At 34.1% G+C, this 72089-nt stretch overlaps 3 protein-coding genes across 3 annotated transcripts; 1 reads left to right on the top strand and 2 right to left on the bottom strand.

Moving 5' to 3' along the window:
- The first annotated feature begins 3242 nt into the window (after nucleotides 1–3242).
- LOC115710301 (uncharacterized) lies at nucleotides 3243–4461 on the top strand. The gene is made up of 2 exons (XM_030638669.2): nucleotides 3243–3831; nucleotides 4014–4461. The coding sequence occupies exons 1-2, from the start codon at nucleotides 3609–3611 to the stop codon at nucleotides 4331–4333; spliced, it is 543 nt and encodes a 180-aa protein (XP_030494529.1). The 5' UTR covers nucleotides 3243–3608; the 3' UTR covers nucleotides 4334–4461.
- A 6190-nt stretch (nucleotides 4462–10651) lies between these two features.
- LOC115710310 (transcriptional corepressor SEUSS) lies at nucleotides 10652–19025 on the bottom strand. Its single transcript, XM_030638681.2, has 11 exons — nucleotides 18922–19025; nucleotides 18655–18798; nucleotides 16554–18111; nucleotides 16346–16465; nucleotides 16021–16069; nucleotides 15601–15815; nucleotides 15446–15514; nucleotides 14071–14168; nucleotides 13544–13637; nucleotides 13078–13147; nucleotides 10652–12154 (listed from the first exon to the last, which is right to left on the bottom strand). Exons 3-11 carry the CDS (start codon nucleotides 17640–17642, stop codon nucleotides 11148–11150), a joined length of 2811 nt encoding a protein of 936 aa, XP_030494541.2. The 5' UTR covers nucleotides 17643–18111; nucleotides 18655–18798; nucleotides 18922–19025; the 3' UTR covers nucleotides 10652–11147.
- A 30902-nt stretch (nucleotides 19026–49927) lies between these two features.
- Nucleotides 49928–53988, bottom strand: LOC133032151 (uncharacterized). The gene is made up of 4 exons (XM_061106001.1): nucleotides 53857–53988; nucleotides 53110–53644; nucleotides 51839–52887; nucleotides 49928–51454 (listed from the first exon to the last, which is right to left on the bottom strand). Exons 1-4 carry the CDS (start codon nucleotides 53986–53988, stop codon nucleotides 49928–49930), a joined length of 3243 nt encoding a protein of 1080 aa, XP_060961984.1.
- Nucleotides 53989–72089: the final 18101 nt, after the last annotated feature.

The raw sequence follows: 72089 nt of genomic DNA on the forward strand, positions 1-72089 counted from the left end.
GAGGTAAACCCTACTAAGGCTTTATTGTAATTAGACGTGTGAGAGCAACACGTAGGTCTACGCCACGTAGACATAAATAGGTATGTGAGCGTAACATGCAGGTCTATAGCAAATAGACAAATAGTGCAGTGGCACCAATAATTATGTGTTTCACATATTGAGATTAAGGGTTATGCGTCAAGGCATAATCAAGTTGGATTCGGTAACCAGAACCGAGATGAACTATTCTAAGGCCTTATTGTAATTAGACGTGTGAGAGCAACACGTAGGTCTACGCCACGTAGATATAAATAGATGTGTGACCGCAGCACATAGGTCTACGCCACGTAGACATAAATAGGCATGTGAGTGTGACATGCAGGTCTGTGACACACAGACATATATGAATGGCATTACTGTCTATATAGTATGATGAGCATATTATTAATGTTATGTTATATACTGTCTGGCTGGGCTTGGCTCACGGGTGCTCTACTGTGCAGGAAAGGGTAAGGCATTAGCTGATCAGCCATGAGTTCAGGAGCTGGGCGAAGAATGTACATGTTCGAGTCATATCAGACCAAGCGGGTTAAGGGTCTACCAGTGTTGAACTTTTGAAACTCTATTTTGCCGCTTAGGTCGGCTAACTGAAAGAGACTTGTAATAAAGTTTGTAAATATTTTTGGGATCCCAACTATTGTAAAGTTTAAATTATTACAAGTTTTATTTTCATTCCGTTTATTACAAAAGTTTAAATTCTGCGCTATTTTGATTAGTAATCCCATTTAGGGGATTAGGATTTCATAAATAAATTGGGTAGCGTGCCTAATTATTTAGGGCGTTACACTTATGATATATTTTTCACTGTTAATATCGATCTAGTCCGATGTATAACTAATATATCTGATACTAGTATACTTTGCCAACGTCCTAGAAAAGACATTCCACATATTTATATATGTGTAACCAAATTTAATTGTTAATTATCACGACAGTGTAAATCAAGTGCACTGATAAATCATGGGACTAAATATTTTGAAGCATATAATCATGATTATTTTTTACTGTGTTGACATTACTATAATCATGAATAACCATATGTTTGGGATTTAACAGAATTTGTATATTAAACATGTAATCATAAAAGTAACATGTGAACTAAAATGATTTATGATCTTCTATTGATTAGTAAATAAGATTATATTAAAATGAGTTTTATTTAGGGCATAGAACCCCAACAATTTTTCTATTTTAATTAGGTGGAATATCAGCAAAATCGGAAAGTTTCGAGTCTGTCCGATTTCACCCAAAGGTGACATATCTGAGAACTGGTGAACAAGTTCACTAAAACAAAGAATCAGACTATGTGATATCAACATATCACTTAGGCATCAAAAACTACAAGTTTTAGATGTTTTTTCACTTACCCATGTCAACTTGCACGTTGGGCTGGCAACCTGGGCGCTGGGTGCTGAACAACTTTCAATAAAACAGCCATAAGTCCCTCAATATTGACGTGATTCAACTTGTGTTTTGAAGCTATTCAAATATCTATCAAGTCATGTCTCACACCCATATCACAATTCTGAAGATTTTAAGTCTAAAATTCGTGCCCAAGACAGTTGTATTTTTTTTACAAATTACCCGAAAATGATCCGACGAACGAGATTCAAAATCTAAAAATTGACGATTTTTATTAAGAGTCAATTTTTACCGTTAGATCATCATCAATGGCCAAGATCAGTCTAAAGTGATTTTTAATATTTTTGGTATTATTTTATTAATATTTTAATATGACCTACTTCCATATAAAAGGAGAATTCATCTAGTTCATTTTGCTTATTCGACTAAGTCCCTATAAGATCAGAGCATCCCTCTCTACTTTCTCTGACCTTATGGGGACTTAGTCGAATAAGAAAAATGATAAATGTGTTGGGGATAGGCACACCCACTAGCTAACATAATAGAGCTGGTGTGATATGTCAGAAGTAAAAGAGACAAGACAAGACACGTCCATGTGCCAATAACTAATACCTTAATTATGTCTTTCATTATATTTTCTTCTATTAGTGAAGTAATTTGACTAACTAAACTCCCCATAAATGCATATAAATAGGACCATGGGTCACATGTAAAGGGATTTTTCTTTTTCTCTCTCATTGGTACTATGATGGGATGATCTTCAGTATTGTGATGGGATGGAGCGTTGGCTTAAACCACAGTTTGACAGCATCAAGATCAATGTGGATGCAGCTATCTTTGAAGGACAGAATCAGTTTGGGGGTGCTTTTGTAGTAAGAGACCATAACGATTTACTCACTGAAGGCCATACTAAGTTGCACATGGGCAATATTGCTCCGACTGTTGCTGAAGCTTTGAGCTTTCGGGAAGCTCTAAGTTGGATCAAAAACCAACCGCCTAGTTCTGTTTGGGTGGAGAGCGATTGTCTTCTGGTCATCCAAACTTTAAGAAGTTCGACTAGTCTGTCTTCTTATTTTGGTTGTGTGATTCAGGAATGCAAAGCCATGTTGGCTAATTTAAGCAATTTTTATTTTTGTTTTATTAAGCGGTCAGCTAATAGAGTCGCTCATGAGTTTGCAAGGGCGTCTTTATTTTATCCTGATTGTATTTTCCATATGGAAAATATTCCAACTGAGTTGTTGCCTATGTTGGTGACAGAATTTGAAGGTTAATAAAGTTTGATTTTCCTTTCAAAAAAAAATAAAGAATAGTAGTTATTTTGTAAGATATATATTTCAAACAAAAAATTATTATTGAATATTTAATGTTAAAAAATAAAATAAAAATAAATAAAAGTCATTACATATAATGGTATAGTTTAGAAATTTGTTGATAGAAGTATTTTTTTTTTATCCCTTATTTAATCAATTTCACTCATTTTTAATTTTAATAAAATAAAATAAACAAATATAAGAAAATATTATAGTAGAAAAATGGATTTGAAAGAGATAAGAGAGTGGAAGGGAGGGTACATTTCTCATTTTGAATTAATTGTTTACAGTGTCAGTTTATATATATATATATTTATATATATATATATATATATATATATATATATTCTTTCCAAATAATGATTTCTTTGCAGTGGAATATAGCATATTAATTATGGTGAAAATAACTGGAATGAATGAAAACCAAAGAAGAAAATAGCCAATTTTATTCTCCAATATGGATAAGAAGTTAGAAGTCTGTAGTCCACACTGCTATTTGCCCTGGGAGATTTATCTTTATATACCCGTTGGAATTTTCCTCACTTTAAATTATTATCAAGCCAATTTGTAGGACTATGAAGGAGACCTTTTTTTTTTCTTCATTTTATTTCTTCTATAGTTAAAAACATATTAAGTATTGTCCACATATATTCAAGCACAAGTTAGCACCATACAAATCCAGGCATAATATCCACTTTATAATAAATAAATAAATAAATTAATAATAGAAAACCCAGATTGAGGTTTTGAAAATCTTGATATCTAAAATTGAGAAGAAATCTCAACTACCAAACACCTGTCCACCAGTATACAAACATTTTCATTCTTTTTTCTTTCATTTTAGAACTCCATTAATTAAGCCCAACAACAAAAAAAAAATATTGGGAGTTGTTTAGAATGGCTTTGGGGAACTGTTTGCAAGTGAGTAGTACAACAAGAGTTGGTAGTGGTATTGTACAATGCCATATTCATACATTTTCTTCAAAAGAAAAGCTTAATTTAGTAAGTTTCAACAAAGGTTTGAAGAAATCCCCTCTCTCTTTCCCTTCTTTTGGTTATTCTAAAACCACTTCAAGAAAATCAATCTTTGTTTGCCAAGCTCGTGAAGCTCTAAACACAGGTACAATATATTTATATCTATATCTAATTTTTTATTAAGTACTAGTAGTGTCTAACATTGTTACTATGTTTTATGAATAATTAATAGTTTTGATATTTAATCATACTTGAAGTAGTATGACACCTCATATGAAAATAAGTTAAATTAACAAAAAGATAAAAATGTATTGATATGATATGCAGTTCAAGTAGTGACAGAATCAAGTTGGGATAACCTTGTGGTTGCAAGTGAGAATCCAGTTTTGGTGGAGTTTTGGGCACCATGGTGTGGACCGTGTCGGATGATTGCGCCGGTAATTGATGAGCTGGCGAAAGAGTATTCGGGGAAGATTGGTTGTTTCAAGCTCAACACAGATGATAGCCCTAACATTGCCACAAAATATGGAATAAGAAGCATCCCAACAGTGCTATTTTTCAAGAATGGTGAGAAGAAAGAGAGTGTAATTGGTGCAGTGCCTAAGTCCACCTTATCTGCTACCATTGAAAAATATGTAGAGCAGTAAGTAATAATTAAATACATTAATTCTAGTAACTACAACCACTCTATGTAACAAACACAAACATCAATAATTATTCACTCTCTGCCTATATATATATTTTTTATAAATACATATTCATTGTTGTTATGTTATGTTTTAAGATTAACTCATATATTTTCTGTTGAATTTTCAATTGTTATATCTTTGTCATTTGTATATTGAAAATGTTTGTTATCTGTTACTAATATCAAAAACCAATACAAATACACCATATATGAATATTGCACATCAATTAAGAATATATATCATTATTTTTTTTACTGGGTTTGGAATTGATTGAGCTAATCTCAAGTGTCATTAGTAAACTAAAAATAGCTCATTCTTCATTATTTTGAAGAAACATGTTCCTTCATCAGCTATAATCCATAATTTCATTTCCACATCTAGAAAAAATTTAGCTCTTCATTTTTATTTTATTTTTAAAAATATTATTATTTCTTTTTCTATCTCTTCTGTAATTATTTTTTAAAATAAACAGAATTTGTCCCTCGTACTGATCATTGTCGAGTTTTACTCTTTGAACATATTTTTGTTACAAAAATTTCTTTTGGACTATAAACATCCTTGTAAATATTCTCATTCAGTCATATTCTACTTAATTCTTTAAGCAATTTGTTGGTGTATAGCAATAACATGACATTAAATCCTGCAATTCAAGGATCAAGATAAAAAATAAATGCATAAATATAGCAATATAACTGTTAACTATGAATTATGAGAATATATATTCACTGAGCTAATATTTTTTACTGTTAATAAATTAGATTTCGGATAGTTTAAAATTATTAAATAAACTATTGTACTATAACTGTACATGTGAAGCAGAACTTAACTGTATAGGAATATTTGTAACGATTTTAACAGGTTATAGTTTGGGGAAAATAAAATTCTCAGTTATAAAATAATATAAAATAGAGAAAGAAATAAAAGATGAGACAAGACAAAGAAAATGAGAAAATGAATGAGATTCTCAGTTATTTATTTTAATGAAGTGAATCCCTATTTATACAAGGATTTAAGACTAAAAAAAATGAGAAATTAAATCAATGCAATAAATGAAAATACAATTAAGCATTAATAGTGATTTTCATCTTTGGGTAACTAATTGATTCTCCATTATTATGGTCAACGATAAATATATATTAAATAATATTTTACAACACTTCCTTTTGGATGTCCATAATAGGTGCTCAAAAACCTTGCCAGAAAACCTAGTGGATCAAAAACTTGGTCAAGAGAAAAATGAGTGGAATATGAATTAACTCCCCATTATTTAGGCATTCGTGGAGATCTTCTAATCGACGAATTTCAATCTTGTGAACCATCTTCTCGAATATTAATAGCGGTAATGACTTCGTGAATAAGTCTGCAAGATTGACACTTTATTGAATATGTCGGACACCAATATGCATTCTCTTGAAATGTATTAAGAAGAATTTGGTGAAATGTGTTTTAATTCTATCTCCTTCGATGTACCCTCATTTTAGTTGAGTGATGCAAGCAGTATTATCTTCATAGAGAATTGCTTGTGTTGATATTTTTTTATTGAGTGTAATTCATATATTTTCCAAATATATTATGCCAATAATCTCACTCTCATATATTTTCTACTTGCTTCATAAAGTGCAAGTATATTAGCATGATTTAAAGTTGTCTCGTTAAAAATATTGTCAGGAAAACCCAATGAGATAAAACTTGAGCTAAGAAAAATAGAGCGCAATATATATATTTCATATTCATAATTATGTGCAAATTGTCTCGTTACAAACCTTGTTAGGAAAACTCAGTGGACCAAAACCTGAACTAAAAGAAAAAGAGTACAACATGAATATGTCTCACCCTCATGCACATACGATCTATAATTATTTTGGTGATAATATATCTTATGAGATTATTGTTATCACTTTTAAAATATCACTGTATATTATTTATGACCATATATTATCTATAACTCTTCCAGAGTGTATGTGAGACTCTAAATTATGGATGGGGAGTTCTTGGAACTTCAATAATTATCCAACTTATTGAATCATGTGTATATACAACTTTGTTCTTACCAAAGTTTAAAATTTCAAGTAGATATATGAACATAACACATTAATAATAATATAAATTTTTATTGGCAAAAATAATGGTACTCCAAGACTATATATTTATTTTATTCTTGTTGTATGATCTTAATTTTCATATCAAATGATCATATATATGTAATTCTTAATGCATATGAAATGCTTCAGGACTTCTCTACTTATGAACAAACTATATATATTTAATATCTATATATATATATAAAGGAGAGATATGAGGCGGTGACATGACACTATATAATTAATTTTAATATGTTTATTTGTTCTCTTCTTAATTATCTCACTTTTAATTTTTTATCCAATTTATAAATATTGATGGATTAATTAATTAAGAAAAATATTATAATTAATTAATTAATAAAATATCTAATATTAAATTTAAGTCAATATTAAGTTATGTATATACATATTAGATTAATGTTATATATAAGACACGTATGCTTAGTTTTAGTTTTTCAATATATAAAAAGAAATAAAAGTTTGTTCTTCAATCATTTACAATATAATAAAAAACTCTTCAAGCATCTATCATAACGTATAATTTATAAATTTATATTGTATAGACAATCATACGTGTTTCTCAACTAATAATTTACTTACATGTCTTTGTTTCATACAAAGATTTTTGACACATGATATATATATTTCATACTCTTTGATTACGTGTAATATTTCATCTTCTTGTTGTTTTTAATTTCTTCTGAAAGTATTTGAGTAGTAAATAATATCCATCATTTAAAATTATTGTATTCACTTCGGGGAATAACGTTGAACAAGTAGAACATTATTATAAATTTTTTAGAAACTTGTTAATTTTTTACCAAAAAAAAAAATTTTAAAAATTATTCAACAATTTCTTTTATAATATTTCAAAGAATATATAAATATAATTTTGGCATAATCTTCAAGATTTGTTCTTCAATCATTTACAATATAATAAAAAATTCTTCAAGCATCTATCATAACGTATAATTTATGAATTTATATTGTATAGACAATCATACGTGTTTCTCAACTAATAATTTACTTACATGTCTTTGTTTCATACAAAGATCTTTGACACATGCTATATATATTTCACACTCTTTGATTATGTGTAATATTTCATCTTCTTGAGTTTTTAATTTCTTTTGAAAATATTTGAGTAGTAAATAATATCCTTAATCATTTAAAATTATTGCATTCACTTCGGGGAATAACGTTGAACAAGTAGAACATTATTATAAATTTTTTAGAAACTTATTAATTTTTTACCCAAAAAAAATATAAAAAATTATTCAACAATTTCTTTTATAATATTTCAAAGAATATATAAATATAATTTTAGCATAATCTTCAAGATGTATGCAAAATACGATCTTTAATATATCATATGCAATAAATTAATAATGTCTAATATAAATATTTGCATCAATCATAAATTTTTTCAATATTCTGTAATTATATTCATAAATACAATTTATCTTTTTGACAAATATAGAATATTTACTGAAATTTATAGCAATATTATAATTATTTTTTTATTATTAAATATATAATAATGTATATATTCATTATTTATTATATTTCAATCAATTATATATTAATAAATATTATGTTTGCATAATCTTATATGCAAAAAATTTATAAAGAATATGAATATATATTCATCTCTTTTATTATTTTTTAGTCAATTATATAACGATGAATATCATGTTTGCATAATCTTCAGAATATATGTAAGATTTTATCGATGACACATAATTTTCGGGATATATTCATAATTTATATATTCTTTATCAAATCTTAGAGACAAATTATATAAAATATATTGTAAATAATAAAACATATAATATATATGAATTTAAAAATAAATATATAAGAATAAGAACATATACACATATATAATATATAAATAACAAAGAAAAGAGTTCTTGAAATTATTTTAGTCAAATAATATATATATATAAATAAATATATATATAATTTATCATGACTTCGAAATAATTCAAGAACTTTAACAGACAATATTTACCTTAAGTAAAGACTCGTGTTAATAATCTATTATAAAATAATATAGAATAGAGTAAGAAATAAAAGAATGAGAAGACAAATAGAATGAGCGAATGAATGAGATTTTTCTCTAAGTTATTTTTTTTAATAAGGTGAACTCCTATTTATACAAGAATGAGACTAAAAGAATAAGAAACTAAATCAATTTAATAAATGAAAATACAATTAAACATTAATGATAATTTTCATCTTTGGTTAAATGATTGATTCTTCATTATTATAGCCATCTATAAATATATATTATACAATATTTTACAACATTTATTACTATTTTCTTTTATCTCATTTCTCTTATTTCAATTAATAATACATTTAAAGAAATAATATTTTAATAATGTAAAAAAAAAATAGAAAAGTTATATATGGTATATATACATGGTATAAAAAATGAAGGTTAGATGTAAATAAACAAAAAAGTGAAATGTTGTAATTAAATTTTTAATAATATAGACACTGCCGGAAGTTTTCCGTGATTGACAATTGTTTAAGGTAAAATGTCAAAGTTAAAGTATTTTTTTTTTATGAATCAAAAATTTCATTGCACAAACTTCTTTTTACAATCTAAGCACTCTTATGAAAGGATGCAAAATATCTATACAAACAATGTTTACAAACTATCAAATTGAAGCAATGGCATCATGTGACTGTGGAGAGTGATTGTCTTGGGGTTGTGCAAGCATTACGGAGTTCTATTTGTATGATTTCTTTGTTTGGTCAAGTCATTCAAAGTTGTAAAAATTTGCTTGCGGATTTGAGTACCGTTGAGGTTATTTTTGTTAAACGATCTGCTAATTCAGTGGCTCATAGCTTTGCTAGAGCCTCTAAGTTGTATCCTGATCGTACCTTCAGTATGGAGTCTGTTCCTACTGATTTGTTACCTTGTTTGGTGACGGAGTTTGTTGGTTAATGAAGTTTTACATTTTCCATTCAAAAAAAAAAAAAAAAAAAAACTATCAAACCACATCCTATCTTCTTGTTTGATTTTCTTTGATAATACACAAGAAATTCTTGTTTTGATTTGCCATTTAAGTTCTTGAATGTGTAGAGTTTTCGGGTTCTGCTGCCATAAAACTTCATTTCGTTGCAGCCATATAAAATATACCAAACCAGCAATGACAGCCGAAAGGACTTGCTGCTGGAACTTGCTTCTCTTGGACCTGCTAATGCTTCGGATGAAAGCAGTCAGGTCTGATGCAGGAGTCTTCCAACCGATCCATTCTTTCACTTGTTGGAGTATGCTGCCTGTTCTGTTGCATTGAAAGAAAAGATGGTCTTTACTCTCTATTTGATTGTTGCAAAAACAACAGTCATCTACCTCTGTTATATGCATTCTTTTTAGTCTTTCTCTTGTCTTAAGTCTGTCCAACACAACCATCCAAAGAATAAAACTATGCTTAGGATGGTTGAGTCTAGACCAAACTTGATTACACCAGTGAATTCGGTCTTGAGGTTGCTGAAGCTTCTTGTATCCATCTGAAATTTTATACTCCAAAGCATGAACCTGACTTGAATCCCAGTTTCTTCTCATCTCATCTTTTATTTCCACAAGCTTCCTCCCAATACCAACTACTATGGATGGAAGCCTTGTGGTTCTAACAATCTCCATTCTTCAAATAAACACTATGAATCCATTTGATCCGTAAATTATCTTTCTTTACAGCTAGTGTCCATATATTCTTCATCAAGGCTGTTTTGTTCCAATTACTGACATTTAAAAATCCATTCCTTCGGCTTTAGAAAGACAGATTTTCTCCCAAAACTATTTAATTTAAAGTTATTAGTACTATTTAATTTCTCAAAACTATTTTGATTTGGCAAATGACATTTTATGCTTCAGTTTCTTTTATTTATTTATTATTATTATTTTTTTGGTAACCAATTCTTTTATATCAGTTCCTCACAAAAAAGAAAATCTTTCATATCAATTGTTATATTAAAAGTGAGACAAGTGGTAAAATTGTTAGCTTTATTCTTTATTCGATTCTTTTATAATTACACGCAATCACTTTGCATTGTGATGTTTGATCAAACTCCAAAACTAAATTCTGATCAACTCTTCAAAATATATACATATAAATAATGAGTATAATAAGACAAACATGTACCTCTTAGCAATGTTGGGTCAACTATATAAATATATATATTCATAAATAAATATATATTTTAAATTTGGAATTAGAGCAATATTTAGGAAGCTACAAAAGAAAAACAGAGCTTGTTTTGCTAGAATATAGTAATATACTATTTTGGTCAATCATATGCTCTGCCCAATCCGCTAACACAAGGAAAAACAAAGAGACTGTGGAAGGTGCAAAATCTATTACTGTAATATATTAAGATTTAAAAAAGAAAAAAAAGGAAAAGAATATATAGAAGTACCAAAAAAAAACACAAGAAAAATTAGCCCTCAGCAACACAAACCAGCCACCAGATTTTCCTTTTCTTATATATAAATTTGAGATTAGTACAAAGTGGGAGAGCAGCCCTGTTAAATATATATCAGCAGCTCTTGTTTTTGATCATCTATGTCTCCACAGGGCCACCACCCACCCAGGGGCAATTCTGTCATTTTGCTCAGGCTGCACATGCAGCCATAATCAACGACCACAATGTCAATGGCGTTCACATTGAGCTTTTTTTCAAGGGGATGGCTTCCAATCAAATTGAAGATTATTATACCCATTAACAGCTCCTAGCCCACTAAGCAGCTGGTTTCCCAAATCTTGCTGTTGATGATGCATGATCTGATCTCGACCTAAGGACGGCATTCCTACCCTTCCGTTTGCCATGGAATTATTTCCCATTTGAGCTCGGATTCCGTTAACCATGGCAGACTGACCAAGTCCACCACCCATATTTCCAAACCCTGCAACCCCCATACCCGAATTAGCGTTGGCCATGCCGTTCCCCACTAGGCAGTTGCTATTATTTATACCTGTGTTGTTATTCGTTGGTAATATACCGTTCACATTTTTCACATCATGCCCCATCGATCCAACACTGGCCATACCTCCCGGGCTATTATTAAGATGGTTATTCATCATCATTTCATGTAGGATTTTCTGAACAGAACTCTGTGAATCACTCGGATCAGCCTCACCAGAAAGAGCAGGCTGTTGCATGGAGATATTTCCAGGTGAATTTGCGGTGTTCATGTGATTACCAGCTGACAAGGCACCATGTGATGTTTGTTGTGGAGGATTGTTAGACGACGAGGGTGTTGGTGACTGAAATGGTGAAGGATTAGGTTGTGGCTGTGGGATCGTACTAGAAGAACTGGGTGATGGAATCTGCACTGAACTACCTCCATAAGGACTGCTTGCATTATTCAAAGAACTTTGCTGTCTCGAGTTCATGGAATTTTGGTGAAGCAGCCCAACAATTGTACTTGGAGAGGAAGATGTGGAAGCTGTATTCATAGCATTACTTACACTAGCCACACCGTTGCTTGCAGCAAGTTGCATAGTACCTTGAACAGTGTTTTGATCACCGTTTGAATTATGGGACATTGCTTGCTGCTGCTGCTGCTGCTGTTGTTGCTGCTGTTGCTGTTGTTGCTGCTGTTGAAGCTGTTCATCAGATTGTTGTGCTTGACTGTGAACCCCAGATGACGTACTAGTCCTTCTAGGAAACTTGTTCAAACTCTCTGAAAAAATAAATAAAGATAAGCAGCAAATATAAAACTGCATGCAATCAAGAATAAAACTCACTCTACATTGTCATAAAATATCTAATCCAATAAACGAACAACCTTGGATGGCTCAACTTGCCAAAAGACGTTGATATAATACTATCATATGTCCAATTTAATGTCCAACCCAAATGTTAAAGCCTGCATGAACTTTTATTTATTTTATTGTTTATTTATTTATTAAATTATGTGGAGGAGAGTCACTCATGTTAGATAGCTAACAAATTATATACTAAATCACTTGTTCTTATGTCCCCTGAAGCTTAACCGTTACTGTAACTTCACTTGTAAACTAATATAAGCATTCAAGTGTAACAGAGTTGGCAGTAGCAATTTATTTAGAACTTATCTGTCGACTATGCACTACACATTTTCTGACTCAAATTCCCAAGCAATTTCATTGCTTACAGTTTCTAATATATATATTGGGTAATATCAAATCAAAAAAAGAAATGTGGAAGGCAAATGGCAACATAAAATGCTAAAGTTTCTAATCTGCAACCAAATTCTTTGATTGATTTATACATTAAAGTTGGATTTTGGTAGTAAGGAAATTACAGGGAAAAAAAGTGGCACATAAAAGAATTTAAAAAAATAAAATTCTCATGTTTGGTATGGAAAGAAAATATGTACGGAAAAAAACTTGCTTCAACAACAAATTTCATACCAAATATGAAAAATTGATTTTTTTTTTTTATTCTCCACACTTTTTTTAATTTTTTTCCCTCACCACAATCCAACTTCCAAACATAGCCTAAAAGAGTAAATGGATCGAAAGTAGATTTCAACTTTAAGTTATTATGCACATGGAAAAAAATAAAACACGGATAATTAAAACAAAAGTTACAACTATATAGGATAAACTACATTAAGCTTACCCATAGGTCCTGTCCCTGTTTCTCGACTGTAATCAATCAAATCTTTCATACTATTAACCACTTCCGAAATCTGAAAGGCAATAATGTAATTAGAATTTAAAAGGGAGCAAAAATGAAAACAAAAATATATAAACAGTATTCAAAAAGCTACTAATGTGAAAGTTGTCTTAGAGTTGAACCTGATCAACATTTCTTAGTCTTCTCAATATGCATTGACAAGTATTAGAACCGTAAACCGATTTGGAAATATTAGATGTGATAAGAAACTATTTAAAATATCACAGCGATAGGAAGATGACACATAACGGTGAAAGTGAAACTTTTGCCACTATGTTGATAACATCAAAATGATATCTCACAAAAAACTAGCAGATCCCCGAAACACACCCACAATTAATTAAATCAATGTCATTCATAAACAAAAACTGAATAATGACACATTTTCCTTTAAAGAAGAAAAAATTACCTGCAAGCAGCGTACATATCTCTTTGTATAGCCTAAATCATTCACCAATGGCACCTCCAAAGTTTTCGCCAATTGGCGAGCTGACGCCACAAACCTAGCATACAATAGCCCCATTTAAATCCAGTCAGGACATTTGAAGTCAAGTCAAACCATTAAAAATTATAATAAATAGGAGTCAACAAATTGACAACCATGACCTATACAAATATTTGATCCTTATTATTAGTATGAAAATCATACAAACAGAGATTGAAGAAAAAGAAAGCCAGAATTACTTCACATTAACACCTAAATGACAAAATAAATAATTTTAATACAGAATTAATCTATATAGTATATACCAAAGGGAGGTGCTTCAAAAATAATAAATGGGAAAACCATTACACATGCATGCTTCTATAAAGAACTTTAGCCTTATAATACTAGGCCTAATTAGAAATGTCTGAACTTACTCATAAACTGCAAAAATTTAACATTGATGAAAAAATAAATACATTTATTAAATGGGTCACAGCACGGAAACCTACATATTACAGTTATTTTGCATCTCTGGAAGTGATAGATTCGAAGAAGCATTTTGAGTAGCAGTTTGGTATTTTTGAGCTGCAGCACCGAGCTGACTAACCTGTACATTAAAAAGAACATTAGATATGCATAATATACTAGCATACACTCAATGGCAGAAGCATTCTTATTATTAAATGGATACATCAAATTGACCACCACTACTGGACTAACATTAGAGCAAAAAGAGCCATATGATTCATGTTCATCCACATTTAAAAGCCAAAAAGAACTACAAGGAAATCCAGATCTAAGTGCGAATCAAAATAATTACCGACTATAATCATTATGAACAAAACAGAATTCAGAAATCCAAATTCTAATATATTTCAATTCTAGATTTTTGTAAAGGACCAAATAGTTGCCAATATATACAATTTTATTAATAATATTGTAATTTACAGAGCACCTCAAGTACAAGGAAAAATAATATACTCAGATTCAGTAACAGTCCACATTATGTTATATGCTTCACTTTCTAGATTCAAAAATCTGTCCAAAAGTAAGCACTTATTTACTCATGTTTTCGGCAAGTACTTTAATTAATAAAATAATCATAAATGCAACACGCTAAATATTAAAACATCACAAAATTATTTAGGAAAAAAAAATCTTACACTGCTTCCAGATATAGAATGGAAATTAGCAATAACTTTTAAAATCACGTTCAGAAAGTGTATTTTGAGAGAAAAATAAACCAAACCCGTCAATGAAGTTTGAGTTCTTATACGAAAAAATGTCAAAATTTGAATCAACAGATTACATTACAGTTGGAAATTCACTTTTGTTTTCATAAAATACAAAAGACGTGAGAAACTAAAAAAGATCATTTGCATGGAAACCCCTTACCATCACTACAACTTCCATAACAAGTAATTCTTTAGTAACGTAACTTAGATTGGGAGTTCATCAAAATATCAAAAAACTCTTATAGCACTTCATCCAAACACCCCATCAGGCTAAGTTAAGACATTGAAAGCCATGACAAACTTACAAAGCACTAAAAACTGTGAAAACTTGTTTTAATTTTGACAAACTTTCCAAAATAATACAATATGTAGAATGAAATCATAATCTTGAACACTATTCACTAAATTTCTTTAGCAAAAAGTACATATATATTATGTTATACGGACATTCTAGAAATTAAATACATTTTTCATTGCAATCCAAAACACTTGCAATTAAATCAACTAAAGCCCCATTTAAAGTTCCCTGTCATTCTCATTACTCATCCTGACCATTACGTGTCGTCTTGTTACCAATTAAAACATACTCAGATCACCCATTTATGTACAGGTACTCTACAAAGCCAAACTATATAGTCAATCAAATTACCTGAGGTACCAACAATCTCCGAGGGATTAGCTCTTCATGACGCCTTGCACAAAATTCCCAAGAGCATATCTGGTATAAAGAATGAACATACATAAGTAATGCCTTGAAAGAATTGAAGCCATAGGATATGTGAAAACAATCTTGCTAAGCACAACCTTGAGGTCAGGAGAGAAAACTATTCGTAGTTGGCCATCACGAACAACACGAAGTTGCTCAAAAACACTTTCTTGTATTGCCTTTGCATAGTCTAAGACAATCTGGCCTGAAGAATTGTGGTACTCACGGGGCATATCAATGTACAAAAGTTCCTCCAAAGTACCACTTTCATACTTTATTTTGAAAAGCCGGGGGAGAACCTCTACTGTCGCTTCTGAAAGTACATTAAGCATAAAATTATCAGTTACCAAGCATATATCAGTTATCCCAAAGACAAAAAAAATACTTTATGCGAACATACTGAATACATAGTGTTAACACTGCAGTATTGAAAAATGAATAAAAAAAAAATAAAGCACTACGACCATAAAACTAGGCAATAAGCACTAAAATTCTAAAATGTATAAAGCATTACGTACCGAACCCACGGCCAGGCTTTCGATTGCATATTTCACAATGCCATACATCCTGCAAATGTAGAAAGTAAAATTTAAGTTACAACTGAGCTACAATTTTTTTTTCTTTTGAGCACCAGCCGGGAAATTACTAGCGAGCAACAATAAGCGTGAGACAAGTAAAAATGATATCCACAAGTTGGTATACTGTTTTATTCTTTTGTTTTAAATTTGTATGTAAATCTTTCAAGTGCACATGCATTTAAACGCCAAGAAAAGAGATAGCCACAGTTCGAGTGAGCCTATCATTGGCAATAAAATGTAAAAATGTAGTATGGCTGCAGCATACCTGTGGAAAAACACCAGTTGTTTGCCGACCACTTCCATACATAGAAACGCACCATTTCTTTTTTGCATGGGGAGCAAAGAAATCAGAGACAAATTTCCTCCAGAATTCAATATTATTGTCCTGCATGGAAAGTAGCCATGATGATAAAAACAGCAGAATATATACTGGAGTAAATAGTACAAAGACAAAGAATTTGAGTGTATCGTACTTCAGGCCTTTGTTGTTGCTGATGCATATAACTTGTCAAACGCCTTGCACACATCCCAGGTTCATATGCAGGTTTAGCAGGAGATCTCAATGGCAAATTTTGCTGTTGAAGCTGTTGTAGTTGAGACCGTTGCTGATGCTGAGGCATAGTCGATAAGAAATGTTGCTGCTGCTGTAATTGTAAGAATCTTTGCTGGTGCAAGAGGTTAATCTGAGCTGCAGCAGCTTGCGAGGACTGCCTTGACATGTGGAGGAACTGTTGTTGCTGTTGATGTTGTTGTTGTTGCTGCTGCTGCTGTTGCTGCTGGTGTTGTTGCTGCTGCTGCTGTTGGTGCATAAACAAAGACTGATCAGAATGCTGGGGTTCCAACTTTACTGCCGGTAAGCTTCTCATACTCTGTAGTTGCTGTGGTTCCATCTTTACCGCACTAAGATTTCTCAAGGGATGCAACTGTTGTTGTTGTTGGGATTGCAGCTGCTGTTGTCCATGATCGTTCACTTGGGGTTCTAACTTGACCTGTCCACCAGCTAAGCCTCCTCGCATAGCCTGATATTGTTGTTGCTGTTGCTGTGTATTGTGAGGAGCAGAAAACTGTTGCATTGGCGGCTGGCCATGTTGGAAACTCTGAGGATCAAGCTGCTGAGACTGCTGTTGATCCGATAAAAGCTGGTTAGCAGAAGCATTAGAATATTGACCCTGACCTTGACCAGAAGAGCCAGGGTTAGCCATATTTGGTGATACATAAGTTGATGAAGGAGCATTAAAGTTCATTCCATTGCCAACAGAAGGAAGTGGATCTGACTCAGACCCTGTATCAATACCACCACGCTGGCCACTTCCAGGACCAGAAAGCCCAGAATTTGGAACCCCATTACCAAAAGATTGATTAAGGAAAGAAGAAACGTTAGGAACATTTCCAAGCACATTCATATTATTGTATTGAGTTCGAGGCGAGACAAGTGAAGGAAAAGCTGTCTGTCCAGGTAGTGGACCACCTTGAGCTCCCAACATACCAGAATTGGATCTCAAAAGAGAAGGAGGAACAGACTGGGCACCACCAATAGGAGGGGTCGGCCCGGAAGGTACCATTGCTTCTCAAAACAACAAGATACAAACACTGAACCAAGTAAAGACTAATTATCTAAAACATGAATTGACTAAACTAAGATTACATAACAAGTTTCACAGAACAGGGAACAGAGTTCATCCCAGATAGTATTTCAACCCAAAATCCAAGGCCAAAGGCTTCAGACTCATTAGTGTGCACCAATAGAAATGGTAAAGCTTTATGCCAGAGCATATTGTGCTGAGTTTTACACAACATAAGCCAGACACCAAAACAAGCCAAAACCAGAAAACAATCTTTGATTCTGAACATTCTAGAGTTGCACTATCTCCGCAAAACAAACAATCTTCCTCCGGCTGTCGCGTGGATCTCTGTTTAATACACTAAGTTCCAGATCCACTGTTACCTCAACCATTGAGCACAAAAGGCAAAACAATCGGCCTATCTTAAGATTCCAATTTATAACGTACCTCACTTCTATTATCCAAAACCCTGAACAAAATCACAAATCAAATCAGAATTCAAAGCCAAAAAACAAATCTTGAAAACTCAAAACAAAAAACAAAAAACACAATAAATAAATTGAACCAAATTATACAAGTACAATAAAAAAAGATAAACCCGTACTTCACAACGTCGTACCCAAATTACACTCCCAGAAGGCCGAATAACCAGTTCAACACAAAATGAAAGTGACAATGAAAAAAGAATAAAACATCCAAACTTTATCACACTAGAGCAAACACAAGCAAAACCACAGCCATTGAAAGAAAGAAAAAAAAATGTGAAAAGCACACATTAATACCTTTTCGATCGGACCGTTCATATACCCAAATCAACGATCCAAAACGGTAATAGAAACAAATAACAGACTATCATGAACTCACCCAGACTAAGAAAAAAAAAAGTTCTAAAACAAAATAGATATTCCAATCCAAACTGATCGAAAAAAGAAAACCCAAACTCGGATTTCATTCCGTTACGCTTCAAATCTCAAATAACGAATACACCAAACCAAAGAGCTCAACTTCTTACTCTTATTCTTCTTCTTCTTAATTCTTCTTTGTTGTTGAAGTAGTTTAAACTCTTTATTAGGGTTTGTCAGCTGTATATGTCTTCTTCTCTCTTTTTTCTTCCATGGGAGTAGAAGTACACACAAACACACGGCCCTGTACCTCGCTGTATTCACAGATAGAAAGGAAAGAGGAGAGAGAAAGAAGAGAGAGAAAGACTGAGTGTGAGTTTGTCTAGCGGACGTCAAAATTGTATTCGATCGGATTGAATTTTCTTCATTCTCCTTACCTCTTTACCTTTTCTTCTTTTCTTTTCTTCTGTTTCTTCTCTTTCTCTCTCTACATGAAGTCAAATCCTATTCTTTCTCTCTCCTCATACTTCTCACATACATACATATGTCTCATATATCTATGTATATGCATCATAATCATCATCATCATCATCATACTGAATTAAATTATAATAATATAATAATAATAAATATGATTAGATGTACTTTTGAAATTACTTAATTACCCTTGACTGTTCTGTGGAATTTCTTCCTCTGTAGCTCCCTCACACCTTCTTAACCTACTCACCATTTTTCAAGTTTGTGTTCTTAAAATATTTTTTTTTCTATGGAGTTTCTATATTAAGAACTCTTATCTATTCTAATTTTTAGTATCTTTGATCTCTAATTTTTAATTTATGTTAATCTCACTTTTCTTTAACTCGGTTTATCTTACTTAACTTTCTTTATTTTCGTCGCAGATTCTTTTTTTTAACTACATTATGATCTTATTATTTTTTTTCTTCAAATTTCTGTTTAGTATATCGTTAGTTTATTTTTTTTAACATTTTATTCCAATTTTCCATCTAAGGATGGATCGAGTATTAGGTATGAAAGAAAGGATATTAAGAAAGAAAATATATTTGTTAATACTGTAACAGAAGTTATATGAATCGAAATAAAGTTAAAAAGTTATTATTCATTTATTTTATGAAATTTTATACAAATTACTTAAAATTAAGCTATTTTTATATATTTGTACAGAATATAACTTACTTTTTCACAATTTTCTTTCAATTACATTTTTAGGGAGTTAATATAAATAGGCTAATTAGAATTTTTGCTAACTTTGACATGTATCAAATTTTTTAAATTTTTAAGATCATTAAAAATACCCCCTAAACTATTGAGATTGTTGGATTTAAGGACTTTTTTTTTTTCTAATTTTAGTAAAAAAGTCTAACATGGATGAAAGTCCAGGAGCCATGATTTAGTACATGTCAAAGTTCGAAGGGCATGATTTGGTAGATATCAAAGTCTGGGGAGCATAGTTTAGTATATAAACAATTACTGAAATAGTAAAACAAAATGAAATTAGACAAAAGTCTTTAAATCCAACAATCTCAAAAGTTCAGGGGGCATTTTCAACGACCTTAAAAGTTCATGGGACATGATTTGGTACAGGTCAAAGTTCAGGGGACAAAAATCCTAATTAGCCATATAAAATATAATATGTAAACTGCTTAGTATAAATATAAAAGCAATATGAAAAAACGTGCAAACAACATAGTATAATGTTATAAAAAAAAATGAATCACAAAATTGTAAATTCGTATTTTTATGATATTTTTATCTTTTGAAGTATTTATGAAAAGAGCATTGATATTGGTATTAGTGGTGCTTAGCACTTTTTAGATGTGTCGCTTTGTTATTGGCTAGCAATACTTTTAAAAGTTATTATATTAAACTATATGGGACTCGATACTTAGTTAGATCAATAGTAATATTGGCACGTAAGAAAGTACTAGACACTACTAGTACTTTTTAGCATTTCTCTTATGAAAAATTGTCTTCTGTTTACCATGTACATTTATTATTTTTTTTTAAGAAAAATAAGATAATTATACTATAAATTAATTAAATGTTTTCAACTTTCCAACAATAGAAAAATTTAACAAGAAAAATAATAATAATTTTGGCTAGAGAAGATTTTCTTTTGTTTTCCAAATCCCATTTTACTTTATGTTTGATCACATGAATTTTTATAAGGATGGAAATGATATAAGGAAATGGAGTAGGTGGATAGCCAAATTGGCTAGAAAGAAAGTTGGAAGAAGAAAAAAATTGAAAAGATAGAATTTCTTTCCAAAATCCTAAAAAATGAATCTCTCCAAAATAGGAGAAAATCATAACAAAACAAAAAAATTATAAACAAAATTAAATAAATACACTTCAAATAATTTAAACATATATTTCTATAATATTTTTTTTATGAGAAATGCTAAATACACCTTGTATTATTTTTTTCTTTTGCACCTTTTTAAATCAATAAATGAAATAATTTATAATATAAACTAGGTTGATAATATATCCACATGTCATGCATTAAAGAAGGAGAAGTTAAAAGAAAGTGCAATATAAAATTTCCTTTGCACTCCTTTTTTTTTTAAAAAAAAAATTATTATGTAGTTAAAGACATTGTCTAAATTATAAGAGTAATGGTAATAGCAAAGAAATAAATAAATAAATGTGAATGAACAAACTAGGGAGAAAGATGATATTACTAAAGAAAAGAACTCGAGCAGGTGCAACTCTACAAAGTGGAAAATAATTTAATGTGAATGAACAAAAAACATAAATCAAGGCGCCTAAACAAGAGATGAAAAGTAGTAAAAACAAACAAGTAAATAATAGGGGTGAGCAATAGTCGGTTTGGTCGGTTTTCTACAAAAAAAAAATGCAAAATTCGGTTTTCGATTTCCATGGTTATAATCCGAAAACCGACCGACAATTATACAAATATAAAAAAATTGGCCGTTTTAATTCACGGTTTGGTCAGTTAACTTCATTTTTTTAAAAAAAAAATAAGTTTTTTAATTTTTTTTAATTATTTGAAAACTAAAAAAATTAGAGTATTGTATAATTTAAGAATAAATTTTTTTTAGTTAAATAAATAATGTATAATAAACTTTTTTAAATTTGTTCAAATTATTTGTGCTATTAATATGATAATGAGTTATATTAAAAAACTTGTATTATTTTATGAATGTGTATATATAATATGTAAATGCATCAAACTATAATAAAATAAAACAATGAACAATTGAGACTTTAAATAAAAAAGATATAAGTAAAACTAGTTTAATAAAATTGCATATTAAATATGTACAAAAATAATATATATTTGGTCGGTTCTCGGTTTAATCGGTCAGTTTGCCATTGACACTAAAATTGACCATGTTAAGGCAGTTTTAACCGAATGCAGTTTTTTCGGTTTTCAATTTTTTCAGTGTCGGTTTTTTCAGTGTTCGAACGGTCGGTGTATTCGGTTTGGTCGGTTTTTTAGATTTTTTGCTCACCCTAGCAAATAACATACTAGGGAAGGGTGTACTTAATATTTTGGATTGTACTTCCCTACCCAATAATGCTAAAGCGAGGCTTGCAGAGAGTTATGAAACTCCTAAATTGAAATTAGATATTATTTTTTTTAGAGTAAATAGCGGCATAAGTACTCAAAGTTTTAAGTTTGTAAGTGGCATAAACCCAATGTTTATTTTTAGCGGCATAAGTACCCAATGTTTGTAAAACTGTAATTTTTCTCTAATTTCGTCAATACAAACTCTGTTATTTTCTTGAACAGACCACATATAAGGTCCAGATTCTTGATCATTGGGTCTAGACAGAAACATGTAGTATTATTTACTTCCAAATGTTCATTTAATAAATTCAAAACAAAGTCTGTACTGAAAAAACTAGAGGAAAATTACAGTTTTACAAACATTGGCTACTTATGCCGCTAAAAATAAATATTGGGTTTATGCCGCTTATAAACTTAAAAATTTAGGTACTTATACCGCTATTTACCATTTTCTTTATGGAGACGAGATTGCAGAGTTTCAATGCAGAATGGTTAGTGAAAAACCACTTTTCTTTTGACATAGACAATGATTATAATTTTTTTAAGAAAATGAAGATATTCATTGTGTATTTAATTTAGTAGTTTGCATATTTTCTAACTTAAAAGAATTTCCTATTTCAAGTCATTGATAGACTTGTTTGTAGCAACAAGTTGCTTGTTCACTAAACCCAATTGCTTGCTTTTCAACTCAACATCTTTTTTGGCCTCTTCTAGTGCCTTCTGCAAGTCATTAGTGGTTGTGTTGGCCTTTAGAGTTGCTGATTTGGCTTGGGAGTACGTATAGGCCAACTTCAAGTTAACATGTAAAAAGAAACAAAGTTAAGATATATGTGCGGTAAAATCTGTACAAAGAACTATGAGATAAGAGTTTACCCTGGTAACCTCCTTTAAAACTCCGTCGACCGAGAGTTCCACAGGCATATCCTCCGCTCCGGTAAGCTACTTGTTGACCTCGAGCATTAGGCGATCCTGATAGAAACTGAGCATCTCTTTAGCCTTCTTCGTCTTTGGCTGTATTGTGGGTGATGTAGCACTTGGTTTTGGCAGGCCGGTCCACTCATTATTGGCTCCCTTAGAGCTTTTGGCAGGAGTAGTTGAGGTTGAGTTTTTGAAGTCTTCTTGGCTGGAGGAATGGACTCAGGAACATCTACGACAACATCTGTCGAAGTCCTCTCAGCTTCTATTTGGGGTGTCTTGGAGCTCAGGGCAATGTTTGTGGGAATAGAAGCATCCACCTTTGTTCATTTGGCAGGTGATTTTTGGCCGAATACTGTTGGGGATTGTTTTACCAAGATCTATATTTACTACCGTGTATGTTGTTTAACATCCTAAACATGAATTTCTCAAATAATAGAATTTAAACACATAAAGTTCAAGAAACCTTACATTAGTTGCATCAAAATTAAATGACTATTTCCACTCAGATCTCTAACCCTTGTTCCTTTCTGTCGTAGAGTATTATCAAGATCTTAGCCCGATTCTCCTTTAGGTGTTGGATTCTTCACAGTCTTACACACTATGATTGAGTATTAGACTTGCTATATGTGGGCATGTACTCAATCACTATAAGGGACAAAAATTGAAGAAGAAAAGAGGGAGAAGGATTCAAAAATTAAAGAGAGAGAGAGAGAGAGAGAGAGAGAGAGAGAGAGAGAGAGAGAGAGAGAGGGAGAAGGATTTGAAAATTAAAGAGATATATATATATATATAGAGAGAGAGAGAGAGAGAGAGTGTTCAAATTTGATTGAAAGGCTAATTTGCATCATCTGTCAATTTGAGTCTATCACTATCTATTTATAGGAATCCTTTTAGATTTAGGTTTAAATTATATGACATTAAAAAATTGATAAATAAATGGCTAAATTGAGCTTAAGTGGCCGGCCATTAGGATGTGGGCCCACCAATTACAATTTTGCAATTTTACTCAATTATTTATCCTATTCTTTCACAAATGCTATATTTTCCAATTCAACCATTTAAATGTCAAAATTATTTATTTAATAATTAAAATTAATTATCAAATAAAATAGTCATTTAATTTATTTATTTATTAATAAGACTTAATAAAGTCTCTTAATTAACAAATAAACCCTAAAAACTCTTTTCTTCACAATTAAGTCCTAGCTTAGTGAAAATTCATAAATAAGACATAGTCTAATTTTAGAATTATAATTGATTAACTAAAATCAATCAACTGAGTCTTACAAGTAGTATTATCTCAACTAGTGTGGGGACCATGGGCCTATATAACCGAGCTTCCAATAAGTAGATCTAGAATTTACCAAGTAAATTTCTTAACTTATTAATTCTTCCTTACACCACTATAGATTTGGAGTTGCACTCTCATTTATATAAACCGCTCTATATGTTCCACGATATAGATATGCTATGAAATTATCCATCGTTCTAATCCAATAATCAAAGATCCTCTATAGATGATTTACATCGAGTAGAGACAAATTTACCGTTTCACTCCTCAATGTATTTTATCCTTAAAACACTTAGCTTCCTATAAATGATATTTCAGTAAACTAATATAATTACTGAAATAAAAGCTCTTCCATTTATCTCTATTAAGCCAAGCTCAAAGAAAATCATCATTTCACTTCTATGTCCAGATAGAAGCTATAGATTCCATATCTATGATTAGTGTTCCCACTCAATTGTACTATCATGTTCCCAAGATATGTGTGACCCAAACAAATTAGTAGGCTTTAACAAATAACTCTAAGAACACAAATAACACTCTTGAGATCGAACCTAACCGTATCAGGATTAAGATCTTTTGATCTAAGATCAACCAGTGATATTGACTTAGAAAGATACAACGGTAAGATTATAATATCTTTACCAAGATCAATATCGGTCCGAGTCCTATGTATACTCCATACACCCGATACTAGCATACTTTGCCAATGTCCTGGAAAGAACATAACACTTATCCAAGGTGTAAGTAAGTTTTATCGCTGACTATCACATCAATGTAAATCCAGTGCACTGATGAATCATGGGACATAATCTTTTGAAGCATATAATCACAATTACCTTCCATTGTGTTGACATCACTGTTATTGTGAATAACTATGTGTTCTGGATTTAACAAAAATTGTATATTAAACCATAAAAATGAAAACTACATGCTAACACAAATGATTTCTAATCTTCTATTAATAACAAATACGATTGTATTGGAATGAGTTTTATTTAGGGCATAAAATCTCAATAGATTCATCACCAGTCTTCTTCCTGAGTTCTCGTTTCATTTTCTCCGACATGGGTGCACAGAAGAAAACACTTGTTAAAAATCTGAACAAGTAAGAATAAACAAAAATAGGGAAAGTAATAGCTACCCTAAACTTCAGGGGGAGCACCCTCCCAAACAAGCAAAGATAGGGCGTCATCATTAGAAGAATCCTCATCATCTTCCATTACTACGACCTTCCTTTTTCCTGTCACCTGAACGGTGGGACAGACAACTTCTTCAGGGTCATCCTTAATCCTGATAGGTCATTCAATCGACACATGATTCCCCTTGGAAGTTTTCCTCTTGTTTGGAGCCTCCTGCTCAGTAATAATCCCCTCAGTTGCCTATTTGAATCCTTAAACCCCGTCAGACGAGTAAAGCCCGTACTTTAGAAAATCTGTAGTGGCTAGGAGGGAGATATTCTGAGCCAACTCCGACAGTTGAAGAATCGCTTGAGCTCTAGACCTTAGACCCAAGGTGAAAGGAGGATGACAGTAGGAGGGAATACACTGGAAAGAAAGGTGATCAACATCCATGTCTTTGACCATGTAGTAATCTTCAATAAAACCACTGATCTTGGACACCTCCTTATCCATAGTATCGCTTAGCCAATAGTATTAATTTTGGGAAAAGTAAAAATATCGCGACATGTTTTACTTCGAACTTGAATTCATGTTGAAAATCCAGTTGGTGTCGTGAGCGGAAGGCTGGCCCCATCCCTATGTGGTGTACAGTACGAACAACGAAGCTAAATACTTAATACCCTTTGGAGTGAACTGAGTCGGGTAGATCTTGTAATAATTGGACATTTCCTTAAAGTACGGGTGCAAAGGCAAGATTGCGCCTTGATTAGCATAGGGCCTGGACCAGGCACAAAACCCTTCTCCTAGGTCAGTTGCCAACTGTCTAGGATGGGGCAAGAATGCCTCTACTCCTCTGAGGAGACCTTCATCCAAAAGATTTGTTAATCTTTTGAAGGTAAGTATGGATGGAGGTGGGACCACTGAGGACCCTTCTTTTCTTCGGTACTTAAGGGCCAAGCCTTCTTGCATTCCTCCTTGACATAATCTTGGCCCTCCACCAATACATCACTCAGCTCAGAGATAGGTTCTCTAGACTCATTATATACGCCAAAAGGAAGAACTTGAATTCCATCTTCCTCTTATTCTTCTTCGGCATCAGAAGGACCAGCAAGACGGACCTTGTCCTGGTCCTTAATTTCTTGGACTTTGACGTCCCTAGCAACAACTTCAGTATCCTCACTCGGAGGCCTAGCTTGCTCTACCCTAACCATCGCGAATATCTGAGCAAAGTGAGGGTCGGACTCTAAAGCCTTCCTCAAGGTCTATTTTGTCTTTGTCATCCTTCTACATTTGCATGGTGAATTCAGGCTAGAAGTGTGCCTCGCAATAGTAACAATAACATCCGCTATGGAAGTGTACTTGGCCGATGGAGCTGGTCGGCCCTTTGGCAATGTATCAATAGTACCAGGTCGAACCCTCTATGTCCACAAAGCAGGGAGATAGCATTTCCAACCTTTTTTCAATTCCTAGATGAATTAGATGTAGCCTTCTCCACTTATCCGGTCAAGGTACTAATGATGTTGCACCGTAGGCTCCGAAGACTTGAAATAATCACTACTAACTTCCCTGTCATTAAAATTAGAAGTTGAAGAGATTTCCTCGGACAAAGATGAGTTTGCATTGAACCGAGGATGATTTTCGTAAAGAAGTTGAAGAAGATCCTGGTCGATGTGATGTTTACCTCCCTAGAACTCACCATGGTTCATCTACAAAAGAAGGGAGACAAAGGGTGAGAACTGGACATTGGTATAGAAGGCAAAACATATTTGATATGACAATCAGGCGTATTTAAAGAAACAAGAAGGAATTTCATTCTGATAATGAAATCCCCAAACTTAAAAGTTTAAAAGAATACTGATATTCAGAAGCCTAGGAATGAGTAATTTTAGATCATTTCTGGCTAAAATAGTGAGAAATTGAAAACCTATAAGATCAGTGCATATTTCAGTCAGAAGTTAAAAGCCCTAGTAGTGTCTTCTAAGTCTCAAATTAGTCGAGAGTAAATTTAAGAACCCAAAATTTATAGCAAAAAGTTCAAAGAATAATGCATGTATTTTAAGGAAATTGCATAAAAGAGAAGAGGAGATAACTTACTCATTATTCGCAGATTCCTGAGTGTGCTTGAATGGTTTCAGCGATTAATTTTCAGTGAAGTATTCTTCGAAGGTTTTGAGAGAAAAAGAGAGATTTTTCACTGGTTATATGCATATATAAAAATGGCTAAAAGAGTGGAAAGCTAATTTTTATCTTTTATATAGGTGATTAAAAGGGCTGAAAATAATTGAAAATTCAAATTTTTGGGTTTTCTTCCCAAAAAAGAAACGTTAGTACTCATTAAAAAAGGCAGATGTCATGCGCCCAATATCATTTAATTATCATTGCATATATCGAGGTACATCTTTCAAAGCAAGGTATTAAATGCTCGAGATAGCAAAGAGACGTTCAATCAAATACGTTAGGTCAAGGGTAAAAGTTGGACACGCATCACCCATCCGATCAGTTTCATCACTGAGTAAGTCCACGTGCGACTAGGAAGCCCCGCGCATACTTGGAGAGAAATGTTATCTAAATTTTTATACAGGATGATGTGGCATCCATTTGGGTGACACGTGGAATAGATTTTGTGACTTGGACAGAAGACTCCACCTGCAACAAATTGTGTAGAGAGATCTGATGATAAAAGTATGTATGAACTTAACATCCGAGCAGGGTGTACGAGAACACCCGACCAACTCCATCGTGTAGGCAGCTCGCATAAGCCAACCAGAGGGTGCGAGTTGGACATTTCAGAGATATATCCTGTAAAGACCGCTTAGTTTAATTTAGAAATTAGTAGTTAATTATGTTTGATTATGAAAATTATTTATAGATATTTAAATAATTATTTATGCTGTTATTATTGAATTCTGAGATGCATTTTATGTCATATAGTGATTTTCATAATTTTGCATTTTCGGTGCCCGGTAGCATGGAACTCGGTGTTTGGCTCAGTAAAATCACAACTTAGTATGCTAGTATATTGGGACGGTTTATTAGACATTAGAAATGTCGGGATTGGCCGGGAATTTAGAATTTCCCAAAATACCCCCCTTTAGTGTTATTTGTGTTATTTTAGTGTGAGGGGGCAAAATGGTCATTTTGCCCCATTGTTATTTTGTCCTTTAGTGGACTTTATATGGTGAAAATATGTGATTATGTGGCATTTCTTTTGGCTGAAGTAAAGAACTAAATAAGCATGTTTTTCTCTCATTTTATTCAAAATTTCAAAACTTAGAAAAATTAGAAAATACAAAGCTCTTTCCTCTCTCTCTCTCTCTCTCTCTCTCTCTCTCTCTCTCTCTCTCTCTCTCTCTCTCTCTCTCTCTCTCTCTCTCTCTCTCTCTCTCTCTCTCTCTCTCTCTCTCTCGGCTGGTGTGGTGTGCTAGGGCTGGGATTCTTTTGATTTTCAAGCTTTTTTTCATTCAATCTAAGTGTTCTTCAAGTGCTTGGTAAGATCCTTGTATCTTGCTCTTTTAGTTTCTTGAATTTTGATGAAAAGAATGGTTTGCATGCTTAGTTTGAGTTGTTCTTGCTGTTGTGTTTTGATGTTGATTTCAGAGGTTTATTTATGATTTAAAATGTTGATTCAAGCATGATAGGGTTGGTGATTACTTGGTTTTATCTAGATATGAAATTTGGCTCAAAACTATGGTTTTCAAAGAGAAGTTGTTGAAATCTATTGCTGTTGTTTTGTTGATATTTGTTGTAGTTTTCACAGGTTATATTATGCATGATTAAGTAGGTTGGGACTGATTTGAATGCATGATAGTGTTGTTTAATCAAGTTTGAGTTTGGAACTCAAAGCTTGATGCTTTAATGGTGATTTTGGTTTGTTTGCATGAAGCTCGATTTTTATGCTTTAGAAATGTTCCTTAGGGTCTAAATAGCAGGTCTGGAAGGTTGTGTTTGAATTGGGTTTGAATTGATTGAGTTGTGAATTTTTGTTGGTTTCCTGCGAGGAACCGGAATTCCGGATGGGGTTCTGAAATTCCTAGAACCGGAATTCTGGTTGGGCAACGGGTCTGCCGGTTGGGAGATTTTCAGGAACCCTAGATTTTCTCGTTTTTATGTTATTTGGGGTATTGCCATGCTTTTTATCGATAGGGAAACTTTTAGTTTCTAGTTTAAGTCCCCGGGAAGTGATTTAGCGTGTCACTTATTAGTGTTGTGATTGTTATGGTTTAGGAGCCTGTAAACCGCCGTGCAGTTCGTTCCAGTCTGGTTGACCGACACACCTGAATTCGGAATTGAGGTAAGATTAGTATAACAGTATGCATATATATTACATGTTTAGCGTGCATGTTAGGAAGCCTGTTAGATTACATTAGATATGTATGTTGGCTTCGTACCATCCGACCATATCACATCGGTTAGGCTAGAGTATGACTAGCAACTGGAGTATGACCAGTATACCGAGTATAGGCTGATATTAGGGTTGGTGGTACAGTGCTATGTGACCGTATCACATCGGTTAGGCTAGAGTATGACTAGTAGCTGGAGTATGACCAGTGAACCGAGTATAGGCTGATACTGTAACACATCGGTACGGGCTAGAGTATGACTAGCAGCTGGAGTATGACCAGTGTACCGAGTATAGGCTGTTACTTGTCAATAGTACCGTCTTATGAACGTTCGAGACTTAGTATCGTGTGGGACACGACAGTTAGGGTTATGGTCAAGGGTATGGGCATCTGATCATAACCCGAGATTTATGTATGATTACGATTTATGCTTTTCTTACTGAGTCTGTCGACTCATAGTGCTATGTTTATGTGTAGGTAAGGGCAAAGCCAAGGCTGAAGAACCGTGAGAGTGAGCCGGTAAAGATTGTACATGTTGGGGCGGTTAGGCCTGGAGCGTACGATCCTCGGGACAGCAGTGCTTTTTGTAAATAGTCGCTAGGCGACAAGTATTTAGTATTAGACAGTAACTTTTGTAAAGTTTTTTGTAAATGGGATCCCACAGTATTTTGTATGAAATATTTTATAAGTTTAATTAAAAAGCAAAAATTTTAATTAATCACGATTTCCATAAACCTCGTTGATTAGCAACGAGCTGCACAGTACGTTTAAAAATCACGTAATACGCCTATCCTAGTTAGGGTGTTACAATTTGGTATCAGAGCCGCCAGGTTGTCTTCCGAAGATCGTCACGACATGTACAATCATCATCACCAGTTAGCTCGTTCTACGGTTCAGTAAGCTTTTATTGCTTTAGTAGCTTATTTAATTATTATGAAATAAGAAAAACCTGATAGGAAGCATGTTAGTAGCCTGATAGTAGAATATGAACATGTTATTAATTTCTAAATTAAGCGGCATTAGTAAGCTCTCTTTGATCATGACCTAATGTGCCAACTCTTGGTTTCGCAGGCTGTTCAGACTAGATGGACGCCAGGCGGAATACCAGGAGCCAGGGCAACTCAGTAGGGTCAAATCAGGGTCAGGGAGCTCAGTTTCCCCCGCATGTTAGGGGCCGTGGAAGAGGTCCCAGGGGCAGAGCTCGTGGTCGGGGGTGATGATAACCCGCCACAGGCTGCCCAAGCCGATCAGGAAGCCCAGAATTGGGAGACTAAGTTTGCTGAAATGCAAGCCAGGATAGAGGAGCAAGATCAGGAGATTCAGAGATTGAGGCAGCAGGGGGCTCTTGCAGTGCCTGTGCCAGAAGTTCCTGTGGCACCCGCCCCTGCTGCTCAGGCCGAGATAGTGGTAGCGGCAAACAGAATGGAACCCTTGTATGAAAGGTTCCGGAAGCAAGCACCTCCAGTTTTTCTGGGAGGTCCAGATGTCATGAAAGCCGAACAGTGGCTAACGGTGATCACCAGGATACTGAACTTTATGGGTGTCACTGGGAATGACAGGGTGGTGTGTGCCACCTTTCAGTTTCAGGAGGACGCGTTAGTCTGGTGGGACATGGTGTCCCAGATTCATGATGTCACCACCATGACCTGGGAAAGGTTCCAGGAACTCTTCAACGCGAAGTATTATAATGAGGCCGTTAGAAGTGCCAAGAGAAAAGAGTTCGCACACCTGACCCAGCGGGAAAACATGAGCGTGACTGAGTATACCACCCAGTTTGATCGGTTGGCGAGGTTGGCCTCGGGAATAGTGCCAACCAATTTCAGCAAGAAGGAAAGTATCTGGACGGATTAAATGTGAAGATCAAACATGACCTTATGATCACCACCGACGACAAGACCACCTATGCTGAGATGGTGGAGAAGGCACTGCGAGCTGAGGGCGCAGTTGGGTGTATGTCGGAGTCAGTTAGGACTCCAGTGAGTGGCGGGGCTCCTACCCCTCCTGCATCAGGCTTCAGCAGGGGAGGTAGTGGTTCGGCCATGGACCAGAAGAGGAAAACATCCACTGCATCCGGTGGCTCGAGTCAGAACAAGAGGTTCCGAGGGAACCAGAGTAGAGGTAGCCGTCAGGGTGGTACAGAGACCCGGTTTTCTTATCCTGAGTGCCCCAGTTGCAAAAGGCACCATCAGGGTGAGTGCAGAGGTCAGGGATGCTTTCAGTGTGGCATGCCCAGACACTACAAGAGGGATTGTCCCCAGCTCAGACAAGAGGCACCTAGGGCTCCGGCGAGACCCACTCCAGCTCGAGTGTTCGCCATCACGCAGGCTGATGCAGATGCCAACCCCTCAGTTGTAACAGGTCAGCTCTCGTTTAATAATTCATTTTACTCAGTGCTGTTTGATTCCAGGGCCACACATTCTTATGTGGAAGCCAGAATCTTTAGTAAATTGGATAGACCGTATGATCGTTATGAATCAGGGTTTGGAACCCTATTACCTGGCGGAGAGTTAGTTATCTCCAAAAGGTGGATTAGGTCTATGCCGATCAGAATAGATGGTAGAGAGTTAAGTGCTGACTTGATAGAGATGAGCCTAGTAGATTTCGATATTATTTTAGGAATGGATTTCCTATCTAAATACTCAGCTAGTATTGATTGCAAGAGGAAGATGGTGATCTTCCAACCGGAAAGTGAAGAACCATTTGTGTTTGTTGGTTCAGTTCGGGGATCTCGGATCCCGGTGATTTCGGCCATGTCAGCTAAGGAATTACTGCATGGAGGTTGTTTAGGGTTTCTGGCCGTGGTGATGGACACCACTCGGCCAGATACCATTCGGCCAGAGGACATTAAGGTGGTTCGGGAATTTCTAGATGTTTTTCCCGAAGAACTTCCAGGGTTACCACCTCAGCGGGAGATTGATTTCGTGATAGATTTGGCACCAGGAGTGGAACTGTTGGAATTTATTTTACCAGGATCTTAGATCTACTCACAAGTATGTTGTTTAACACCCTAAATATGAACTTTCTAAAACGATAAATTAAACACATATAAAGTTAAGAAAACCTTACATTGATGCAGCGGAATTAATGTCTCCTTCCACTCAGATCTCTAACCCTTGTATCCTTTCTGTCGCAGAGTATTATAAAGATCTGAGCCCGAATGTCCTTCTTCTTTAAGTTTGATCCTTCACAGTCTTCCAATCTATGATTGAGTTACTGCTTGCTGTGTGTGGGCACTTACTCTTTCACTAGGGTTCGAAATTTTAGAAGAGAAAAGAGAGAAGAGGGTTTCGGCCTATAGAAGAAAATAGGGAAGGCTCAGCTTTTTTGAAAAGAGAAATTTCTGTCAGAAGATGTTATGAAAAGCATGTTAATGTGTGTTTTGACTGAGCCATCACTTTCTATTTATAGGCAACTACTAGGTTTAGGTTAGGAATTATTTGGAATTAAAATAATGAAAATATTAATTTGAAATTCCACAAATAGTGGCCGGCCATGGTGTAGTTTATGGGCCCACTTGATTTTGCAGTTTTATCAAATTTAATTTCTATTTTCTCAAAAATGCCAATTTTTCAATTCTAACCATTTAAATGCCAAAACTAATTATTTAATAACTAAAATAGATTATTAAATAATAGTGTCATTTAATATAATTATTAACTAGACATATAAAGTCCATTAATAAATAAATAAACCTAGAATCTCTTTTCTTTACAATTTCACCCCTGCTTAGTGAAAATTCATAAAATTAGACATAGTCTAACTTTAGAATTATAATTGATCAATCACGAATCAATTAATGAGTCTTACAAGCAGAATGTTCTCAACTAGAATGGGGACCATGGATCTATATGCTGAGCTTCCAATAAGTGAACCAAATTTACCAAGTAAATTCCTACTTATTAATTCTTCGTTGAATCCACTCTTAGAACTTTGAATTGCACTCTCAGACTTATATAGAGCATATTATATGTTCCACGATATCAATATGCTATCTCATTTAACCATTGTTATAATCTTATTGTGATTTAAAGATCCTCTATATAGATGATCTACATCGAGATGGGATTTCTTTACCGTTCTCACCCCTCAATGTATTTTTCCCCTTAAAACACTTAGCTACCTGTAAATGGTGTTTAGTGATCTAATAAATAGTCAGTTAAACAAGAGCTCATCCATTTACTTCTATTTGCTAAGCTCGAAGGGAATCATCACTTAACTTCTATACACCAGTAGAAGTTATAGATTTCATATTTATGTTCAACACTCCCACTCAATCATACTATCATGTTCCCAAAATATACGTATCACCCTGACCTAAAAGTAGGCTTACCTAATAAATCAAAGAACATGAATAGCACTCCTGAGTTGAGCCTAAGCATATCAGGATTTAGATTCTTTTAATCTTAAGATCAACTACTGATATTGACTTGGAAAGATATATATAACGGTAAGTTTGTAATATCTTAACTTAGTTGCAATATCGGTCCAGTCCAATGTATACTCCATACATTCGAAACTAGTATACTTTACTAATGTCCTGGAAAGAACATAACACTTACTCCAAGTGTAAGTACACATCATCGCTGATTATCACATTAGTGTAAATTCAAAACACTGATGAAACAGGGACTTACTCTTTTGATTCATATGATCAGAAACACATTCCACTGTGTTGACGATACTGTAATTGTGAATAAACAAATGATCTGGATTTAACTGATTTTGTGTATAAATGTAATAAACATATTAAACCATTAGCATGTAAAATTCATGCAAACATCGACCACTTCAAATTTCTTATATTGATAACTAATCAGATTGTAAAGAGTTTTATTTAGGGCCTAAAACCCAACAAACTCCCACTTGCACTAATATAAAACAAAGTGTGCAAATAGGTCAATTTGATGTCTTGATCTTTAGATCAAGTGTAGTATATTTGAATCCACCCAAACTTCTGGAAACTAGTTCATAAATATTCTTATGAAACATCCTTTACTATATGCTTTACTCATCAAGGATACTGAAATCTTTACTGTTTTAAAAGTACATCTGAATTAACAGAAGACATATCTCTCATATTTTAAAATATGAAATTGAGATAATACAGTGTAGACTTTTCTTCAGCAATATAACTTTCTAGTATTTTCGAATTTACAAAGTTATAATTCTTCTCTGGCAGAGCTTAAATTATTATAGAATAATTCCTCCACCCCCAAAGTAAGAACCATCTCAAGAATCTCGAAATTAGATGGTGAGATACAAGGACAACTGATACATAGTTCCTTAATATCTAACATATAGATCACTGTCATAAATCTTTCTTGAATATCTTCTAATGTTCCCTATTTGATTACATCTCAGATAGCTCCCACTCAATAGCAGAGATCTGGTTAAATAATACTTTTAACCTCTGATTGTTTGGAGAGTTACCTAGTTGTGACTTTTGTATTAGTCTGAAACTTTAAGTTAAGACTAAGTCATCAACATAGCAGACTAGTATTTGAAGTGAAAAATACATGCCAGAGATAAAGTAATCAAAATTAAGATACCATAAAATTTTATGAGGATTAAGAATTCTTGGTTCAAGTCATTCGAATAGACTGAACTAGAGTTCTTTATCTTATTCTCATAATTCTGATAAGTTATACCTATCCATGTGTATGGTTAGATTTGCTTTTCAGTAGTGTTCTTAAGTACCTATCACAAGTATCAACCTGATGTAGATGGGAATAGAATTTTAAAATTCTCCCACTCAATTAAGGTAGTGTGAAACTTTATCAAAGAACTTTTATAGGTATCAAACTTTTACTTACAACAGTAAGACGAAATGGAACATACAATCAAGATCAAGGATTTATATTGATAATAGCTAACTCATTATATTACTTCCATGTTTAAAGAAAATATGTGTTACATAGGGAATTGTGGAATATACTCCACCCCTAAGTATATACATATAGGGTACTATGGATAAACTCCACCCCTAAGTATATAGAGATTGTGATCCACCCCTAAAGGTTGTAAAGATCATGATTCTCTAAGTGTGATAGAGTTTATGTGGAGTTGAATACTATCCAGAGTTCATTAGATATAAAAGATCGTTGAACTGCATAGTTTTCTTAACTTTTCTCCACCCCTATCAGATCAAAAGATCCTTTTATTAAACAAATTCTTAATAATTGTATTAGGATTAACAATTATTAATAAACATAGAAATAATTTCTTTGTTTATTTAATATAACTCTATGAAGAGTTGTAAATATTATAGAATTTGCATCAATAATAAAAACACTTACACATACAAACATATAAATATAATGTGGTAATAATTGATGAAGATAAATAAAATGAATCTCAATCTCATAAATTGCAATTGTTGAATTTGAAAATTAAAGGAAACTTTATTAATAATAAAAAAATATATTGTAACAATATGAGAAAAACAGGGATAAATATCCCTAATTAAAATTTGAAATCCAAATTGTCTTTAAACTAAAACAATTAATTCAAAAGTGAAGAGCTTCATCTTCATCTGGACGATTTCACCCTTGGTCCAGCTTTCCGATCCAAATCATTGAGTTCAAGTAGCTTGGCCTATAAGAAGAAGAAAACAAATAAACAAAGTTAGTCCAGAATCATAAATCCAATTGGATAATAATTCACTAAAACTCTTAAAGTTTATAAATAGAAATACCTTGTTTCTTTGCAAGAAGTTTAGGACACTGAGGTTTCCAATGACCTTTCTCATTGCAGTAGAAACACTTTCCTTTAAGTGTAGCATCACGAGAAGCAGCAGCCTTTTTCTGTTTCATTGCTTTTGCACGCTTCTTGGTGTTCTTCCACTTCTTCTTCAATTTGGGTTTCGAAGCAGAGGCAACATTTGCTTCAGGTTTTACCGTCCCATTACCATTCCCAGGATTGTGAGGTTTACTCCCTTTCTTCTTGGGTCCTCCCATCAAATTTTCATAAGTCTGAAGGTCATTGACTAACTCATGAAAGTCTATGTTCTTCTTATTCATGACATAATTTGATGTGTATGGTAGAAATGCTGGAGTCAGACTATTCAAGATAAGGCTTACTTGAGTAGTGCTATCCATTTCAGCACCATGATCTTGGGCTTCTTGGAAATAACTTGCCATGAGGAGAGTATGGTCACGCACGTTTTGATGGGGTTCCATCTGTGCATTGATGTACTTCTTAGTCGCGTCAAAGCGTGACTGAAGTGATGCCTTACTGAATAGCTCATTTAACTTTGTCATAACTTCAGCAGCCTTTTCGGTTTTAGAAAACCGAGTTTTGAGGGTGTCAACCATGCTGGAAAGCATAAAGTATAGAGCTTTGTCATTTGCTTTCTGCCAACGCTCATACTTTTCTTTCACAGCTTTGGATGCATTGTCCCCAGGCACTTCAGGTGACGGCTCAGTTAAAACAAACAAGGCACTTTCTCCTATGAGAGCAATATTAATGTTCTCATTCCATTTAGGAAAGTTAGATCCATTCAGCTTATTTTCAGTCAAATGTGATAATATGGGATTCATTATGACAATACAGGATACTACAAAATAATAAAAATCAACAAATAGAAATCTATAATGGTTTAACACAAAATCAATTCAGAAATTATAAGCACATAGCAAGTAGGAATGATATGAGAAAATACTTAAAAAATTCAATCCTAAATAATTTCCAAGGTTTTTCAACAAACTAATATCAGTGTCCCGTTTAGGCGAGAGTCAAAGCTACCATCTATTGAATAGAATTTTCAGCTCATCTAAAATGTTAAACATTCTAGCAACCTTTTATTCGATCAAGATTGGAATCCAGCGTTGTCCCGTTTAGGCGAGAGTCAAGGCTATTCTATCTTATGATCTTCTACCATTGTTTCGCAATTTGCAAGTCAAATATGGTCGCCACCATTAGGGTGATCTATACCATATAAAACACTTACAAACTACTTATCTTTCGAGATTAAACGGTGCGAAATTGCTAATGAACGTTCCTCCATTAGGGAGGATTACTCACTAAAACAAACGCGATGTAAAACCAACAATGAAGATCGAATATCTTAATAATAATAAAGCTTATTCTTTAAAATGTATTTTCTTTATTATTCTAATAAATATATTCATTAAATTCGAAATTTAGAATTAAAAAAATTCAAGAAATAAGAATTTAATATAATATTTATAAAATTATACTTAGATGGTGATTGAAATAAAATTAATTATTCCCATCTTAGTAATAATCTTAAATATAAATATTAAGGAAATTAATTTAAGTTGTATTAATTTAAATTAATTAGCAACTTAAAAATTTCCTTGCGAATATATTTATTGTATTCGAAAAATAAAGTATAAAAAAAAATTATACAAATTTCGAAAATAATAAAAATTAGAAAAGAAATACTTCAAGCAAAAATATCACCTATCTAGATTTTCTTTTGACTAGTTAATTCAATTTCTAATAATATATATTTTAAATTTCTTTTATTTTAAATTAATCAATATATGAAAAAATTATTGATTTAATTTGGTCCAAGAATTAATTAAAATAAATAATTAATTTACAACTCAATCTATTTTTCAAAAAAAAAAAATTCAAAAATATTACATAAATAAAATGCAATTTTCGAAATTGATTTAATAAAACAAAAAAAATATATATTTTTTGAAAATTATTTAAATTTAAGTTGAAAAATTAAATTTCAACCTAAAAATAATTTTCTATTTAATTAAGTGTCATGAAAAATAAATATTTAAGTATCATGATGAAAAATCAACTTAGATATTTAAATTTTTCAATTTAATTAAATGTATTAAATTCAAGAAATAAATAATTAAGTGTAGAGAAAGCTTAATTATTAATTTCTAGTTTAATACTAGGAAAAATATACTTAAATAAAATTGTACCAAAATTAATTATTTAAATAATTAATTTCACAATTTATAATAATTTCCTATTTGAATATTAGAAATAATAAGTAGTCTAGAAATAACTATCTAGAAAATATCTTATTTGACTAAGTATCTTTTCAAAAAAAATTTGAAAAAGTATCTAATTTAAGTTGTGTAAAAAAAATCTAGAACTTAAATAATTTCAAATTTAGATTTAATTAAATATCAGAAATTAAGTTGTAACCACTAAATTTGAAAATATTCAATTTTGAGTTAATATTCGAAAATATATTAACTTAAAAAAATATCTAAAATATTCAATTTTAAGTTAATATTCGAAAAGATATTAACTTAAAAAATATCTAAAATATTCCATTTTAAGTTAATATTCGAAAAGATATTAACTTAAAAAATATCTAAAGAATCTTAATAACCAATGCCTAAAATTACTCAACTTAATTTTGAAATTTGAAATTCAAAAGATATTCAGATTTAAGTTGATTAGTTATAGATAATTAAATATCAACTTAAATAGGAATATTTAATGACAAAATTTAAATTAATCTTCAGAAAGAATTTAGATGGTTATAATTCTATATTTAATTAAATACAAGAAAATGCACATAGTTTAGCTTAGAATAAAATTCTTTAAACTATGATTTTCTTAAATTAATTTCAAAATAAAAGAAATTAATTATGTTGCTAATCAATTTTATTAGGTTAAACTAGTTTAATTAACCTAGTACAGTTATTCAAATCAGGCAAATGTGCATTCACAATTGGGGTAGTTCATGTGAGGGGGTGCTGGGTTCAGTATGTCGTACCCACTTCTATGACTCCCAACTCTCACACAAGGCCCAAAAGAGAGGAATTTAATCTAAAAATAAATAACTGTTATTAATTGAATAGGTCCAATACTAAATGGACCTAAATAAAATCTATCATGGTGTGACATTTTATTTAGCAACAACCTATATGCATCTATATAATAAAATAAACACATAGGCTCACACAGGTACACACTTGGATGGATCCTATCATGTTGCTAGGTCATACACAGATGAAAGAAGATTGTAAAATTTACCTGTTACAAATTATTAACTTGACCAAGGGAGCCATGAGTTAAAATCAGATCATTGGATCTGTCAACAAGTTAACCCTGGCTATTTGCAATCAAGTAATAATAGGTTTTGAAAACTTACACACAAGCTAAAACCACATACTCCTGCAACAAGGTTAGCTGGATAGTTGGAAGTAGGATTTATTTAATTTTAAATAAATAAATTTCAAAAAAAATAATTAAATAAATAAATAAATAATAAAATTTAATTTTTGAAAAATTAAAAAAAATTATTTATTTTTCGAAAATAAAAAAAAATATTATTAATTTAAATTTCGAAATTTATTAAAATAAATATTTAAAATTAAACCTATAATTTTGAAAAATTAGGTTTCAACTAACCTAAATATCATTTCAAAATTTGCTAACTACTTTTAAAAATTAAATGTTATTTTATAAATAAAAATTAAATAGATAAATAAAATATCTTTTTCAGATTTTAAATTTAATTTAAATAAATAAAATAACAAAATTTAAAAGTTAGCAAAATATCTTACATCTATTTAAAATTTCATGATTATAGTTATCTTATTTTAAATTTAAATAAGGTCAAATTATTTAAAAAAAAATTAATATCTGACCTTAAATTTAAAAATAAGATAAGATATAATCAAATTTAAAAATAAGATAGATAATTAAGCAAAAAGATAGATATTTACTAATTTCAAATTCAAATTACACTAATATCATTAATTAAATTAAAAAATATTAAATAAATTAATTATGATAATTAGAATTGAATTAGGAATAGTAAATATATAAATACAAAACTACACAAAAAATCAGAACTTAAATCCGTGAAAAAGCATGAAAAACGAAGAAAAACAAAAAATTTGTGAGCTGTACGGACGGTATGCGTTACATACCGTCCGCGCGCGCACAGGGAGGGGCTGGCCGAGAAAGCTCGGTGGATTGGGAAGCTTGCAACATTCCCGCACGCGTAGGGGGCATTAGACAAGGATCCGCGCGCGCATAGGGGGATTCAGACAGCAAGCTCTGTTGGGTTTTATGCCCTAAATAAAACTCATTTCAATATAATCAGATTTACTTATTAATATAGATCAGAAATAACATTTAATGTTGCATGGTTCACATGATTTATTTCATGATTATATGTACATAATGTATGAATTCATCTGAAACCCTTTTCACATACTTGATCCTGTTTATTGTGCTGTCAACACATTGGAAAGTAAACATGACTATGTGAATAAAGTTTCCTAGATTTATCAGACATAGGGTTTTACTGATATGATAATCTACAACAGAGTTTACTTGCATTTGGAGAAATGCTATGTTCTTTCCAGAGCATTGGTTAAAGTAAAGCTCAGGTTGGATGCATGGAGTATGCATCGGAAGGGACCGATATTGAACTTTGACTTAGATTTATTAAACTTACCGTAAAATCTATTCAAGTCAATATCGCCTAGTTGATCCTAGATCAAATGTTCTTAATCCTGTTATGATTAGGCTCAATCTTGAAAGGCTATTCGTGTTCTTTGATTTGTTAGTTAAGCCTACTTTTAGGTCAGGGTGATACGTACATTTTGGGAGCACGGTAGTGCAATTGAGTGGGAGCGCTAGCATAAACATGGAATCTATAGCTTCTATCTGGCGAATAGTAAGCAAAGGATGATCTCCTTCGAGCTTGACCAAACGAACATAAATGGTGGAGTACTCATTTCACATAAGCTGAAATATCATTTATACGGGGTCAAGTGTTTTAAGGAATAAATACATTGTAGGGTGTAACGGTAATTTAATCCCTTTACAGTGTAGATCATTCATATAGAGGATCATTGATCACATTAGGATTATAACAATGGATAACTAATGATGTGTCTATATGGTGGAATATATAGAGCATTCTATATACTGAGAGTGCAATTCTAAGTTCTATGCGTGGATTCAACAAAGAATTAATAAGCTAGTGAATTTTAGTGCTAAATTCTTGATCTACTTATTGGAAGCTCGGTTATATAGACCCATGGTCCCCCCACTAGTTGAGATAATATTGCTTGTAAGACTCATGTAATTGGTTTTGATTAATCAATTATAATTCTCAAATTAGACTATGTCTATTTGTGAATTTTTCACTAAGTAAGGGCGAAATTGTAAAGAAAGAGTTTTAAGGGCATATTTGTTAATTATGATACTTTGTATGGTTCAATTAATAAATATGATAAATGACAATATTATTTAATAATTATTTATAGTTATTAAATAGTTAGAATTGGCATTTAAATGGTTGAATTAGAAAATTGGCGTTTTTGAAAAAATCAAATGCAGAAAAGGTAAAACTGCAAAATTGCAAAAAGTGAGGCCCAAATCCACTAGTATAGGGCCAGCCACTTTTGTAGGCAATTTAAACTGATATTTTCATTATTTTAATGCCAAATAATTCAAACCTAACCCTAGTGGAATGCTATAAATAGATAGTGAAGGCTTCAGGAAAATTACACTTAAATTTTCTATTTTTCCTTCAGAGAAAAAACTGAGCCTTCTCTCTCCCTATCTGGCTGACCACTCCCTCTCTTCTTTTCTTCTTCAATATTTCGAAATTCTTAGTGTATGAGTAGTGCCCACACACAGCAAGTGATACCTCAATCATAGTGAGGAAGATCGTGAAGAAAGACTTTCAGCAAGAAGGAGTTTCAGCATCAAAGATTCAGAGAAAGAGATCCAGGTTCAGATATTGATAATGCTCTGCTACAGAAAGGAATCAAGGGCTAGATATCTGAACGGAAGGAGTCATTATATTCCGCTGAACCCAATGTAAGGTTTTTTAAACTTTATATGTGTTTATTTCATCGTTTTAGAAAGTTCATATAATAGGGTGTTTAAACAACATACTTGTGAGTAGATCTAAGATCCTGGTAAAATAAATTTCCAACAAGCTCGCCCGTGCTTGTCTGAATTCCTGCTGTCCGCGCGCGTGGGTGATGCTCAGCATCCCTATCTTTTTTCGAATCTTCAAAAAATCATAACTAATTCAAATTAAATCGAAATTGAGTTCTGTAAAAAAGTAACTTGCTTAATATTTTCCATACTATCCAATAAAAATAATTCCAGAAACAAAATTTTAATTATTTTTCACGAAAATTCACAAGCATCAATCAATCATCATATAACACTTAATACAACATGAAACCATCCAAATAACAAATAATCTAAAGTCCAAATTTCTTGCAAGCAAATCAATTACCATGGCTCTGAGGCCAGTTGTTGGAATTTATTTTACCAGGATCTTAGATCTACTTACAAGTATGTTGTTTAACACCCTAAATATGAACTTTCTAAAACGATAAATTAAACACATATAAAGTTAAGAAAACCTTACATTGATGCAGCGGAATTAATGTCTCCGTCCACTCAGATCTCTAACCCTTGTATCCTTTCTGTCGCAGAGTATTATCAAGATCTGAGCCCGAATGTCCTTCTTCTTTAAGTTTGATCCTTCACAGTCTTCCAATCTATGATTGAGTTACTGCTTGCTGTGTGTGGGCACTTACTCTTTCACTAGGGTTCGAAATTTTAGAAGAGAAAAGAGAGAAGAGGGTTTCGACCTATAGAAGAAAATAGGGAAGGCTCAGTTTTTCTGAAGAGAGAAATTTCTGTCAGAAGATGTTATGAAAAGCATGTTAATGTGTGTTTTGACTGAGCCATCACTTTCTATTAATAGGCAACTACTAGGTTTAGGTTAGGAATTATTTGGCATTAAAATAATGAAAATATTAATTTGAAATTCCACAAATAGTGGCCGGCCATGGTGTAGTTTATGGGCCCACTTGATTTTGCAGTTTTATCAAATTTTATTTCTATTTTCTCAAAAACGTCAATTTTCCAATTCTAACCATTTAAATGAAAAGTCCATTAATAAATAAATAAACCTAGAATCTCTTTTCTTTACAATTTCACCCATGCTTAGTGAAAATTCATAAAATTAGACATAGTCTAACTTTAGAATTATAATTGATCAATCACGAATCAATTAATGAGTCTTACAAGCAGAATGTTCTTAACTAGAATGGGGACCATGGATCTATATGCTGAGCTTCCAATAAGTGAACCAAATTTACCAAGTAAATTCCTACTTATTAATTCTTCGTTGAATCCACTCTTAGAACTTAGAATTGCACTCTCAGACTTATATAGAGCATATTATATGTTCCACAATATCAATATGCTATCTCATTAAACCATTGTTATAATCTTATTGTGATTTAAAGATCCTCTATATAGATGATCTACATCGAGATAGGATTTCTTTACCGTTCTCACCCCTCAATGTATTTTTCCCCTTAAAACACTTAGCTACCTGTAAATGGTGTTTAGTGATCTAATAAATAGTCTGTTAAACAAGAGCTCATCCATTTACTTCTATTTGCTAAGCTCGAAGGGAATCATCACTTAACTTCTATACACCAGTAGAAGCTATAGATTCCATATTTATGTTCAGCACTCCGACTCAATCATACTATCATGTTCCCAAAACATACGTATCACCCTGACCTAAAAGTAGGCTTAACTAATAAATCAAAGAAAATGAATAGCACTCCTGAGTGGAGCCTAAGCATATCAGAATCTAGATTCTTTTAATCTTAAGATCAACTACTGATATTGACTTGGAAAGATATATATATAACGGTAAGTTTGTAATATCTTAACTTAGTTGCAATATCGGTCCAGTCCAATGTATACTCCATACATTCGAAACTAGTATACTTTACTAATGTCCTGGAAAGAACATAACACTTACTCCAAGTGTAAGTACACATGATCGCTGATTATCACATTAGTGTAAATCCAAAACACTGATGAAACATTGATTTATTCTTTTGATTCATATGATCACAAACACATTCCACTGTGTTGACGATACTGTAATTATGAATAAACATATGATCTGGATTTAACTGATTTTGTGTATAAATGTAATAAACATATTAAACCATTATCATGTAAAATTCATGCAAACATCAACTACTTCAAATTTCTTATATTGATAACTAATTAGATTGTAAAGAGTTTTATTTATTTCGGCCATGTCAGCTAAGGAATTACTGCATGGAGGTTGTTTAGGGTTTCTGGCCGTGGTGATGGACACCACTGGGCCAGATACCATTTGGCCAGAGGACATTAAGGTTGTTCGGGAATTTCTAGATGTTTTTCCCGAAGAACTTCCAGGGTTACCACCTCAGCGGGAGATTGATTTCGTGATAGATTTGGCACTAGGAGTGGAACCGGTTTCCAATGGCCCGTATAAAATGGCTCCAGCTGAACTTAAGGAATTAAAGATTCAGCTTCAGGGGTTGCTTGACATCGGGTTTATTCGGCCTAGTGTGTCACCCTGGGGAGCCCCAGTTTTGTTCGTCAAGAAGAAAGATGGAACTATGAGGATGTGTATCGATTACAGAGAATTAAACAAGCTAACAGTGAAGAATAAATATCCACTACCTAGGATCGATGATCTTTTTGATCAACTTCAGGGGAAGACGGTCTTTTCCAAGATTGATCTCCGATCGGGTTATCATCAGTTGAAAATCCGAGAGGAGGACATTCCGAAGACGGCTTTCCGTACTAGGTATGGACATTACGAATTCTTGGTTATGTCGTTTGGACTAACCAATGCTCCTGCAGCATTTATGGATTTGATGAATAGGGTATTCAAGGATTTCCTCGATATCTGTGTTATCGTGTTTATCGACGACATCCTTGTGTACTCTCAATCAAAAGAGGAGCATGAGTTACATCTTCAGATGGTATTGCAACGGCTTCGAGAACACAAGCTTTACGCCAAATTCAAGAAATGTGAATTCTGGCTATCTCAGGTGTCCTTCTTAGGGCACATCGTTAGCAAAGATGGGATCAAGGTGGATCCCGGGATGATAGAATCTGTTAGGGATTGGCCGAGACCGAAGACAGTGACAGAAATTAGAAGCTTCTTGGGTTTAGCCGGGTATTATCGTAGGTTCGTGGAAGGGTTTTCTAAGATTTCAACACCCTTAACCGAACTTACAAAGAAGAATCAGCGGTTTGTCTGGTCAGATAAGTGCGAAGCTAGTTTCCAGGAGCTGAAACAGAGATTGATTACCGCTCCAGTGCTAGCTTTGCCTTCAGACAACGAGAAATTTGTAGTTTATTGCGATGCATCCAGACAGGGTCTGGGGTGTGTGTTGATGCAAGCCGATCGGGTTATCGCTTATGCCTCTCGTCAGTTAAAGGATTATGAACAGCGATACCCGACTCATGATCTAGAGTTGGCCGCGGTGGTTTTTGCATTGAAGATCTGGCGGCATTACCTTTACGGAGAAAGGTGTGAAATCTATACCGACCATAAAAGTCTCAAGTATTTCTTTACTCAGAAAGATTTGAATATGAGACAGAGGCGTTGGTTGGAATTAGTGAAAGATTACGATTGTGAGATTCTCTATCACCCTGGGAAGGCCAATGTAGTGGCCGATGCCCTGAGCAGGAAGGGTCCCGGATAGGTAGCTAGCATGATTCAGATCTCACCTCAGTTAGCAGAGGACATGTTTAGATCCAGCATTGAAATTGTGGTAGGTCAGCTTCACAACTTAACGCTGCAATCTGATTTGTTGGAAAGAATTAAAGCCGCTCAGATGACTGATCCAGAGTTAGCAAAAAATCAAAGATGAGATTTTGGCTGGTCAAGCCAGGGATTTTTCAGTGTCAGATAACGGGATGCTTCTGTATAAAGCTAGGGTTTGTGTTCCGAGTAGTGTGGAACTCAGGAATGAGATCTTTGAAGAGGCTCATTCTACCCCTTATTCTCTGCATCCCGGCACCACTAAGATGTACCAGGATCTTAAACCGTACTTCTGGTGGAGCGGTATGAAGAAGAATTTGGTAGAATTCGTATCGAGATGCCTCACTTGTTAGCAGATTAAGGCTGAACATCAGAGACCAGCAGGGTTGTTGCAGCCTTTAACCCTACCTGAATGGAAGTGGGAAGATATCACGATGGATTTCGTTGGGTTACCTAGAACCACGAGTTTGTTCGATTCCATCTGGGTAGTGGTGGATCGATTCACGAAATCTGCTCATTTTCTTCCTGTTAGAACAACCTTTACAGTGGATCAGTTGGCAGAATTGTATGTTAGAGAGATTGTAAGACTTCACGGGGTACCGAAGTCTATAATTTCAGATAGAGATCCGAAGTTCACCTCCAAGTTTTAGCAGAGTTTACAACGAGCAATGGGTACAAAACTTAAATTTAGTACAGCATTCCATCCTCAGAAAGATGGGCAGTCCGAAAGGACAATTCAGATATTGAAGGACATGTTACGAGCCTGTGTTATGGATTTTGAAGGCTCTTGGAATAAATATCTACCGTTGATAGAATTTTCTTACAACAACAATTATCAGAGTACGATAGGGATGGCTCCCTACGAACTGTTATACGGTAGGAAGTGAAGATCTCCCATCCACTGGGATGAGACAGGGGAGAGGAAATACCTTGGTCCGGAATCAGTGCAGCGGACTAATGAGGCAATTGAGAAAATAAAAGCTAGAATGCTTGCCTCGCGGAGTAGACAGAAAAGTTACGCAGATCTGAAACGCAGAGATGTTGAGTTCCGAGTAGGGGACCATGTGTTTTTACGGGTATCTCCAATGAAGGGGATCAAACGTTTCGGGAAAAGAGGCAAGTTATGCCCTAGATTTACAGGACCTTTCGAGATTCTTGAGAAGATAGGTCAAGTGGCATACCAGTTAGCATTGCCTCCAGCTTTATCAGCAGTTCACAACGTATTCCATGTCTCTATGTTGAGAAAATACGTTTTAGATCCCTCTCATATACTCAGTTATGAGAGCCTTGAACTGCAGCCAGATATGTCTTACGAAGAACAGCCAGTGCAGATCCTGGATAGAAAGGATAAAGTCCTTCGGAATAAGACCATAGCGTTGGTCAAAGTACTCTGGAGAAATAGCAAGGTGGAGGAAGCCACCTAGGAGCTAGAGTCAGATATGAGAGCTCAATATCCAGAGTTATTCAGGTTAGATTTCGGGGACGAAATCCTTTTAAGGGGGGAATAGTTGTAAAGACCGCTTAGTTTAATTTGGAAATTAGCAGTTAATTATGTTTGATTATGAAAATTATTTATAGATATTTAAATAATTATTTATGCTGTTATTATTGAATTCTGAGATGCATTTTATGTCATATAGTGATTTTCATAATTTTGCATTTTCGGTGCCCGGTAGCATGGAACTCGGTGTTTGGCTCAATAAAATCACAACTTAGTATGCTAGTATATTGGGACGGTTTATTAGACATTGGGAATGTCGGGATTGGCCGAGAATTTAGAATTTCCCAAAATACCCCCCTTTAGTGTTATTTGTGTTATTTTAGTGTGAGGGGGCAAAATGGTCATTTTGCCCCATTGTTATTTTGTCATTTAGTGGACTTTATATGGTGAAAATATGTGATTATGTGGCATTTCTTTTGGCTGAAGTAAAGAACTAAATAAGCATGTTTTTCTCTCATTTTATTCAAAATTTCAAAACTTAGAAAAATTAGAAAATACAAAGCTCTTTCCTCTCTCTCTCTCTCTCTCTCTCTCTCTCTCTCTCTCTCTCTCTCTCTCTCTCTCTCTCTCTCGGCTGGTGTGGTGTGCTAGGGCTGGGATTCTTTTGATTTTCAAGCTTTTTTTCATTCAATCTAAGTGTTCTTCAAGTGCTTGGTAAGATCCTTGTATCTTGCTCTTTTAGTTTCTTGAATTTTGATGAAAAGAATGGTTTGCATGCTTAGTTTGAGTTGTTCTTGCTGTTGTGTTTTGATGTTGATTTCAGAGGTTTATTTATGATTTAAAATGTTGATTCAAGCATGATAGGGTTGGTGATTACTTGGTTTTATCTAGATATGAAATTTGGCTCAAAACTATGGTTTTCAAAGAGAAGTTGTTGAAATCTGTTGCTGTTGTTTTGTTGATGTTTGTTGTAGTTTTCAGAGGTTATATTATGCATGATTAAGTAGGTTGGGACTGATTTGAATGCATGATAGTGTTTTTTAATCAAGTTTGAGTTTGGAACTCAAAGCTTGATGCTTTAATGGTGATTTTGGTTTGTTTGCATGAAGCTCGGTTTTTATGCTTTAGAAATGTTCCTTAGGGTCTAAATAGCAGGTCTGGAAGGTTGTGTTTGAATTGGGTTTGAATTGATTGAGTTGTGAATTTTTGTTGGTTTCCTGCGAGGAACCTAGATTCAAGAGTAAAATACTCAGATCTCATTGTAAGAGCTTTTCGAGAGAGATCAAGGCTTTCTTGCTTCTCTACTCTCAAGTCAATGCAAACTAAAGGGGAGTAGGCTATTACCACTATCAAGGGGTTGAACCTCTATAATTCTGGTATTTTCTTTACTTAATCTCAATTCATATTTATTGTTTAATTATTCTTAATCGCTTTAATTTGACTCACTGTCATTGGATAAATGCAAGGTCAACACTAGAGCTAAAAAGTTATGCACAAATTTAGATTGGATCTAAATTATACTTTCACTAGTGAATTAACGGTCCTAAAGGATAAAGAAGTAGTTAGAAACGTAAAACAGTAATTTGATCAAAACTAATTATGAATCGGCATAAGAAGGGCTAATCACTAGAATTGATTCTATCAATGAACACTGCAGTAAAACTCAGTAAATATAATTCTATAATTACTAAGAGTTCAATTCCATATTTATAGTGGAGTAATCATGAAATTAATAAACACGATTATTTGGTTAATGAGATTCAATAAATAATCTAATTTATTGGAGCTTAGAATTATAGGTCCATAGTTCCCAGATCACCACCTTGAAACACTGTCAAGGGGAGGATAAAAGTTGTATATGGAAGTTCGGAAAAATCTATTTTGATTTGTCAAAATAATAATTATTTATTTTATAATAAATAATTTATTTTTAAAATTAATTAATTAAATAAATTAGAAAAAGACAAAAGTTGTTAGGACAAAACACACAACTCTTGTCTTAACAAAAACAGAGGGAGGCGCTGCCACCTACACTATGTTCAGACACAGTGTAGGTGTGCCTAATGTAATATCAATAATTAAAGTTGATTATATTATTTATTTAAAAATAATTAAATATGATTTAATAAATAATTTTAATTTAAATAATTAATCAAATAAAACATTTGTATTATTTTTTTTGAGAAAAAGCGTTTATATCATAAATTCAAATAAGTTAGACCTCTCGGTCATTACAAAATATATTGTCAGGTAAGGAGGACACCGGGATAGTCCCAAAAACCTGATGAGCAAACGCCCATCTAGCCACATTATGAGCGGCAAAATTACAAGTTCTACGAACATAAGAGAAATTACAACTAATAAATAAAGGAGAAGAATTAGTACAAAATGAGACATAGTTTTCAAGAGCCCAATGAGATTCCGTCCCATTGAGAGCATTGATAACCATCCTCGAGTCATTCTCCACAATCGCAAACTTGGATCCAATATCTAAAGCAACAGACACAGCTAAGCAGCAAGCCGTAGCTTCTCCGCACAGAGCATCCGAGAAATCTTCCTGAGCCGTCTGAACTCTAATCACTCTGCCAAAATGATCCCTTGCAACAACAGCAATGCACAAACTATTTAGACCCACCTTGACATCACAATTCAGCTTAATCCAATCCGGAGGAGGAGGGGACCAAGCTTCCTTTAGATCTGGAGTGGGACTAGGCAACAAAGAAGCATGAGAATCTGCATAAGAAGTACAAATATTATCAATACACTTTTTTATGTCAGGAGAACAGTTATTATGGACCTTCTCATTTCGCACCCTCCAAATAGTATCCACAACAATCGAGGCATATAAGAAAACATCATCAGCTTCGATCCCTCTTTTGTTTAGATCCCAGATAAATTTGACCCAATCCCAAACACGGATGCCAGTGTCGCACACTGGGAATATGCCCCAGGGAGAAGAGCGCCAAAGATGAAAAGCCACATCACAGGACAGGAATAGATGTTCGAAGGATTGCTCCCCCAAGCCGCATAAGGGGCAGCTAGTGTCCTCTATATGGAATCTTTTCCCAATCACCGCTCTAACAGGGAGAGCACTCGAAAGGATACTCCACCACAGAACCTTGTGACGCTCTAAAATTTTACTATTCCATAACTTATTCCAGAGTTTTGGGGCAACCTCACAGTGAGGAGCTCTTTCCAAAGCTTGAGCCAAATACGCCGATTTAGTCGAGAAACACCCCTTACTTTCTAGCGTCCAAACCCATCTATCTGTACCAATCCTAGAGGGATGGCCCCCTTTAAGAATGTCCGAGACCGATTCTCGGTCAAAGTTGTCTCGCAGCTTTTGAATATCCCACTGCCCATTATTTAACAGAAGTTCAGCCACACAGTTCAAGTTGGGAGAGGTACCCTCGATTTGTTTCGGATAGAAGCCTTTCTGATGCGCAATCCAGGGATCTCCCCAGATCTTAGTATTCTCACCATTAGCAACCAACTTACAAGCTCCTTTTCTCAAAATGGAATTAGCCTTCACGACACTTTTCCAAAACCAAGAATCTGAATCTTTGTACCTGCAACTAAGGAAGTCTTTCCCTTTGAGGTATTTAGCAATTAGAACTCTATAGCACAGAGATTGACTTCCATTGAGAATATTCCATCCCCATTTAGCCAGAAAGGCCTGATTCATCTCCTTGGTTTTTCGGAACCCAAGACCACCCAGAGATTCATGGAGACAAAGTTTATCCTAAGCCTTAAGATGAATCCCATGATTTCCTTTCTCAAACCCCCACCAAAAATCTCTGACCAGACCATCAATTTTGTTTACCATTCGAGTAGAGAGTTTCGAAGTTTGCATCGCATACATTGGCATAGACAAGCCCACTAACTTTATCAGAGTAGCTCGACTTGCTTTTGATAAAGTTTTTGCCTTCCATCCCTGAAGCTTTGCCGTGAGATTGTCAAGAATAAAATTGAAATCAACATCTTTCTACCTAGATCTAAACAGGGGCAATCCCAAATATTTAATGCAGCCTTCAGGATAATCAATTCCCAAAGCTTCCTTAATTTCTTCTCGCAGGCTCAAGGGGGTATTTTTACTAAAGAAAATAGACGTTTTGAGCTTATTCACCTGTTGACCAGACCACGAGCAGAAATTCTCTAAACATCTCCAGAAGCCATTCACCTCAAGTAAATTAGCTCGACCAACCAGAATTAGGTCATCCGCAAAGAAAATGTGAGAGAGAACCGGCCCACCCCTACTTAGTTGAATTCCCTTAATGGACCCCTGATCAAGGGCATCATGAAATAATCTTGAAAGAACTTCAGCTGCCCAAATGAAAAGATAAGGGGAGAGGGGGTCGCCTTGCCGAAGGCCGCAAGAAGGGTTAATCCTCCCAACCTGGCCTCCATTGAGACAAATGTTTAGCGTTGTAGAAGAGATACACTGAGAAATCCAAAGACTGAATTTTTGGGGAATTCCATAGCAATCTAAAACATGATCAATAAAACGCCAGCTCAACTTATCATAAGCTTTGACCAGGTCAATTTTTATAGCGAAGAAGACCTCCTTGCCTTTCTTCCTGTTGAACAAGTGAATGATTTCTTGGACTATCACATTGTTATCATGGATGTTCCGACCCGGAACAAAAGCAGCTTGAGTTGGACAAATGAGAGAAGGGAGTAAAGGTTTTATCCTGTTCGCTATAATGTTAGAGATTACTTTGTATACCACATTACACAGAGAGATGGGCCTAAAGTGGTTGGTATGGGTAGGGTTTTGGACTTTAGGTATGAGAACAACATTTGTGGCATTTATCCCTCTATGCATGTTCCCTGAAATAAAAAAATCTGAGACCGCATCACAAAAGTCAGCTCCAACTGACTCCCAATAATGTTTATAGAAAAGAACAGACATCCCATCAGGACCCGGGGCCTTATGGTTATGCATGGCAAAAAGAACTCTTTTGATTTCATCGGCACTAGGGCAACTAACAAGGACCTCCGAGTCATCCTGAGAGATTTTCTGTGGAAAAAGCTGAGCACAATTGTATTCCACACCATTATCAGCTCCGACAAAGATACCCTTAAAAAAATCAATAAATTCTCTCCCAATAGCTCCCCGACTGGAGATCCAGACATTATCTTTATTCAAGATACTCTCAATGACATTTCTTCTACCTTTAATAGCAGCCGTAAGGAAGAAAAACTTAGAGAACTTATCTCCGTCCTTGAGCCAAGACACTCTGGCTCTATGCTTCCAGTAGATCGCTTATCTTTCTAGCGTTTCATTCAAAGCTCGACGGATGTCACGTTCCTGGTTCCAGTCCCGAGACCCAGCCGGGAGGCTCTGAAGAGAATTAAGCTTAAGTTCTAGTTCTTTTATGATCACATCCAACTTACCAAATTGGGATCGGTTCCAATTGAGGAGGGCCACCCTGGTGGCACCAACCTTCTTGAAAATACGAGCAGGGGCCCAATCATGATAGACCGATTTCCAAGCATGGGCTACTACCAGATTACTTCGAACATCACGGGTCCAACCTTCTTCGAATTTGAAGCATCTCTTAAATTTGGGTTCCAAACCTCCAGAGAGGAGGCACAGCGGCCTATGGTCCGAGTTGCTAGTTTGGGCAGAGCAGAGAATAGCCCTTGGAAATAAATTAATCCAAGCCCCATTTACTAAGCCTTTATCCAGCGCAGATTTCACATGGTGCCTCCCAGACCGATGATTGTCCCAAGTCAGGTTGTCCCCTTGGATATGCATATTGATAAGACCTCTACTCTCAATCAGATTAGAAATGATTGGAATAAAAGGATCCCGACCAGAAGAGCCATCACGCTCAAAATCACAAAGGACAAAATTGGTATCACCCAAAATAAGCCAGGGCCCACCAAACCTATCTCCTAATTTCAGAAACTCAGACCAGAACTTTTTCTTTGCATGCAGATAGGGAGGGCCATAAACACACGAAAGGAGCCACGGGAAAGAGGGGGGTCCGAATAAACAAGCCCCGAAATATGATTCCGCGAACAAGAGATACATTCAAAACTAAAACCCGACTTCTAAACCAGAATAATACCTCCCGCATTACCAATAGAAGGAACACAAATATTGAAGTAAAAGTGTAAAGACTTAAGAGTACGTACCAGAGGATTAGCATCCACTTTGAGCTCGGAAAGAAAAACAAAATCCGGAGAGTGGGTAAAGATCAGGGACTTCAGTTCCCAAACTGTAGAGGTCTGCCCCAACCCTCTACAGTTCCAGGCAATACCTCTCATGGCTCCTGTGGAAGAGATTCGACATTCTCCTCCACAGGGTTGTGGGAGTAAGAAGACCCACTCGAAACAGAGTCATCGATCAAAAATGAACCAACCAGGGCGTTCTTCAATATTTCGGAGCAGCTCGGGGAGCTAGAGCTATCCTCAGAAGGGTCATGAATCACCAAATCAGAATCGTTTGCTTTTTGCCTAGTGTCCCAGGGAAAGTCACGGACAACTTCTGGATACTTGCGCGGAACTTTATGGGGCCTAGAACAAAGAGAGGCAGACGCTTCAAATTTCCTTTTCTTGAAAGGTGTCGTTCTCTCATTAACTTCAGAGGAAGCCGGGACCCTAATGTCCCCTCCTATTTTTCGTATTTCATACAAATCAAGGTTCCCAAAGTGTTTGAGGTCATGCAATAAGCTTTCTTGAGCATTAAAAAATTGAGTCAATGCTTTTTCTTCATTAGAGTGCTCCACGGCTCCATGAGAGACATTAGGCAAATGGGAACTAGCCTCCACATGCCCAACATTATCTTGAGAGGAAAAGTTTGGCCCAATACCTTTAGCATTAATACCCAACATAGCCGGCCCCATTAACCCACGGTTAGGATTAGAAAAAACCTGAGACTCCACCAAAGCAGGTCCACACGAGAGAGTAGCATTATTAATGAGAGATGGCCCACTAACAACATTACCCATATTAATATCAAGGAGCATTGGGCTTTTTCCTTTGTCCACATGATGGACGGCCTGCCCACTTTCACTCACACACGGCCCAATAGCAACAGACCCAACATCCCCTCTATTATCTCCAACAGTTACAATATTCAAATTTTCTTGGTTCAAGCATTTCACACCAATTGGGTCATTACAAACAATCGGCCCACCTTCAGAAATGGGCCCAACATGGTGCCGGTTCACTAAAGAAATGAACCCCTCTTTTCTACACATATTCAAATTAGGCTCAAGCATCGAGTAACGGTCTTTTGTAGCTTCAGAAATAGGCGGTTCTATTCCAGGAAAAGGTTCAGTCTCCTTTTCATTTTCTTCAAACCCAACAGCACCCTCTCTACCTGATATAGCAACCGGAGGTACACCACCAGCTGGTTTCGATTTGGAGACCCACACAGGACGCTGGGAAGAACCAACGGTCAGAGAGCCTCGCCTAGTCACCATCCTGGAACGTCTCGAACCACGGGGAGCATTGGAAACCGATCTCCCGAAACCACCATCGCCATGGCCGAGAACAACCGCTTTGGAAGGACGACGGAACGAGGCAAAAAGGGCATACCCATGGTGTTCTCGACAGGGAATAAAGGAGTTGGCGCTGGAGAACACATCCCGGTAAGTTGACGACGTGGATAACCATGGCCCAAACAGAGGGAAGGGGATCCCGTTATCACTAGTCACCAACTCCGGCGAAGAAAGTTTGCAACCTCTTCTTTGATGTCCCAGGCGTCCACAATAGTAGCAAAAAATGCCTACTTGTTCATATTTGAACTGGAGCCATCTCCTGACTCCCGAGTCCAAGTCGAAAAAGCAACCCGAAAAAAGAGGTGTTTTAAAATCTATTTCGATTAAAATCTTGAGGTATTTACTCCAAGAGGCTGGGTTGTTCTCTTGCAAGTCCACATAAATGACTTTCCCAGCTTTTCCTCCTAATAAATAACCATTTTCCATAGAAAAATATTCATGAGGAATATTGTGTACCTGAACCCATAGTCGCATCATATCACTCAAAACAGGGGACTCACTGGTTGAAGACCAAACTTGTAGAAAAAAAGTGTAGCCACGGATACACCAAGGGCCATGGTCCAGCGCCCAGCTCCTATCTTCCTCACGTGCAAAACTTAGCTCAAAACAGTTGGTGTATTTAGGACCCTCAGCCAGTGCCACCACTGTCACAGGAAACTTCCAAGCTTTGGCCACAAACTCCACTACATTAGCTTCACTCACAGACATGGGGGCCACGACTTTTCCCAGCAGACAAAAAGTGGACAGTGCTTTTCGAGAAGATTCGCAAGGAACCAACTTTACCAACTCATCATTAACAGAAAGGCACTTACCTTTAAGAGGAGAAGTAGAACTAGAAGCATTTACTACCTCCATAAATGCCGACAACAAACGACAAACCCACCAACCACCAGGGACGAAAACAACAAAGAAATAAAAGCTATCACACACTAACTCACACTACGGAATACCCCCAGACAAGGACAAACACGCAACAAACCAACAACAGCTATGGACAAACCCAACCACAGCCCCACGAGGAAACACGAGCAAAAGAAAAGAGAGACTCAGATAGACGAAGACAAACAAACGAGAAACCCCAACCAGAAAAACACACACGACACAGGGAACAAAACCAACAAAACAGACACACGAAACAGAAGGATCATACAGCGAAGAACCCCAGACTAGGAAGAAACGAACAAAGTCAAGGAGATCAAGGAAACGCGACGAGAGAGAGAAGCACAGTAGATGACCATGCTCTCTTCCACTCCCCTACAGCTCCTGGTTTTACATTGAAACCATGCCAAATCCTATTTATATATATATGCACTATTCCTAACCTATATTGGGGGATCAGTACTGGCCTCCTATATTTATATATGAATGCTCTTATATATCCTTGTTTAAAAGGGTAAATGAGCGCTAATATATGATAGCATAACCAATGACTTAGTTATTTTAGAAATAAGTCAAATAAAATATTTGTAAGCTTTTATTAAATATACAATATAAATCAAATTCTGAGACAGAATTTTAACGTACCTTTTAAGCAAGCTTAAAAATAATTAATCTTTTATCTCCATTAATATTATAGAATTGTTCTTGCTCATGTGTTGAGAAAAACAAGAACTTCATATACACTTTTTATCCCACTGACACACACCAATTCTTGTGTGTGGTGAAAGATCTAAAAGATCAAGGTATGAGTTTGACGTCACCGTTTCAAGATACAACATGCAAAAGGATTCAAGAATACATCGATAGAGTTCAAGAAGTAAATAATCTTTTCATGTTTTCACTTTCAAATTTAATATATATACATATAGGGATCTTAGACGTATGGTGAGATAATAATAAAAACACTTATTTCACTACGTACCTGATTTAGTACTATAAAAGCAACATGCATATCTTACCAAAATTTGTTACAACTATTGTTAACATCAAACAAAGTTCTAGGTTTATATAGAAGTAGTAACATATGTAACTAAAATATAAACTACAAAAAATTTCACTAATTTATATAGAAACTTTTGTTGTATCACTCCAAACAAAATATAAAAGAAATACAAAATCTGACAAATTATTTAAAGTTATTTAACTTGATACCAAAATTTAACAAACATGTAGAAATTTGATATGGAGTATGGACTTATATAACTAACCATAATAAATATCAAAATATTAAAAGAAAACCAATAATAAATATCAAAAGTGATATGAAAACTAATAAGAAAGGGTAATGCTCATGCCTCGTAACAAACATCATTGGGTGTTCGCAGTATGGGTGATCTGATTTTTAATTATTTTTTCAAACCAACTTGTACATGCAGTTTTTCTAATTTTCTAAATTACACGCACAACAAAACTAAAAAATCGCAGAAACCTCACTGTAAAAAATAGTACAGTACGGTGCGATTTCTGCGGTTTAGACTATCACCAGCAATACTCGTCAAAAATACTATAAGGCTTGAAAATAAATACGCAAAAAAAAAATTAATTTGAACAATACAATAATAGTGGGCTTTGAGTTGAACATTCACATATTGGACTTAAATAAAAAGATTATTTCACGAAAACATAAAAACAACAAAAAAAAAAAAATTACAAAAATACAGTTTCACGGAATTTTAAACATTTTTACGATTTTTTTGATTTTATTTACAGAAAATACGGTTTTTTTATGTTATAATCTTGTTAATTTGTTGTTGATTTTTTGTTATTTGTATGTTATTTTTTATTGTTATTTTGATGTTACTTTTATGTAGTTTTTTTGTTGATTTTATGTTGTTTTCGTGTTATTTTTTGGAAAACCGTAAAAATGTAAAAAAACATTTTTTGAATGTAAAAATGTAATTATTTTACAAAAAATTGTGCCTTATGTAATTATTCCTTAAATAAATAAAAAAATTGGTATTTTTATAATGTGCGGTGCGGTTTGAACTGCATATTAATAATTTAAAACTGCAAACCGCATTGCACCGCGCAATTTAGAAAAAAATCAAACCACACCGCAAAAAATTTTAAACCGCATTTTTTAGCGGTGCAGTGCGGTGCGGGTGGTTTGATAAACACCCCTAAACAACACTGTCGTTAAAGATATTCGTGGTTTCTTTGTTCACTTTTTATCTAATCATACACACAATGAAATAATAAAAATACCCTTGATCTGATAATTTATTTTTGTGAGAGATTATTATTATTGTTGTTATTAGAGTATTGCTATTGGGCACCAGTAGTGACTAGTACCTTTAAGACGTGTCGCCTTGCGATTAGCTAGCGATACTTCTTAAAATCTATTATATTAAACTATATGGGATCCAATACTTAATTAGACCAATAACGATATTGACACGTAAGAGAGTAGTTGGCACCACTGATACCTTTTAGCATTTATCTTGTTATTAATATAGTAATGAGAGTATATTGTTAATGCTTCGGCTTCCAAACCGAATCATTTCCAATGATGAATGTAGCCCACATATTTAAACCATATCTCTCAACCCAACTAATGAAATTACAAAAATACCTCTAACACCAATAATAAATTATGTTAAAATTTGATGAGTTAGCATTGATAAATTAAATGGGAGTTTATATTTATATATTTTTTTTTTATGTTTTAATAATTTTTATTTTAAATGTATATTTTTAATTATATTAATTTTTTTAATTTAAATTCTTAAAAAAAATACACATATTAAATTAAAAATAAATTATATTTAAAATATTATATAAAAAATTAAAATAAAAAATTATGCAAAATTTTATTATAAAAAAATAAATAAAACATATACATAATTTAAAAAAATATGAAAATAAAATTAAAATAAGTAGTAAAATTAACACAAAATAATATAAGAAAAAAAATTAAAAAATATTAAAATTGTTTTTTAAAAATGATTTCAAATTTAACTTATTAAATATTGAAATGTATTATCATTTTGTGGCCCTGTGGGTGTAAATAGAATTTTTTAAAACTAAATTGTTTTTATTGAAAATGACGAGAGAGAAGGAAAATTGAACAAAAAAAGTCCTCCAAAAAATAAATTTATAAGGTCGGCCACTATTGAAATAGACCAATTCAAAAATTAGAAAATAAAAAAAAAATTACAAAAAAAGACTTTGAATTGATCACAACCCCAGATTGAGTCAATTGTATGGTCCAAGCTTTGACAAGTCGTTAAGTCTAAAAATTCTATTGTGTTTTTTTTTTAGTGTTACCATTTAAAGTAATGAATTAGGACATTTTTGACCTTTGCATTTTGTATTGATTGTAAGAACCATAATAAGATTTTTAATGGGGAGCCTTTTCTCGAACTAGTACTAGTAATCGTTTCTAGGAGTTGCATTTCATTTTTCTTTATGACTTCAAAATCTTCATTAAACGAAAACAAGTAGGAAAACAAACAGAAACTAACAAAGGCTATTTCATGGAAGCAATATGGGGTGCAACTTCCCTAGAAGAAAGAAACGGGTCAAATTACGAGAAGTTTTTTGCTGTCGGAGGAAATTAAACAACATCAATTTTATGCAAGTATTCAAATAAAGTTAGAATACTCAAAAATAGATATGGGAGTACTTGCTTAGAATAGCAAGTACTCAGACTATAGGCTACTAAATAGATAAAAACGAAAGCAGAAATAAAGAGAAGGCAAGAGATTTATAGTGGTTCAATCAGAGTTTGGTCTGCTTAGTACATTTTTGATAATAATTTCAGCCTAGTTTATTTAGTTTGGATCACTCATTTATATAGAAAGTAAAATATCCTTTAGGATTACATATTTGATATGTTTAGAACCGTTTTTACATTAAATGACAATATTTAATCAAAATAATCATTTAAGGAATAAATGAAGAACAATTTCATCCATTCTTAAATTAAGTGCATCAACGTATGCAACTTGAGAAGTCAGGAGTTGCTCGATCATATTCTAACACACGAGCTTGCAAGCTCTATGGTGTTGTACTCGCAGGATGGCCCTTGGGCCTATTTTTTTTTTGAATATTTGCGTTCATCTTTGATCGCATAATCAGACATTCTGTGTTGACCACGTGGAACATGTGAGTCACTGACGAGTCATCAAACACATTAGTCATTCAGACCAAACCTATGTAAACAAACGATCTTTACTAGTCGCAGAATGTAAAACCCGCTTAGTTAATTTGGAAATTAGCAGTTGTTTATGTTTAATTATGAAATTATTTATGGCTATTTAAATAATTTATTACTGTTATTTATGGAATTTTGAAATGCATGTTATGTAATTCAGTAGTTTGCATGTTTTGCATTTCCGGTGTCCGGTATTTTGGAACTCGGCGTTTGGCTCAGTAGAAATCGCAACTTAGTATGTTAGTAGTTTGGGGACGGGTTTTAGACATTGGGAATGTCGGGAATGGCCGGGAATTTAAAATTTCCCAAAAATACCCCTTTAGTGATTTTTTTATGTGATTTTATGGTGGAGGGGCAAAATGGTCTTTTTACCCCATTAGTGTTTTGTCTTATGAGAGTTTATTAAATGGAAAAAAAATAAATGTCTAAATGTTATTTGATGGCTGAAATAATATGATATATGTGGCATTATTCTTTTATTTTTCTCATTTCTACACTTAGTAAAAAATTAGAAAACTTTGAAAAAGAGAACTTTCTCTCATTCTCTCTCTCTATTTCGGCTGGTGCATGGGATTCAAAGGGCTGGGTTTTTCCATCAATTTCTAGCTAGATTCATCATCACTTTGGAACTCTTGTTTGTGGTAGGTGTTTCTTAATTTTCCTCTTTTGTTTTCTTGAAAAAAATGGTGAAAAGTTGAGTAAAATGCATGCTTTTGTGGCTGTTATTATTGCTGTGTTTGGTTGTTGATTTCTGAGGTTTAAAGCATGTTTAATTGATGTTATTTGAGCTGTTTGAAGCATGTTAGTTAGGTTGTTCAAAGCTTTGAATTTTCTATGCAAATATGTGATTTTTGAGAGAAAAGGTTATATTTTGTTGCTGTGATGTTGAGGATGTTTGCTTGAGTTTCCAGAGGTTATTTTGAGCTTGATTATGTAGAATTAAGTTGGTTTTATTGCATGTTTGTGGGAATTGCTCAAGTTTGAGTTTAGAACTCAAAGCTTGAGCTTTAATGGCAAGTTATGTATCTGTGAATTCTGGGTTAGTTTGATGCCTTAGATTTGTTCTTTGGGGTATTTAGAGCAGGTCTGGAAGGTTTGGAACCAATTGGGTTTGATTTGGTTGAGTTAGGAATTTTTGAAAAATTCCTGCGAGGAACCGGAATTCCGGTTGTGCAACCGGAATTCCGGATGAGGGTTCAGTAATTCCCAGAACCGGAATTCCGGTTGGGCAACTCCGTCACGGTTGGGGAATTTTCGTAACCCGTGTTTTTCCTCGTTTTTATGTTTTAAGGGGTATTGCCATGCTTTTTATCGATAGGGAAACTTTTAGTTCCTAGTGTAAGTCCCCGGGAAGTGATTTAGCGTGTCACTTATAGCGTTGTGATTTTTATGGTTTAGGAGCCGATGTCCGCCGCTCAGCTTTAGTTCCAGTCAGGTTGACCGGCACACCTGAAATCGGAATCCAGGTAAGATTAGTATAACAGTATGCATATGTAGATTACATGTTTAGCGTGCATGTAGGAAGCCTGCTAGATTACATTAGTTATGTATATAGGCTTCGAACCATCCAACCCTGTCACGTCGGTACGAGAGTGGAGTATGACCGACGGCCGGAGTATGACCGGTTCGACCGATCAGTGACATTTGGTTGGTGGTTCCGTGCTATTGACCTATCCCGTCGGTACATGGCCGGAGTATGACCGACGGCGGAGTATGACCGGTTCGACCGATCAGGAGGATACTTGTCAATAGTACCGTCCCTGTGAACGTTCAAAACTCAGTACCATGTTGGACATGGCAGTAGTGGCTCAGTACCATGTTGGACATGGCAGTAGCGGGACTCAGTATCGTGTTGGACACGACAATTAGAATTATGTATGAGTATTATTATGCTTTTCTTACTGAGTCTGTCGACTCACAGTTTACGTTTATGTGTAGGTAAAGGCAAGGCTATAGCTGATGGACCGTGAGCGAGCTTATGAGATTGTACATGTCGGGGCGGTTAGGCCTGGAGCGTACGATCCTCGGGACAGCAAGGCTGAATTTTTGTAACTGGTCGTTAGACGACTTTTATTTTTATGTAATGGTTAAACAGTTAAATCTTTTTGTAAATGATTTTATAATCGGGATCCCGAGTCTTTTGTAATATGGTTTATAAGTTTAATTAAAAAGCAAAATTTTAATTAATCACGTTTTTCCATAAACCTCGTTGATTAGCAACGAGCTGCACAATATGTTTAAAAATCACGTATTTCGCCTAAGTTAGTTAGGGTGTTACACAGAAGAGGCACACTTGGTCATCACATATTATTGGTATATGTGCGACCAACATTAACTCCTCTTGGTCTTGCTTATTCATTTGACTATGCGAGGCATAGTAAGCGACTAGACCCTGTCTCGATCGTATCTTCTTGCAAGTTTACATCAAGCGAGGTTAGCTCTACTTGAGCTATTTATTGACACATCATCTTTTTCCATCGAGAACCGGGTCCACGTGTTAGTTATTTATGAGACTGTACTTGTATTTCTAGGCAAAAAATTCGTACTATAACACATGTCCCTAGTTTTGCGATGACAACTATTTGTCAAATAGAGAAACTATTCACAAGGGACAGACAAGTTATTCTGTCACATGACGGTGACTCTTGGTTTTCTTGTCAAGGGTTTTGAAATGACAGCTGCATTTATTATTTTATTTTCCCAATGTCCCACGTCATCGAACCCTAATTAGGGATTCGTGCAGACCTGTTTTAAGATAACCGTTGGATTGAGTGACTTTTGGTTTTTTAACGCCACGTGTCAAGATACTTACGCATGAGGCTAAATCGTATTTAAACCCTTGGGATACAAATTGATTTACTTCATGTTCCCTCCCATTTTTAGTTTCCAACTCCTCTCTCTAAAATTTCAAGAGAACTTTTTTTTTTTTAATTTTTTTTTTAAAAAATCATTCTTCCTTGGTTGAAGATTGTTTCGAAGTTCGAAGGGCTTTTTGAAGTGATGATCAAGTTTAGAAGATCAAGCTTTTGGATTAAAGGTTAATTCTTTTCTAAACAATTTCTCTGTTTAATGTATTTTCTTTAAATAATAGCATGCCTTCTTGGTCGCTTTTTGAAGTGATGATCAAGTTTAGAAGATCAAGCTTTTGGATTAAAGGTTGATTCTTTTCTAAACAATTTCTCTGTTTAACGTATTTTCTTTAAATAATAGCATGCCTTCTGGGTCTTTTGGGGTAGAAATTTCATGAAAACAATAGGATAAGTTCTGGGCAATAAAAACCTAAGAGGAAATAAGGAAAAAAGGGGAATTTTTCTGGAAAATTCTTTCCTATCACTTGTATGTTCACATCTTCTTCATTATGAACTTCGAATACTCGCACTTTTAGTTAGAACACATTGAATATTCACATATTTTGGCACCAAACTATGATCTCAAACTCTGACAATCTGAAATGTTCACTAAGTGGTTGGATATTTCACAGTGATCAAATGTTTATTCAGTCACACAAACATTGAATCATTGTGAAACACCGAACCATTGTGTTTTGCTTTGGTGTTAGTTTTATTGCTTTTGTTGATATTTTTATTCCATTTGAAATTATTATCCGTGTGAGGACACTTCCTTTAAATTGCACTCACAACACGTTGAAAAGATCTTCTATCTTTCAGATGAGCGATCTCTCAAATAGTAGCCAGATATTCGAATTTAAGGGTGGAGCATTTGTGAATGAACCTTAGAAGAGTGGCAGCCTTATCCCAGCATCGTTGCTAAAAAATGTGGGTCCAACAAGAGTAGACCAACAAGACTCGTGGTCTACTGGCGAGATAGGTCACATGGTCCAAAAGTTGGAGGCATTGGTTGTGATCGAGATACGGGGAAGCAAGTCCAACGTATCTGCTAAAGGGAGCTTTATCCATCCAAGGGCTGCTCTGGATGTAGAGGTCGAGGAAATGAGGCAAGATTTTAAGTTGCCTGTTCGCGGGGACGAAAGAGATGATAATGAAGATGATGCAAACTCTACTGAGGATACACCTTTGGACGAACCATTTTCCTGCAAGGACTCAGCTATGCGGGTAAGTAAGTCTGATTTGACGACTTTCTAAAAACTGAAGTTGATCAATACTTTTTGTACAAAACCTGTGTCAATATAATGTCCTCACCAACTCGGTAATTATTCCGACTAGTGTCGTTGTGGTTTCAATCCCCATCATTCGTTGTGGTGTCATGGTTCTTTCCATCTCTTTGTCAAAGTAATTTTGAAATATTACGATGTTTCTCCTTTCCAACTCACGCCAACAGTTGTAAAGACCAACAAGGAGCTTGCGACTCATTCTTCTGCGAACCCTCTCCAGAAGAGGAAGTTTGAAGTTGTTGATCCCCCGACTATCAATTTATCCAAGAAGAAGAAGAAGGTTGCCCAAGAAAAAAGGAAAAACCTATGATAGAGTCGACGACTAAGGCTCGCAATTTTAAGGCTCCAAAGGATAAATATGTCAGCGATGTCTTCATTATCCAGATCGAGGGGACACCTATCGAAGACATTTGGGCTTGCTACTCTGAGTATATGATTCAAGGGGTGACAGTATACTCGCGAGCTTTTGCTGCGAATCAACAGGCTCTTAAGGACTATGAGCTTTTAAAGAAACAAAACTCTGCTCTTCAGGATGGTTTGAAGAAGGCTAAGCTCTACATGGCCAACAAGGATAAGAAAATTGAGGATTTTGGCAAGGAGAAAGACAGGGTAGACAAGAAGATCAAAAAGCTGGAGGAGCAAATCACTAATCTTACTCGTAACTTGAACAATGAGAAAGAAGAAAAGAAGAAAGCTTACGACTAGATCGTTAGCGACTATACCTACACTACCTTGACCAAGCTGCCAGACTTCGATTTTGCTGTCTTTGTTCCAGAGGCAGTCAAGATGGCCATCACTTTTTCGCATTATGTCTCCAACTGAAACCCAAGGCTTGTCCAATACTCTTTTTCCTGAAGACGTTGCTCCTAGAGCTGAAGTCGTGGATGCCTTCGAGAAAGTTGCAGAGAATCTCAATGCCCCTGCACCTTAGAAAAAACTCTACTTTTGTTTATTTCCTTTTTAATAGCGGTACAAGGGTACTTACACTTTGTACTTAACTTTTAAGATAATTGGGATTCACACTTTTTATTTTTCGCAGTTTCTGAACAATATATCCTTCAAGGATATTTATCAACGTATTTTTATATGCAATTTATACTTTTTATGGGATTTCAAATGCACATTGGTGCATCTATTATTTAGCACTTTATGTAATCATAATTGTAGCTTGGTGTAAATTTTTGTTTACACAATCTTTTATAATGCAATTTATGAACATCTCAATGTTCTAAAAAATAATAGAATCATTAAGTAAATAACTGCGAAAATGATAAATTTTTTTAAAATTGTGCGATAATGAGATGTGGGTAATCAACATTAAATTTTATTAGCCATAATAAGGATACATGCATCCTCCCTATACTTAGGGAATTGAAAATTAAAATTGACTAAGTATATACATGCGAGTATTACTGATAATAAAACTTTAGATGCTTGGCATTCCAAGCTCTGTCAAAAACAAAATCGTTAAGATCAGAAAGCTGGTAGGTTACAGTGCCATTTTTTTTTAGCAATGAGGTATGGACCTCCCAATTATCGTTGAAAACTCCATGTGTTGAATTGTGAGTATTAGACATAACTTTGCAGAGTACTAAGTCGCCTACTCGTAGATTCCTCTCCTTAACCTTCGAGTTAAAGTAATGCGCTATGCATTATTGATAGGCCACATTTTTATTTAGGCTTGATCACATTTTTTCCTCCAATAAATCTAGTTGGAGAAGTTGTCCCAGTTCATTGTCCTTGATGTTGAAAACATCGCGATGAAGGGAACCATCACCTACCTCAATAGGGACCCGGACCATGGCTTTAACACCCATATGAAAGTCAAAAGGGGGTTTCGTCGGTTGTTTACTGCGGTGTGGTATTGTACGACCATAATACCCGTGGTAACTCTTCTGGCAAGATACCTTTCCTTTCTTCGAGCTTTCTTTTAATGGTATGCTAAATTATCTTGTTGAATGCCTCAGTTTTTCTGTTACTTTGGGGATACATGACCGTAGAAAAAGCTTTATGTGTCCCCAAGTCGTCGCACAATGATCGCATTTCTTTATAGTCGAACTATTTTCCATTGTCAGGAATTAGTGTGTAGGGTATGCCAAACCTGCATATTATGGCTCGAAATATGAACTCACAGAGTTTTGCAGTTGTGATGGTGGTGAGTGCCTCTACTTTAGCCCACTTGGTAAAATAATCAACTGCGACAACGACATACTTGACTCTTCCCTTGCCTTTTGATAGCTCACCAATTAAATCTATGCCCCAGACTGCAAATGGCCATGGGCTGGTGATGGAGTTTAAATTTCTTGGTGGACTATTGACATACGTAGCAATGCGCTGACACTTGTCGCATCTTTTAGCAAAACTGATTGCGTTTGCACGAAGTGTTGGCCAGTAATATCCTTGTCGCATAATCTTTAGAGCCAAGGAATTTACACCTGTGTGATTACCGCATATTCCCCCATGCACCTCACGGAGGATGTAGTTGTTGGAAATTGTTTTACCAGGATCTAGATTTACTAACAAGTATGTTGGATTAACAACCTAATATGAATTCTAAAACAATGAAAATAAACACATATAAAGTTAGAAAACCTTACAGTGGGTGCAGCGGAATAATATGACTCCTTCCGTTCAGATCTCTAGCTCTTGATTCCTTTCTGTAGCAGAGCATCACCAAGATCTGAACCTGGATCTTCTTTTCTCCTTCTTTGATGCAGAATTTCCATAGTCTTACATACTATGATTGAGGTACCACTTGATGTGTGTGGGCACTACTCATCTCACAAGGATTTCGAAATTTCTCTCTATTTTTCTCTCTCAATTTCGTGGCTTATGAAGCATACAAAGACATGCAAGAGAAGAGAACAAGGGTTGCTTTATATAGGGAGAAGGGAGAGCACAACTTTCCAAATAAAACAGTTTCCTTAATTACTGTGTAATCAATTAACTGCCTTATTTAGTGTGATCCACCACTTTCCTATTTTTCCTAGGCTTTGATTAGCAATTACATGGCAATTAAAATTGAAAATAATAATTGAGAAAATCACAAATAGGTGGCCGGCCATAAGGTGATATGGGCCTCACTTGGATTTTGCAGTTTCCTCAATTTTATTTCTATTTCTCCAAAAATGCCATTTTTCCAATTCTAATCATTTAAATGCCAAAACTAATTATTTAATAACTAAAATAGATTATTAAATAATATTGTCATTTAAAATAATTATTAATTAGACATGCAAAGTCTCTCAATTAATAATTAAACCTAGAAACCCTTTTATTTACGATTTCATCCTTACTTAGTGAGAATTCATAAAGTAGACATAGTCTAACTTTTAGAATTTTAATTGATTAATTAAAATCAATTAACTGAGTCTTACAAGCAGTAGGGTCTCAACTAGTATGGGACCATGGGTCTATATAACCGAGCTTCCAATAAGTCGAACCGAATTTACCAAGTAAATTCCCTAACTTATTAATTCCTCATTGAATCCACACTTAGAACTTGGAATTGCACTCTCAGTCATATAGAAACGCTCTATATGTTCCACGATATACACACGTCATTAGTTATCCATTGTTATAACCCTAATGTGATCAATGATCCTCTATATAGATGATCTACATTGAAAAGGCACTACTGTTACCGTTACACCTTCAATGTATTTTATCCTTAAAACACTTAACCCTGTATAAATGATATTTCACCTAAGTGAAATGAGATCTCCACCATTTATCTTCGTTTGGTTAAGCTCGAAGGAAATCATCCTTTACTTCTATTTGCCAGATAGAAGCTATAGATTCCATATTTATGTTAGCGCTCCCACTCAATTGCACTACCGTGTTCCCAAAATGTACGTATCACCCTGACACAAAACTAGGCTTAACTAACAAATCAAAGAACACGTATAACACTCTTGAGATTGAGCCTAACCATATCAGGATTGAGATCATTTGATCTAGGATATACAGGTGATATTGAATTGAATAGATATTACGGTAAATTTTAACATATCTAATCAAAGTTCAATATCGGTCCCTTCCGATGTATACTCCATACATCCGATACTGGTAAACTTTGCCAATGTCTTGGAAAGGACATAACACTTTTCCAAGGTGTAAGAATACCTATCGCTGATTATACCATGTCAGTCTAAATCCAGTGTTCTGACAAATCAGGGAATAAACTTTTGAACATATAATAAAGATTATATTCCACTGTGCTGACAACACTATAATCTTTAACAAACTCATATATTCTGGACTTAAAAAGAATTCATACATTATATACATATAATCATGAAATAAATCATGTGAACCATGCAACATAAAATGTTATTTCTGATCTTTATTAATAAGAAAATCTGATTATATTGAAATGAGTTTTATTTAGGGCATAAAACCCAACAAACTCCCACTTGCACTAATATAAAACAAAAAGTGCATTTCAAATAATCATTAACACCTTGATATACAAATCAAGTGTAATAGTAGTAAACTCCTCGTAATAGGATCTGACAGGTTGAATTAAACACAACCTCTTCTCCACCATTACTCTTCCTTAATCACAAAATCCTTGATAATGTGAAATTCCTCTCTATATGTCTACTTTCTTGGGATACTGGATTCTATACTTTTTGGAAACTACTCTTTGGTTATTCAGGAAGTAACCCTAGTAGTTAAGGCAAGTTGGAACGGTGCCACAAAAATATAGAACTTTCCTTAGACTGAATAAGTATCTTTCCTGCAACTTTTAACATTCAGTCTCTTTCTGGTAGACCAAGTGATTTCAGATAGGTTTTTACACTTCTCCAAAATCACTATTCCACCCCCAAAGTAATCACCATCTCATCAGCAGACTTTCTAGCACACAGGCAAGTCACGAAATCTGATGTGGTGTAGTCTAAGAGTTTCAAAAACCACCCTTATTGACTAACATATAGTTCATCTTCTTAATCTTAAAAATTTACATTGTCTTCCAATGTTCCTCTCCTGGATTAATCTGATACTTACTCATTACTCCCACTCAACAGCAGGTGTCTGGTCTAAGGCATACAAAAGCATATCTGAGACCTCTCACTGTTTATTTAAGAAATTCTTCCATGGCTTTATCTTCTCTGGAATAGTTGAGACTTTTCCTTAGATAAATAAAATCTATATCTAAGAAGTTGTGAAGCTTCTATAGATTTCCATTGGAAAAAATGCATCAGCATCTCATGCTTGCATTAGAGTAAGTAATTACCAGGTATACCACAAGCCATAGGTTTAGATAAACTCAAACCTGTAATACTAGGAACAAGAAGTTTTGTTAAGTCCATTGAATAGACTTATTAACGAAAATTTCCTTTCATGTCCTTGTAATAGAAAACTTTAGGTTACTCCATGTGAATGGATCAAACCATAGTTCTATTGGCTTTCTTCTTAGTTTCTTATCTTGACAATCCATTACTTGTTTAAAACTCACAATGGATTTTAATCACTAGTGTCTTCCAAGTTATAAGAAGGTGAGTTCCTAGAAACTCTCCCACTACAACAAGGTACCGTCACTACTACAAACAAAGGCCTTTAATCCCGATTTTTAAGGCCTTTTATCCCGGTTTTCGCTAAAATGAAAACCAGGATATATGCCAGTGGGATAAAAAGTCCTTGAAAAAACTAGGATAAAAAGGGACATTTTATCCCGGTTCTTATGAGAAAAGCGGGATAAAAAGTACCCTTTTATCCCGGTTTTCTCATAAGAACCGGGATAAAAGGGTATCTTTTATCCCAGATTTTATTTTAAAACCGGGATAAAAGGTCATTTTTTATCCCACTTTTTTTTTTAAAAAAAAAGCGGGATAAAAGATCTTAAAAGGTGACCTTTTATCCAATGTAGGTGTTTCACATTTTTTTTTCTTTTAAATTTATTGCATTTGCATTTTTGCAATAATTATTAAATTTAATTTTTATATTTATAATTATATTGAATATGTATAAAAAATTTAACTAAAAATTAAATGATTAAAATAATTTTTAAAAACAACAGTGATAATTAGTAACTTGAATTAATAAATAATATTTTACATTGTATGCAAATCTCTCTAAAATACTACACATAATAAATTGCTAGTGTATAAAAAAATACAATAAAATACTACTGATCAATATTTATAAATAAGAAAGTAATTGATTTAACCACTATTGTCGAAGCGCTACGAGATGTTCTTCCTCACAACATTGTGATAGGCCGCCAAGCTGTCAAATTAAAAATTTAAAACTTATTAAAAGGAAAGTATTTTTATATGTTTGTATTTATAATAAAGATGAGTATATATTTATTTTTTCTTTTATGACTTCAATAGGATTTAAATGTTGAACATTTAAAAAATTCTAAAATAATTGGGCAAAATTTTTTCTCTTTCTATGACATTTCCCAATTTCATAAGTACATAACAATACAAAAACAACACAACGAATTGGAAAACAAGATAAAATAATCATAATAGCATTTAACAAGACGAATGTAAGATAGTACATAGTAATCTAAAGCTCTAAACTTATCATTCCAATATTGATAAATAGGGGTGGCTTCTTAGGCAAAACTCTAAAAGATTTTTCTATTCTTCTTAAAATCGTAGTGTTTCTCTTCTATCATTCATCCACGATTTATCTATTCTAAAAATTAAAAAATAATTTCCTAATAAATAAGTTGCAAGAAACTTAAAAGTTTCAAATACATTCCTAGGCATGCTTATTAATTAAATAATAAAAAATATGTTCATTTATCAAATCCTAAAAAAAATTGGGCAGAGTTTTCCCTCTTTCTATGACATTTTCTAATTTCATAATTACCTAACAATACAACAAAAATAACACAACGAATTGGGAAACAAGACAAAATAATCATAATAGCATTTAACAAGACGAATGTAAGTTAGTACATAGTAATCTAAAGTTCTAAACTTACCCTTCCAATATTGATAATGGGGGTGGCTTCTTTAGGCAAAACTCTAAAAGATTGTTGTATTCTTCTTAAAATCGTGGTGTTTCTCTTCTATCATTCATCCATGATTTATCTATTCTAAAAATTAAAAAATGATTTCCGAATAAACAAGTTGTAAGAAACTTAAAAATTTCAAATACAATCCTAAGCATGCTTTTTAATTAAATAATAAAAAAATATGTTCATTTATCAAATCCTAAAAAAAATTGGGCAGAGTTTTCCTTCTTTTTATGATATTTCCCAATTTCATAAGTACCTAACATACAACAAAAACAATACAACAAATTGGGAAACAAGACATAATAATCATAATATATAGCATGTATATATTAATTCTTCGTTCACCACAGTATAGTATATCTCAGAACCTACTTCACTACAAATGAATATCTAATATATTCAAACTCCTCTAATATTTTGATAATTAGTAAAAATAAATAAGCAAATAACGTACCTCTAAAAAGTTATTAATGATCACCGAAATTTTACTTTATTTTCCAATAACGAACCAGAACCTAAAATATTAAATATAATATAAAAAGTTTCAATAAAAGTTAAATTATAATGGTAATAATTAGCTCATACATATATAACTAGTAACTAAATAATTATATAACTAAGTAAATATAATATCTAGTAACTACTTACGATAATACT

This window comes from Cannabis sativa, chromosome X (genome assembly GCF_029168945.1).
Source record: "Cannabis sativa cultivar Pink pepper isolate KNU-18-1 chromosome X, ASM2916894v1, whole genome shotgun sequence".
NCBI lineage: Eukaryota > Viridiplantae > Streptophyta > Magnoliopsida > Rosales > Cannabaceae > Cannabis > Cannabis sativa.

Bases quoted from the DNA above. Each gene is read 5' to 3' on its own strand.
- LOC115710301 (XM_030638669.2), top strand. From the start codon at position 3,609: ATGGCTTTGGGGAACTGTTTGCAAGTGAGTAGTACAACAAGAGTTGGT. The intron at 3,832-4,013 runs GTACAATATATT...TATGATATGCAG, and splicing joins TCGTGAAGCTCTAAACACAG to TTCAAGTAGTGACAGAATCA.
- LOC115710310 (XM_030638681.2), bottom strand. From the start codon at position 17,642: ATGGTACCTTCCGGGCCGACCCCTCCTATTGGTGGTGCCCAGTCTGTT. The intron at 16,466-16,553 runs GTACGATACACT...CTTTCCATGCAG, and splicing joins AGCAACAACAAAGGCCTGAA to GACAATAATATTGAATTCTG. The intron at 15,816-16,020 runs GTACGTAATGCT...ATGTACTTTCAG, and splicing joins AAAGCCTGGCCGTGGGTTCG to AAGCGACAGTAGAGGTTCTC.
- LOC133032151 (XM_061106001.1), bottom strand. From the start codon at position 53,988: ATGAGAGGTATTGCCTGGAACTGTAGAGGGTTGGGGCAGACCTCTACA. The intron at 53,645-53,856 runs GTACGTACTCTT...CTGCATGCAAAG, and splicing joins AAGTGGATGCTAATCCTCTG to AAAAAGTTCTGGTCTGAGTT. The intron at 51,455-51,838 runs GTGAATAAGCTC...CTTAAGGCTTAG, and splicing joins GCTCGTGGTCTGGTCAACAG to GATAAACTTTGTCTCCATGA.